The 72,089-nt window shown below is 38.0% G+C and overlaps 1 protein-coding gene across 1 annotated transcript; it reads left to right on the top strand.

Annotated features, from left to right (window-relative positions):
- Nucleotides 1-42,810: 42,810 nt before the first annotated feature.
- Nucleotides 42,811-68,546, top strand: Lamtor3 (Late endosomal/lysosomal adaptor, MAPK and MTOR activator 3). Its single transcript, XM_067155152.2, has 5 exons — nucleotides 42,811-42,999; nucleotides 43,096-43,130; nucleotides 43,218-43,276; nucleotides 60,483-60,616; nucleotides 67,235-68,546. The coding sequence occupies exons 1-5, from the start codon at nucleotides 42,991-42,993 to the stop codon at nucleotides 67,370-67,372; spliced, it is 375 nt and encodes a 124-aa protein (XP_067011253.1). The 5' UTR covers nucleotides 42,811-42,990; the 3' UTR covers nucleotides 67,373-68,546.
- Nucleotides 68,547-72,089: the final 3,543 nt, after the last annotated feature.

Raw genomic sequence — 72,089 nt, 5'->3', positions numbered from 1 at the left:
TGCTTGTTAATGCTCAGTGTGCATCAAGTACTAGCTTAACATAATTTACGATCCCAAAAGCCGAGCCTGGTAGTTCCAAAGATCATGAAAAGAGGAAAGCTACTATGTCATCAGAATTGGTCGCTCCCAAAAGATTTGCATGCGTCTCAAAATCTGACACTCGTGTGCTAAAGAATAAGAACATTATTCAAAATCGTGAAGAAAATTCTTTTATGGTTCTGTCATCAGGCTTAAATAAGGCATGCTGTGCCTTCCTGTATGCTGTCATTCCTTTATTTGAGAATCCTAATTCTACACTTCGGAGTGCTTCCCCTCACATTCATAAACTACTAGAATTAATGACGAACCTGTTATTATTATTACTTATATATTGAACCTGTTAAAGCAGATGCTTTCCAGATTTGTTAAACCAAAAGTGATCAAAAGTTCTTTTTTATTAAAAGCTCCATACAATTCTATTGAGAATCAGAGAGACAATGATGAGCTAGTCATTGGCGTTGAGACAATGAACTTGGTGAAGAAACTTAATGATAGAGATAAATCAGCATTATTTTCATCTGCCAGGGGTTACTTCTGCACAGCGTGCGATTATATTATTAACAAGTTCCCTCTCAATGATGAAGTACTGAAACATGCAAAGGTTGCAGATATTTCAAAAATTGAAGATGCCCAGCTTTCTTCTGTACAATTCTTTATAGAAAGATTTCCATCATTGCTGCCGAGAAAGGACAGTGAGTCGTTTGAGGATGCAATGAATGTGCTTCAGAACCAATTTGTAGCTCTTCAGATTGATGACTGTGCTACTGTTGAGAGTGAGAATCAGACAGATGACACTAAATGGGCTCGCTTGATGAACATTCGTGGAGCTGATGGTGTTCCTAAATATGATAGGATATCTAGGCTAATGCTTTCTCTTCTGACTCTACCGCACAGCAATGCTGAGTGTGAACGTGTGTTCAGCTTGGTGAAAAAGAATCAGTTTAGGTCCTCAATGTCAAATGAAATTCTGGATTCTATTTCTGTTTTGAAAACCAGAAGTACTGGTCCATGTTACTAGAGTAGTTTTTCTCCAGAATTTCTGAAGAAAGCAACTCATCTCCATCTGTCCTCTCCAACCTGTGATGGATAATAGCCTGTATACTGTGAACTTGACAGAATTTTGTAAATAAGTGTACATGTTTACTTTAATTTTGACGGTGACATTCATATTGTGACCCACAAGTTTAAAGTGCAGAAAAACACTGTTTTGTGTACTTTGTGAACTGTTCCCAGTGTTAAGTGAAAGCAGATGAGCACTCATCAAGATGTAACGTTGTGTAAGTATTTAATTTCAGAGGTGATCATAACTTGTATTCTAATTGTATTAGTATTGTTTGTAATCTCCCCCCTTGCCGTCCTTTTTACTATTTCTCAAGACTTTGCGACGAATGCGCGCGTTGTTAAAATTTTTTCGTTTTAGTATCTTCTGGATTTCTCTTTTTGAAAGTTGGCAGGCATGCTATAGGCAGATCTGGAACTGGAAATGTCGAAAATGTAGCATTAATCAGGTCTTCTTTACATTTCTCAAACTGCTTCTTGGCTTCGTCAGTCCCGTCAATTTTTCTGCTGTCGTTTTTCTTAGCTCCTTTCAAATATTCATATGGAATAGCTTGAGTTTCTGCTGCATTTGGCAGATAACGACGATAAAAGTTGATCAAACCGAGGAATGTGCGTAGGTCTCGCACGGTCTCAGGTAACTTATCCTTGATTGCTTGTACCTTCTCAGGAAGTAGTCTCGAACCATTTGGTGTAATCAAGTACCCTAGTAATTAAAGTTCTTTTGCAGCTATTACAGATTTAGTCATGTTGATACGGAGGCCATACTTCGACAACCGTTCTAAAACTAGCTGTAGGTGATGCTTGTGTTCTGCAACTGATTTGGAGGCAATCAATATATCATCCACGTAAGGGAATACAAAATTTAACCCATTCAACACACCATGGATGAACCGCATGAATGTCGATAGGGCATTCCTAAGTCCAAAACTCGTGATATTAAATTCAAAAAGTCCAAATGGTGTGATAATGGCAGTTTTGTGCTTGTCTTCTTCTGCTATTGGGATCTGAAAATGCGCCCTGAACAAATCGATTTTGGAAAAAAATCATCGTACCATCCAAGACGTGATGAAAGTCTTCAAAGTCTCGAATATGATACGTGTCTGAAATTGTTTGTTCATTCAGTCTCCTATAGTCTCCATTAGTGATGGGGAGAGTTGGTGGTAATAAACAAGAGCTTTGTCAAAGGTACGATAGAGATGTTTTACACGTTGTCTGTGCGAAAGTGTTTTAAATAATAAATACAGGGGTATAATCAGTACCGTACACACTGGTACTATAATTATCTATGAATGTTCGTTCTTTTTAGATTGCGGGCTTATATGAAAATGGGAATACATCGGACAACGGAGACACCAACAGAAAATAGGGTTACCAGTAGGCCTATATTTCCAAGTGACATCAACTTTAAAGATTTATCAATCTCCTTTCAGCCTCATGTGAAATTATTACATATTCACTTGATGGACTACTTCGTTTTCAGAAAATCCGAGATCGATGGAGCTCCAGTGAAGAATTACAAGTCGTTATGTGATGATGGATATAATTTATTTAATGAAAAGTTCATTAAAATCATCAAGTGTGTGTTTGAGAGTGATAGGGTATTTGTACTGCCTTCTGTGAGATCACAATTCACCGAAAACAAAGAGTACACTGTTGAGTTGATACTAGATCGCTGTCGTTCTGGCATTCTAGCAGCAAGTTGTGACTGCGTAGCAGGTATTGGACCCAAAGCCTGTTGTAAGCATACTGCTGCCCTTTGTTATGCCCTTGAATACTTCAGCAAAACTCGTTTGATAAAATGTTCAGAAACACCAACTGACGTTTTACAAACATTTCACCAGCCTGTACGAAAAAGGAAAGTACATGGAAGTCCCATAAAAGTGTCAAATCTGCCCATAGCAACAGGTTCACGGTTATGTTTTGATCCAAGGTCAGCCTCACTTAGAAACGAGGAAGGTTATGAATCATATGTGACATTTAATTGAAAATTCAGGAATGAAACTGTCTTATCTGTCATCACTTCCCAAATCAAATGTTAACATCTTGTCTGTTGCAGATGATCATTTTTATGGAACAGACACAAACTCAATTTATTTAGTGTCTGTCTCTGAGGATGCCATAAAGATATAGAAAGGGAAACAAGAGGGCAATCCAGATGTGCGCTATGATACAAGGAAAGGAAGTACAGGCTAAGTGCAAGTTATTTTGGTAGAATATGCCACACTAAAGATGTCAAAACTTTGGCCCATACAATAATTGCAGGTAGTCAATACCAAAATAAATTTATGAAGTGGGGTTTGGATAACGAATGTCTGGCAAGGAGGAGGTATGAAGAAATGATAGATCATAGTGTATCCAAATGTGCGTTGATTATTCATCACCAAAAACTCTCTAACAGCAAGTTGTGATGGACTCATTGGGAATGACAGAGTGCTGGAACTGAAAGGTGTGCCAAGCCATGAAAATGACAAAGTATCTGCCAGTATTGCACCTTATTTAATTGAGGACAAAGATGGCATACATTTAAAGTAGTCACATAACTATTATTTTCAAGTGCAAGGACAGTTGTTTATCACTGATAGACAGTTCTGTAGTTTTGCTGTCTACACAGCTGTTGATATGGTAATCATAAACATTGAGAGGAATGAGGAGTTTATTCAAGAAATGCTACCACAGCTTGAGAAATTTTACTATGAGTACTTTATTCCAGCTTTAATGGAGAACTAGGTCCATGAGCCTTTGGTATAAATGAACAATTAAGATTACTTTTATATCATGCTTCCAGCAACTGCTCACTTGTAACATAATATAGTCTACGTACCATGTTTTGCTTTAGTAGGCTTCATTTTATTGTAAACTAGCTGATGTACCAGTGCTTCGCTACGGGATTCTCAGAAAGACTGACTTGGTGGTTTTCCTAACTGAATTCAACATAGGTCATTACCAAAAAGGTCAGTAGGAATGTAGCGATTGAAAGCAATGTTATCATATAAAATACTCGATCAAATAAATAATCGCACACTCTCTCACTTTCAACGAACAGTACTACGGTGTCGATCTAAGAGTCCAAAGTTCCAGAGCTGGAATAACCAGGTCGCAGACTGCCGTGAACACTCCTCTGTCATTATTCCGTTAAATATGCACACTACTCATTCCAATCAGTGGCTCAGAGTAGGGATTGTATAGCTCGAATACTATGATGAACCAGTGTGTTACGTACCAGATATATCAGAAAATGTATGAACCAGAGGAATGGCATGCTAAAGAAGAAAGTTATCTTACACCCCAGCTACTTCCCGCCAATATACAGGCAGGCTGTTACAGTTGGTACGACCAGGCGAGTTGGCCGTGTGGTTACGGGCGCGCAGCTGTGAACTTGCATCCGGAAGATAGTGGATTCGAACCCCACTGCCGGCAACCTTGAAGGTCGTATTCGGGAGATAGTGGGTTCGAGCCCCACTGTCGGCAGCCCTGACGACGGTTTTCCGTGGTTTCCCATTTTAACACCAGCAAATGCCGGGACTGTACCTTAATTAAAGCCACGGCCGCTTCCTTCCACTTCCTAGACCTTTCCTATCCCATCGTCGCCATAAGACATATCAGTGTCGGTGCGACTTTAAGCAAAAAAAAAGAAAATATGTCATTCCGTGGTTTCCCATTTTCACACCAGTCACACCAGGCTGTACCTTAAAGCCAAGGCTGCTTCCTTCACACCACTATTCATTTCCTATCCCATCGTCGCCATAAGACCTACCTGTGTCGGTGCGACGTCAAGCAAATTAAAAAAACCTCGGTACGCTGCAGTAATCCTATCTATCGGGGATGAGAGGAAACAGAAGACAAAAAGCACATCGCAACAAACAATGGTCAATGTAATGTTATTGTTGATAAAGTTTATGAGCTTTCTATATTGCAGGCCTTCACGTTAGTTTTCTTTCGACTCTGTGATATTATGGTGTCTTACATAGTAATTTATATCGTAGACTGTAGTTCCTTATTCTCACACTTTACATACCGATTTTCACTAAATTCTGTTTACCCATTTACTCGTGACTCGGCGCTGATATGGACTTAGTAACAAAAATCCAAATTCATGAATATCTCCGATTATATGCGGTACGGTAACAATGTATAAGACATAAGTGATCGGAAATTGAATAACTTCTTACATAACTACTACTAACTTACGGCATAACTTAAGTTATGTTAGTTATGTAGTATTTATCGATACGACCACTAATAACATAAATAACTTATTTGAGAATTACATTTCAGACCTTCCCCTAAACCACCATTTCACTCAGCGTGAATAACATAATTTGCAGCCTAGATTGCAGTAGTTCATCACCCGACATTACATACCGATTTTTTTAAAAATTATCTTCAGCCGTTTTATCATGATGCGTGTACATACATAAATGCATACAGACAGACAGACAGAAATTACGGAAAAGTAAACAAATGCATTTCGTTGTTATTGTTGACATGACCGATACAGAAATACCTACTTTCAAATTCTAAGTAATGTACAGACAAAACTCTTATTTTATATACAGTATATAGATTTATCGATACGACCACTAATAACATAAATAACTTATTTGAGAATTACATTTCAGACCTTCCCATAAACTACCATTTCACTCAGCGTGAATAAAATAATTTATAGCCGAGCTTGTAGCGGTTCATCACCCGACATTACATGCTGATTTTCATTAAATTCTCTTCAGCCGTTTTCTCGTGATGCGTGTACAGACAGACAGACAGACAGACAGACAGACAGACAGACAGACAGACAGACAGACAGACAGACAGACAGAAATTACGGAAAAGTAAAAAATACATTTTCTTGTTACTGAGGACATGACCGATACAGAAATACCATTCTTTTCAAATTCTGAGCAATGTAGAGACAAAACTCTTATTTTATATATATATAGATTACATTTCAGGCCTTCCTCTAAACTACCATTTCACTTACTGTGAATAGCATTATTGACAGCCTAGATTATAGCGACCTATTCCCCGACTTTCCATACCAATTTTCGTGAAGATACGGCCACTAATAAAATAAATATTTGACAATTAAATTTTAGACCTTCCCTAAACTACCATTTTTCTCAGCGTGTATATCCCATATTGTAGAGACTTATTTCCCATCTTTGTCTAACGATTTTCGTTAGGACACGACCACTAATAACATAAATATTTGAGAATTAAATTTCAGGCCTTCCCCTAAACTACTATTTCACTCGGCGTGATTAAAATAATTTATAGCCTAGATTGTAGCGGCTCATCACCCGACTTTACATTCCGATTTTCATTAAATTCTCTTCAGCCGTTTTCTCGTGATGCGTGTACATACATACAGACAAACAGAGAGACAGACAGACAGACAGACAGAAAGACAGACAGACAGACAGACAGAAATTACGGAAAAGTAAAAAATGCATTTTCTTGTTACTGAGGACATGATCGATACAGAAATACCATTCGTTTCAAATTCTGAGCAATGTACAGACAAAACTCTTATTTTATATATATAGATAAATACATACTAGCAAATACAGTACAGACAATACACGACACTTACGGATTTCGCCTTGCTAAAATGGGAGACAATTCGACGGTGGCGCTCCTAGTGACTTGACCTGAACAAATCGCGCTAAATTCAAATATCAATGGAAATGTATATACGGAAATGGATAAATAAATTACGTCCAGAAAGACAGTGGTATTGAGATATTAACTTCGAAGTTGCTAAAGCAATTCTGGATAAATGAATGAAGAATTATTGAAAAGGTTATTATTCAAAGACTGAAATTAGACATATCAACAAGGTGTGAAATGGACTGCTGTGAAATGGCTTGATCTTTCATTTATGCATTACTTTTTTAGCTTTAGCATACCTGCCTGAAATCTTACGGTTGGATTTGTCTTTTTTCCTCATTTAAAAACAATGTATCATCACATTAAGACATTTGTCAATAAAAATATCGGCATATTCCTTACACATATGATGCAATGAATTAACATTTAATAGCTGGACAATTTTCCTCTTAACATGAAGCCTACTAACAGAAAGAAAATCTGTAAAATGCCGGCTTTAATCTGAGAAGAGGGATAAAAGAAAGAAAAGTTTGAAAATGTTGTCGATAGTGATGCTTTGAGGAATATTTACGTACAATTAGAGTAAAAATGTAACATACCCTTGGCTGTATAGTCGAGGATTTTTAAAGTCGCTGGCCTGGAAATGATCTGAACAGATCTTATAATTCTTATACAAGCGTAACGTCCCTTCTTTCTTGTACACTTTATCCAAATCGCTTCTGTGACATTTCAAAACCCACAGATCACACCTACAACAACACATCGGTATTGAAGGTTAATTGCTGCACTATACAATAAAATATGCGTATTGTATTTTAAGCCTGTTAAAACATGGGTCGAGCAGGTCAGAAGATTATTAAGTACTATAAAAATCTCTGTCACTGGAAGAATATATATGCAAACACATTATTACTTACATGTTCTTGTCACGAGGGAACCTGAAGAACGACCGCGCATTTTTCTCTACTTCGTAATTACTGCAGCCAAACACAGCACATACCTTTCCCCTCATGTTGAGAGGAGATATCAAGGAATGACACACGCTACTATTTAATTATGTCAACTCACTGAAAACGCATAAATAACACCAAAAACTTCACACAAAAATACACGTGCTCTTATGACAGAATCAGTACCGTTCAGGTCTATCCGCTAGAGTGAGCTCCAATAGCTCTCCCTCGATATCTCGCTCAGTGTCGTGTATTGTCTCTACTGTATTTGATACTAGCTATCACGTGATTGATATCCTGAAATTGCACATGTAACATACAAAAATAATCCTACCTGACAGAGGAACTTTGCTTATGTGAAGCTTTGTTTGTAGAATTTTGTATATTTTCCCTAAGCCGAGAGCCCTTTCAATGTGTATACTTTTGGAAGCAATTCTCCTTGTCATGGTATTTTCCATGGTGGAGAACTGCCTTTTCCCTTTCAAGAAGGGTGGAATATTTACATTTACTCCCTTTGAGCAAAGTAGGTCTTGAATTTGAAATCCTCGGTCAACCATTACTGAGTCACCTTCTTCCAACAAGTCAATAATATTAGATTTTATGAACAACTGCCTGTCTGAAACTGATCTGCCATACGCATCTGATATAAAACACACAAATCCTGATGGATTGATTCCAATCAGTACCTTCACAGTCTTACAGTTTTTTTACGTAGAAAATGTTTCGTGTTGGGCACTAGAACACTTAGGCTTCATTATTGGAATTTCAGTACAGTCTAAAATTACTCTTGTGTTAGGATATTGCTTCTTAAATTCCATAGGGGAGTTTTCCTTCACAGTCTTCTGATCAACCCAAATATTCAATTCTTTAAACTGGCAATACATAAAATTTATCTATACAGAAAAAAATAGCCCTACTGTTGTTACATTTAAACCAAAATCATATGGAAGTTCCTTATCTGGTTTGGCCATTCTCAATTTCATCATTGTTAAAAAGAAACAGTATTCTGGTGAAACTGGAAATACCTGCAGACTAAATCTACCCCTTCCCAGGGCTTGAAACACTAAATAAAAATGATCTCTGTTGTCAAAACCTGTGAAGAGTTGCACTGCACCAGATATTGTTAGAAGTCTTTCAATATCAAGTACACCCTCACCGTCTTTGGTTTGGCATGCAACATCCCTAAATAAGTTACCGGTACCACTTGATAATGGAAGGTTCATATTTTCATTAACACTAGATGAATGACACTCTTCAAATGCAGCTATAGGTAAGTCATTGGTATCCAGAAGCACAGCTGTGTCTTGCCTTGTCATCAGATCATCCTCCTTCTTTCCTCTGGTACGTGCCCTAACCTCTCTCATCTTTACATCTGAGCCGGTGTCAGGAGTGCAGGGAAATACAGATGGCACTGCATGTATTTTCAACCGCGACCTTTCACCTACACATTCAAAATATTCGTAGTCATTCGAACGATAATATAATTGCAAGTGGCATGTACCTCTCTGCTGTACCTCTACACACACTTTAACACATTTAATGTTAAATAGACTATAGGCGTACTACTAATCATTTATATACTTATCTACGTACCTAATAACGTCGTTCTATAATCATCGCTCCTAAAATGTATTAAACAGACTCTATAATTCTTCGTAATCTGGCTCAGTTTAAGATTCTTCCTTCTGATTGAATGTATCCACTGTTTTCTAAGTTTCACATCTTTCGGAAACTGATGGAACGAAAATGGCATGCCTCGGTTTTTGCACAATGGCACACAACAGTTATCTGGCATTTTTACTGAATCTCAGCATACCACAATAGTACTTATGAGTCTTCTTCTTCTTTTTGGTTAGTTGTTAGACATCGTCGTAAGCGTTGCCGTTGTATTATAACGAAGGCAACGGTCGTAAGACGCTACGTCCAGTCACTGGTTTGCGGGTTAATTATAGTCTAAGAGAGGTGCCAACTTAGAAGAAGTGAATACAATACAAAAGAGTAGGGTTAGCTAGTTAAGGAAGTTAATCAAGCAGGTAATGCTGAAACTTAGGAAAAGACAAATTTATTTAGGCTAACCTATCAGGGCATAACACAAAAACACTGGAACACAAGGTTCTAATTCTTCACGTCTGTGTAGTCTATCACGACGTCTTACTACAAACGAACTTGACCGGACCACAAATAAGGGTTGGGATGTGAAAGTACGTACCTAGAGAAAAGGAAAAAGTTACAACTGGATATGTTACAGGTAACTAAAAATTAGAGTATTAAGTCTACAACGCGAAAAGTCGGTTGGTACACTAAACACGAAACATTTAACGGCAGTTGGTAACCCGCGTTAAGAAGCTTAGCTATGAACTCGCGACGTTGATGTTCATATGTCTGACACTCAAAAAAGATGTGATTTACCTCAGTTCGTGTTTGTTCGCCATGCGGTACGATAGATCGTGAGTGAGTCATATACGTGTACGGCGTTGGTGACTAGTTTTCCTTTTGTGTGTGTGTAGAGAGTGGACGGCAGGCCATGGCTGCCTCCAGTGGAGGGAAATCGCCAGTGTCGGGTGGTAAGATATTAGTGGAGAGTGAAATCGAAGTTCAAATGGAGGAGGATTCCATCTCTGATAAATCTTCCGATTCTGAGCAACCTCCGCTACCCAATTCAATCAATAGTGATCAACGAAGTCCAGCTACAGGAACTCAACTTCATTCTACTGAAGGCCAGCCCGATCAACAATCAACAGTACAGCAAGTGGTTACTGCACCTGAGTATTATAATAAATTCCACCATGGTCCATATATAGTTTTCGTAGAATCCACTTTAGATAAGAATGTCTGTAGATTACACCCCATGGCCCTTGGTCGCCGTTTTTATGAACAGGACTTAAACGTCAAATCAATTCAACGAAAGGGCAGGAACAGGATCCAAGTGACCTTTCAAACTCTCATGCAAGCTAATGCGTTTTTGCATAACTCTATATTAGAAACATTAAAAATCAAGGCGTATATTCCCTCATCATAGGTATTACGAGTGGCATTAATACGTGGTGTTGATAAAGACTTTTCACATGAGGAAATCCTCAACCATCTGGATACTGTAGTACCGGTTAAGTCCATTCAGCGGCTTAATCGCGAAGTCGTACAGGATGGTGTAACAGCGTATCTTCCTATCGGATCAGTTAAGATTATTTTTCGTTCACAAACGCTTCCTCAACAGGTGGCTTTGTATAAAGTATATATGGATGTAGAACCTTTCATCTTTTCACCTATTCATTGCAGAAAGTGTCAACGATACGGCCACACCGAAAACCAATGTCAAGCAAAAAATTTCCGATGTGGTAAATGTTCCCAGTTACACGCAACTAACGAGTGTACTGAACAATTTATTCAATGTGCCTATTGCAAAAAAAAAGACCCTCTCACGGGATCACTAGACTGTCCCGAGCATAAATACCAAGTTCGAATTAAAAAACTCATGAGTACGGAATACCTTTCATTTCCTGAGGCAAAAGCTCGGGTAGCACTTCCGGTTTATTACCCTGACCAACAAACTTATCAGTTTCCCCCATTATCGCAAGAAAATAGATCACCTCCGATTGAAAATCTACGGAAGCGAAAGTTTACTCAGGTTGTACTGCAATCTCAGCCCCCAGCACCTGAGCCAGGTTATGACAATCAGGGTTATTTAGCCATTCTCCGTAACGAAACTGTAACTTCAGAGCGATTAACTCCGCTACCGAGTACATCAGCGGCAACTGAATCAGTGTTGCATACTCAACCAACGCCCCAACACCGAGGGCAGAGAAATATTTCAGCCTCTCAGGCCCAAAATTATACTCCAACGAAGGAATACCTTCACCAAGAAATTCAACGCATCCTGGTAATTTTAATACAACACTTGGGTCACGAACCCCAACTTAGTAATGTACTTTATAAATTAAGGGATCATATCATGACTATCGCTTCATGATCAGACTACTTCAATGGAACAGTAGAAGTGTCATTTCTAAGCGACGTGAATAATAATTACTAATACACGTGACTCAGGCTAATCTCATATTTTTACAAGAAACGTATTTTAAAACTCGCTCAACGTTTTCGATTATTTGGCTGTCAGATAATATGACACGATGGTGACGGTTATCACGGGGTAGCCACGTGCATTCAGAATTCTTTAAGTTATACTACGTTATCTATTCAATATCTTATACAGCACACTTATGCAGTCGGACTTATTTATAATAATATTTGTTTTCTAAATATATATTGTCCTCCGCAAATATATATTACCCAAGGACAATGGGCGCAATTTTTTGCTCAATTTGAACAATTTCAACACATCTTCGTTGTAGGTGACTTCAATTGTCATCATACCGAATGGGGAAGTTCAACAGATACAGCAAAAGGGTTAAATTTATTATTAATGTCCAATAGACACGACTTTTAATTCTAAATGACGGCTCTCCAACTCGTATTTCACCTCCCGGTTCCCCACCTAGTGCAGTCGGTCTAACACTTTGCAGTACGAACATGGTTCCAGTTACCACATGGCATACTTTGGCAGATACTCACACTAGCGATCATTTCCCTATCATCATCACGTATGGTCTTAGTAAATGTGTCCCGACATAATTATCATTGCCAACAGTTAGTAACATACGTTCATATAAAAATTTTAATCCCAAAACTTATCGTGAATACGTTAATCAAGTTCTACAACGTGAGCGTGGTAACAACATAACTTTTCCGTCCTTATTTGCCTTTTTGACTCACTATTTAAATACCTTTCACCCTTGCAGACCCATTAAGACATTTAGACCTCCCCAGTTTCTGCAAACAAATGGTGGGATAAAGACTGTCACGATATTATATCTCGGCGCAAACTGTTATTCAAATTATATCGTACGTCCATGACTCAATATAATTATCTGCAATTAGGTAAGCATATCGCGAAAACGAAACTAATTTTTAATTCCAAGAAACGTAAGGCATGGCAAACAGTTCTCTCCTCTTTAACTCCTCACCTACCTTCTGTACAATTATGGAACGCAATTCGTATGATTACACGAACTTTCCAATATCAAACCCAATATTCTTTTCCTCGCACTGTATTAGAAGAATTTCTACAGTCGATCACCCAGGCCTCGGCATTAGCCCCATTTATACCCTCGTCAGCTCATGATCCTCGTCAATTTCCTACATTGCTACAACCAATAACCTATAATGAACTTCAAACAGTAATATCCTATGTAAATAGTTCATCACCAGGACCGGATGCTATTACGTATAACATGATTAATTTACTCCCCTCTCAAGCTCAGGTTTTATTAATGCAGTATTATAATGATATCCTCAATTCCGTTCAAGTGCCAACACAATGGAATACTTTTTTATAACTCCAATATTAAGACCATATAAACGTCCAAACGTTCCAGAAAATTTTCGTGAATAGTTTTAGGTTCATGCATCCGGAAAAAAATTTGCAAAATTTTACTTCAAGACTTGTGTGGACGTTGGATTACTATAACATGTTTCCTAAGTATCAATTTGCTTTTATGCGAGGACGCAGTACACAAGATCCTATCATAATATTGATCCTTGATATCTTATTAGCTCGATGGAGGAAGCAAACTACTATCGCTATTTTCTTGGACATCAAAGGCGCTTACGATTCAGTCTTACTGCATATTTTATGGGCAAAATTATCTAGTCATGGATTTCCCTTTAATTTTATATCTATTTTGTACCAATTATTTACAAACCGTACAATAACACTAAAATCTTCTCAATACCAAATCGACAGTCGTCAAACATCTCATGGCTTACCACAGGGGTCCATATTGAGTGGAATATTATTCGCTTTATATATGAAAGAACTAGAATCTATTGTAACCCCTTTCGCACGTATATAAGCTTTTGCTGATGACTATGCAATTTATTTTTCCATACTAACATTGACGACTGTAGGAAAACAATATCGCAAGTCATGAGTCTTGTTTTTCAATGGCTAACCTCCCATGGCCTCCACCTTTCACTTCCTAAGTGTGCAGTTATGATTTTCACTACTAAGCCCGTGGTTGATAAAAGTCCTATCAATTTTGATGGCTATAGTATCCCTTTTGCCCCCCAACACTCGTATTTAGGTATTTGTATGGATCAAAATCTTAATTGGAATATTCAGCTTCAGCGGTTATATCGAAAGTCAGAAGGTTATCTTAACATCCTGTAAACAGTAACTACCGGTAGGCGTAATTGGGGTGCTGACCCTTCCTCAGCTTTACAGTTGTATAGAGCTACAATTCGATCTACATTGGATTACAGTTCGCATATAATTGACGTAGCACCTAAACAAACTCTCTTAAAATTAGATAGAATGCAATATTCCGCCTTACGTATAAGTATTGGTGCTCTCAAAACTACACCTACCAATGCTCTGTTATTTGAAGCCACAGAACCTCCTCTTCACATTCGTAGGTTAAAACTAGCAAAAAACTTTATTCTCAAACGTATAGCTCGATCGAATTCCATTATAATTCCTAAACTGAAATTATTGTACGAATATTACCAGCAGCGACCCCCAACAAATAGACGATACCCAGCGATATATATGGCATATGTTGACATGCAGAATATTCAAGACTCGATTCTACGAACACCTCGATTAATTATGTATTCATACAATTATGATATTTTCACTTTCAAACCGTCAATAATTATACCTTCTTCCTTCCCATCCGCCCAATCTTCCCGAGGGACAGAATCTACTAAGCTCATTCACAAAAAATTTAAAGGATCGTTAAACCCACAAGATTATAATATATTTACCGATGGGGCAAAATCCCCTAATGGAGTAGGAGCAGCTTTCTTTGACTCTCAGGCACACAGAAGTTTTAAATATCCTCTACTGAATATTATAACTATATTCACAGCAGAACTCTATGCGATCTATCAAGCACTATTACATGTCCAACGTCTTGGTTTCCGGAAGATAAATATCTTTACAGATTCTCAAAGTGTTATCCAGGCTTTACAGTCCTTTTCACAATCCCACAATATGTATTTATACGAGGTTAAATACTTGCTTTATCAACTTGAGAAGTCAGGCGTCTATATTACGTTGATCTGGATAAAAGGGCATACTAATCATTGCGGTAATGATCAAGTCGATTCTGTAGCCAAGGAGGCAAGTCACGATACCTCAAACCCATTACAAATCAAAATTCCGATTTCTGATCTCTTTTCTCGCATTACGCAAGACGCTAATCAAGCTTGGCAAACATTATGGCGACTATCTGCAGGTACGAAGGCAAAATACTACTATCAATTACAACCCAATATCCCGATACAACCATGGTTTTTCAAAGGTACGTACACGCGACGGCACATTATCAATATAATACGTTTACGTTTTAATCACTCCTTAACCCCGGCCTACAAATATAGGTTTCATATTTCTAATCATCCATCCTGTACTTGTAGCCACAGAAATGGAGATAGTGATCACCTCTTTTTCCAGTGTCCACAATATGCCCTCCAACAACGATTACTAATTCAAAAATTAATAAGTCTCTACGTACCTCTGCAACACGTGTTTCAGTATTGTTGTTAGAACCATCACCACATATAATCACTTATTAACCAATTTCTTGATTCTACTCAAATACGGTTGTAATTATACTACATTCATTTGTTTGTTCACTACGCATGGAAATGACACTCCTGCAGGATCTTTTAAGTGCTTAGTTAGTATATTATTACATATTGATAGTCCTGCAATGGTTCCTAATATTTAACATCACACTTGGTTATTCGTGCAAATAAACTTCAATAGTGATGCGTATGCTTAGCAAATTGAATAATATCATTGAGTGAAATACTAAGTATTGATTGAGACTGGGAAAAAGAACACTTCATTCCCAAACAAACTCCTCAAGAAAGAAAGAAAGAAAGAAAGAAAGAAAGAAAGAAAGAAAGAAAGAAAGAAAGAAAGATGTGATTTACAGTACCGTGCGCATGTCCACATGGACATACATTACTTTCGATAAGATTAAGGCGATAGAGATGTGCGGACGTACATACATGATTTAAACGTAGTCGTATGATTGTAGGAATATGACGCCGAGTGTAGTTACCAAAAGCGAACCACGGTTTATTAGGAATGTCAGGCATAAGCGTGAGTAAGTGCTTACCTTTAATCTGTGATGTTCGGCGCCATTCCGCACTCCACTGATCTTGGATGAAGTGACGACATTTTTCCCATAAGTCTGTGTGTGGAACTGCGATGTAGTATTCTAATCCGGTACCCAGTGCTGCCTCTTTGGCTAGGGAATCTGCTGTGATGTTGTCTTGTATTCCAGAACGGCCCGGAATCCACGCGAATAGGACTTTAACATCACGGAGGGACAAGTCATAACTTAATTTGCGTAAATTTTGAATGTACCAATAATTTGTATGTTCGGGATTGTCTAAAGCCATCAAAGTGCTTAGGGAGTCAGTACAAATTATAGCTTTGAATATTCCGGAATATTTTATGTACAATAAAGCCTGGCGGATTGCGAATATTTCGGCCGTGAAAGAAGAGGCTAGGTGTGGAAGAGTGTATTTTTTTCACAGCCAGTTGTGGTGAGTAAAATGCAGCACCTATACCAGTTGAAGATAGATCCTTTGAACCATCCGTGTAGAAAGTTGTATACTGCTCATTGTTACTTAACGCAAATTGAAATAGACTGTTCGTGACATGACTATTTGTTCGGAATATTGGCGGACGATTTTCAAAGATAGTGTGAAGAATGTCGGGTTTAAATGTACTAGCTCGAAAAGGTATAGAGTATTTCGGGTGGTTTAATGTTTGGACCATACTAGTACGAAAGTGACCGAATTGGGTAAATGCCCATAATAGAGCCTTGTTGATGTTCTTCATTAACATTCCGGTTTTGATAATATTCGTGTAACAGCTGTAGTTTCGGAAGGATTGGGTGGCGATATTTATTTCATTTGTTTAGAATATATTTGCTGGCGAGTAGTCGTCGAAACTTTAATGGCGGTTCTGATGCTTCTGCTAAAAGTGCGTTCGTTGGGGAGGAAGACATAGCCCCTTGATTAATCGGAGTATTTAAAACTGAAAGGTATCAAGTTTGCGTAGGTGGCTAGTAGATGCTATACCAAGAAATTGGCAGCCATATTCGAATAATGACCGGATGATATTTTTATATGCCGTAAGAAGGACATGTGGATCCGATCCCCAGGTGCGTTTAATGAGAGATTGAATGATATGATATTTAGTTTCTAATTTGGAAAGGATATATTCGATATGTTCGATCCAGAGTAATTTGTTATCAATTTAAATTCCTAAATATTTGATCGAAGTTTTGATACCAATCTCATGGGAGCCAGAAGTTATTGGCGTATGATCATAATTGCCTTTCCTCGTAAAAATCATTGCAGATGATTTTTGATATTCTATTTCTAAATTATGATGTAGAAGCCATCTATGGAGGACGTTAGTGTACGTTCAATGGTAGTATGGGATTCGATTGCCGATTCTTTAATGGAATAGATAACTATATCGTCAGCATATTGTAGGATTCTAGCCTATTGAGAAATCATCCGCTCTACGTCAAAGGTATATAACAGATATAAGATCGGGCTCAAAATGTCACCTTGTGGGAGACCTTTGGATGTGTACCGAGAATCTGTCCATTGTTCTTTATAAAAATGTGACGATTAGTGAATAATTTCCGTATGATATTAATAAACGGAATAGGAAATTACCATTTGGCAAGAAGTACTCCGATGTCCACATTATCATATGCTCCTTTTATATCGAGAAACATAGCCGTCAAAACATCACCTCTACTTCGAGCGGGTAATAAGTCTGTAAAAATTATGTTAAGAGCGTCTTTCGTACTTCTAACATTCAAAAACCCAAACTGATAAACTGGTAGGGTATTATAATATTCTAAGCACCATAGAAAACGGTGCAAGAGAATTCGTTGGAAAGTTTTACGAAGGCAGGATCCCAAAGCGATCCCTCTATACCCGTTTGCGTCTTGAGGATGTTTACCTTTTTTAATGCTGGGATAATTTGAAAATCATTCCAATCGACAGGAATTGCTTGGCTATCGAGTATGGCGTTAAATTTATTTACCAGCGTTTGCTTAGCGTGGGACGGTAGATACTTCAACATTTTATAAGTTATAGAATCTCTGCCCGGACTAGTATCTTTTCGATGTTCAAGTGCCATATCGAGTTCGTGGAGGGAGATATTCTGTAATAGACTAGAAAATTTCGCGGAGGCATGAATAAAACTATAGTACTAAGAAGGTTCCGCGTAATCTGGTGTTAGGTGGTGATAAAATTGGACAGTTCCGTTAGGGTCCGATTGAGAAACAAAATTTGTGTGAGCATTACTTAGATTTTTTATGGCTGCCCATATATCTTTGATAGGAGTTTGTCTATTGGGAGATGTGACAAATACCTTCCACGCTGTTCGTCGTTTTTCATTAAAAATAGACTGGATAGAAGCGACTATTTTTTATACTGAATATAGTGATCATAAGTGCCATATGTTCTATAAGCTTTTAAGGCAGCTTGTCTTCGACGAACTAAAGAAGCGTATTCGGAGTCCCACCAACGAATAGAATTGGTCTGAGTTTTAAAATTCTGCTTGTGTTCAATGGGGTGATAGGTATCTAGATAAGAATGAATAAAGCGTAATAGTAGATCATAGTCAAGAATATGTGGATCTGGAAGTGTATAGCTTATTTTATCTGCGAGAAAGGTTGTGAATAAGTCAGAATCAAACGAGCGGAGATTACGAGATGCAGTAAAGTGAGAGACATTCCTGTGAACCTGTGGGCCCATATCTATTAGTATGGGGAAATGGTCGCTTTGATGGGTATCATAAATTACACTCCAATTTGTTTTGTGTGCTAAATCAACTGTGCAAATAGTGAGGTCTACTGCACTTTTATTAATGTTATGAGCTGTTAGACGAGTAGGAGAGCCGTCGTTGAGGATAACCAGTTCCTGTTTTACGGTGATTTTTTCAATATTCCTTCCTTTGGGGCAGTTAGATATGCTCCCCCAAAGAAGATTGTGAGCATTACAATCACCAGCTATGAGGGTGGTTTTTTTTGTGAATATTGCTTAAAAAAGATGTCCCATTGAGCATAATTTCCTTCCAACCACGGCGGGCAGTATATTGAAACCACGTACCAATCGTTAATTTTTACTGCATGGGCTTGAGTTCCCGGTATAATATAGTTTAATGGGGCTTCCTGAAAGTTTGAGTAAAATGCATGTACCTCCAGAGATGGGTGCATCATGCCGTAGTGCCGTAAAATACGAAAATGAAAATGAGATTTCAACCAAGTTTCGCTCAATAAAATTACCTCAGGATCGAAAGAATGTAACAAACTTACTAATTCATGCTTCTTATTTAGAATGCTCCTACCAATTCCATTGCAATAACCGCATGTTTTACTTGGAAGCAGTGGAATGTCCCAATAAAAGGAGAACCTCATCATGTAATGACTTTAAGAGATGCTTCCATTGGACGTTTTGTCCCATGTGTTCCATTATATCTTCAAATTTCTTAGAAACGTTTCGACATTTTTCAGAAGAATTAACATTTGAATTACAATGTAAAGCCGTGACAGAGGGGGATGCCGATATTTATGCGTGGGGATCCGAAGGTTGCCCTTGGTGACTGGACTTCCATGAGGTAGATGCTATCTCGTTAGGAGTAGCAGGTACCAATCTCGCTACTGGAGTGCCAGAATGTTCGGGAACCATCTTCGGATTACTTATCAAATTCAGATATGCTGTCCTGTCATAACCTGGTTTAACTGGTGGGCGGGGAAGGTTACTAACCACCATAGTAAATGTACGCTTTCGAGGGAGAGTTTCTTCCGATTAGGAAGGTCTATTGGGTAAAGGAGGGAAATGTGGTGGCTTCATAAGGGGGTTGGATATGGACTCTAATGGGGCAAAATAGTTTTCTACTTCTACATATGATTTGTTTTCAACACTCATAATTCTTTTGATTTCTTTCTGTTGTTTGTGGATTTCACATAGTTCAGCCCACGCAGGATGATTTTCTGCACAATTAGCGCATTTAACTAGTTGATGAGTGCAATCTTCGGTAGTGTGATCAAGGGAACATTTACCACATCTCGGCTCTCTTGAACGACAATTAGCAGCGGTATTGGCAGCGTTTGCATAATAAGGGCCTGAACCTCTAAAATGACCTTCAAAATGGAAACAATTTTCGGAAGATGTTGACTTTCAAATTCAACCTTCACAGTACCTGTAGGGATATATTCAGTTTTTCCCTCTTTCGATGATCGTCTATTTAGACGTTGTACTTTCACTACAGGATATGGCGATTCTAAATAGGTGAGAATGTCGGATTCGGAAATAGTAGCGACTACTCCCCGTACTACCCCTGCTCGATGAATATTCGAGGACGGAATAAAAGCTTTCAATTTCTTTTTCTTAAGAATGGGATGAGAAAAAAAAGGCGTTTGCAGCCTTACTAGACATGAAAGTAATTTGGATCCTATTTCTTCCCTTCTTATGGATTGCCTTGACTTCACCAATTTGCCTCTCATAGAAAATCCGACCCAGTGTCATAGGATGAATATATCCTATTTTATTTTGAGATTCGGTCGATTCTACATATACAATGTAGGGTCCAAGATGAGTGTTGGAATATGTAGATACAGGAACGTGCCGACGTTGATCCATGTCACTTATCGTATTTTGAGAACTGTCTCTTTGGGTAACAGTATTACTAGCGTCCATTTGTAAGTCCTCACTCATGGAATCATTGCACATATCAGGAGGTCTTCCTAAAGGGCCACCTCCACTATCTACAGACATAGTACACCGAAAGGTGACTACAATATACTATCACCGAAACAACTACAAGGGAAGAAGTACAAGGATACAAACACAAACACAAAAAATCTACTTATCTACAGACGTGAAAAAGCCGCTGCACCAGTGACCGGAGAGAGACGTGTGCACTGCACAACAGCCGGTCACCGAATGCACTTATGAATCAATTAAATGACAGCGATATTCTAACATTCGAGCGTTGCCTACGCCAGAATACAAGGCCTTGAAATGCACTCATGGAAACGGGTAGCATCCTAGTTCACCATTCAGCCGCTAGGATCGCGATCTTGCCCCCTTGTATTCGCATGGCCGTATATGTCAATAAGTAAATTATATCCCAAATAAAAAGAGCTGAATGTTTTTGCGAGTATTGACAGTACTTTATTTATAGAACGGTGCTGCATTGGCTTGGATATGTCATTTAAGTTTCAAAACTTTCCTTTTAAGGGGCTTCTTATCAACTTTCAAAACTTCCCTTTTCTACTTGAGTGGCTCGAAGCAATGTTGTCTAATAGAGGTCTCAGAAATTTTCATTGTAGAAAAACAGCTTGTTTGTCGTGTTTACACTTTATACACTTAATTTCACTGTTGAAAATGGCTTTCGAGAAAAACGTACACTTTTTAGTAACTCTCCTCTGGGCAAGTACTGCGTAGCGGAGGTGACAAATTCCGTCGTTCACTGCAGAAGTGCCACAGACGATGATTTTCGGGATCTGATGGCTCCTCGATCTTGAAAACGAATAAGACTCAATGATGGACTTTGAATAGCTGGAGAAGAGATATGTTCTAAACAGCCTTTAGAGTCTATCAATCAATATCAATATCAATATCAATCAATACTGATCTGCATTTAGGTCAGTCGCCTATGTGGCAGGTTCCCTAGCTGTTGGTTTCCTAGCCTTTTCCTGAATGATTTCAAAGAAATTGGAAATTTATTGAACGTCTCCCTTGGTAAGTTATTCCAATCCCTAACTCCCCTTCCTATATATGAATATTTCAAAATCAAATCAAAATCTCTTTATTTGCAAATGAGGTGTCTACCTCGGTGGCAAATGGTACACTAAAATACATTATTGTCAAGCACTAAATTTTAAATTAACAAGAGACAAAGAAAATTTTCCTAGAATACAATATTATACAATTTACGCTAATAATTTGTTCTATTAAACACATACATCATCCTTAATAAATTTATATTGTTTACAAAATTCTACTTATAATATCTTACAAACATAGTCAACTCATATACAGTATGTGAAATTACTTCTAATAATAATATACAACTGGTATAAGATTAAAACTAACATTGAATTTATTTACATATTTATATTACACCCATTTTGGAACATAAGTAGCATAACGACCTGCTGCGTCTTAACCAGAGCCCCTTTTGCTACCACTTTTCAGAGTTCCTGAAGGGCCTTCACAGCTACCGTAGCGGTCCCAGGGCCCTCGAAGTCCCCACTGTACTTCACCCCTACAGGCAGTCCCCTACTTGGGCTGTCCAAACTCCATAGACCAGGGGATGAAATTAATTTAATCACACACATTTTTTATTTACAATATCCTGCACTGGTCGAATGCCCTCTAACATTTCATTGATTTTCTCTGTTGTTGTTTATTCTCTTCTTGAATATCTGTACAGATTTTGGAAAAGGATCAAACACTACCCCTGGTAAACTGTTCCACTCCTTCACGCCCTTCCCAATGAATGAAAATTTACCCCAATCGCTTCTGCTAAAATTCCTTCTAATTTTGTACTTGTGGTCAGTTCTACCAATATAATTATTTTCCAACTGAAGCCTCTCATGGATATCTCTCCATGCTTCTTCTCCTGTATAGGCTCTATATAATCCTATAAGTCTAGGTTTCTCCCTTCTCTTACTTAAAGGTTCCCAACCAAGTTCCTTTAACATTTCTGATACACTACTCTTTCTCCTGAAATCCACTGTTACAAACCTTGCTGCTTTCCTCTGCACACCATCTAGTTCTTTTATTAGGTATTCTTGGTGAGGATCCCTAACACTGTTTGCATATTCCAATAATGGACGAACCATACTTAGGTAACTTTTTTCTTTTAATTCTTTGTTGCATCCTTTAAGTAGCCTCATTATGACATGTAACGATCTGTATGCTTTCCCAACAATGTCATCAACATGACCCTTCCAGTGCAAATTACTTTAAAATCTCACACCTAAGTATTTGCACTTGCCATCTTTAGGGATAACTACCTCATCCAAAGTATATTCAAATTCAGTTTTAAAGCTCCTGTTTGTAAATGTTGTAACAGTTGATTTGCCTCCAATAACCTTCATATTATTTTCTTCAACCCATTCTTGGATACTCTCAATGTCCCTTTGTAATTCTGAGCAATCCTCAATGTTATTTATTTCCCTATAAACAATTATGTCATCTGCATACAATCTTATTTTTGATGTTATATTGTTCCCTAAATCATTTACGTATATTAAGAAAAGTAACGGACCGATTATACTACCCTGTGCAATTCCTTTCCAAACTTTCTCTTCCTGTGATATATTATTTTCCTACTTTGACTTTCTGAACCCTTGAATTTAGAAATGTTCTTATCCAACGTATAACCCTGACGTTCAGTCCTATTCCCTCCAATTTCTTTAATAATATTCCATGTTCCACTCTATCAAAGGCTTTGGAAAGATCTATGGCTATGCAATCTAACTGGCCTCCTGAATCCAACTGATCTGATATGTGCTGCTGAAATCCCACCAGTTGTGCCTCACAAGAAAATTTCTTTCTAAATCCATATTGGCTCCTCATGAACCAATTTTTATCATCACATATCCCTCTGATGTACTTTGCTATTAAACTCTCCAGTATTTTACAAACTATACTGGTCAGGCTGATTGGTCTGTAGTTCTCTGGTTTCTTTTTATCACCCTTTCCTTTATAAATTGGTATTATTATAGATTCCTTCCATTCCTTTGGTATTACACTATTATTTATGACATAGTCAAAGAGAAATTTTAAATAAGGCACTATATAACACCCCATCGTCTTTAATACCTCCCCAGTAATTTGATCACTTCCTGCTGCTTTTCTTTGCTGAAGCAGTTGGATTTCTCTGAAAATATCTTCATTTGTGAATGAGAAGCTTCTTGTTTCCCTATGTGTCTCTCCCTCTCTATCTTCTGTTATGGTTTCCAAGTCCTGACAATCTTCTACTGAATCTCTGAATTCCCTACTGAAGAGGTTTGCTTTCTCAGTATCTGTTAAATAGTGTTCACCCCCTTCTCCCACCATTGTAGGAATTTGGATTCCTTTTCCTTTTTGATTCCTAATATATGAATACAGCTTTTACCATTTCCCTTTGTGGTCATTACCCTCTTGAAGAATGCCATTCATATAATTCTCTTTTGCTTCCTTTTTCACTCTATTCAATTCCCTCATTAGCTGTTTTCTAGTTTGTCTATTCTCCCTACACTCTTTGATTTTCCTGTTTACTATTCTACATTTTCTTTTTAAATTTCTTATTTCCCTTGTATAATAAACAGGGTCTGAGGTCATTTTACCCTTCTTAACAGGTACAAATCTCTTCTCTCCTTCCCAAATGATTCCTTTAAATTTAGCCCAAAGTGTATCCACATTACTCCCTTCACTTATCCAACAACTGAATTGTGATTTAAGGTAAGTCCCAAATTCATCAACTTTAGTTTTTCTGTATAATTTCTTGTCTTGTGTGACCCTCTTATTAAGCCTTTTTGGTACCAGTCCTACATCCATTATTACAGCCTTATGGTCACCTATTCCTTCAATTACCTCAGTTTTATCAACAATTTCCCATGGTTTAACCAAGAATACATCTAGTAAGTTATTGAGACGAGTCGGTTCTTGTACTACTTGTGTAAATCCTCCCTCCCAAATTAACTTATTTGCCAGTTTCTGTTCATGGGCTTCACTTGCAGCTCCATTCCATTCAACTTCAGGCAAGTTTAGATCACCCCAATTATTACCATATCATTATTATTGTTTTTATGAGTATAATCTATTATTTTCTCAAATATTTCCATTCTCTTTCCTCTCTTCCAGGCCTGTATGTTCCTATAATTCCCACCTCCTTCATATTATGACAAACTAATTTTATCCCTAATATTTCATCCCTTTCATCGGTAAACCATTCATGTGAACAATAAATTTCCTTCACCAGAATAAACAAAACCCTCTCTTTTTATCTCCTCGGTCTCTACGATAGACTGTGTACCCTTCTGGATATACTTCTCTATTACCCACCCCTTCTCTCAACCATGATTCTACTCCTATCACCACATCAGTCTCATAAGATTCCATCAATGTACCGAATTTTAATTGTTTATTTACTACACTCTGACAGTTTACCAAGAGCAATCTCAGACCTCCTTCCTCCCTAAAACTTGACTGTTGCAATTGGGTAACGTTTGACTCATGAGTTGAGAACGTCCCTGGAACCCAGATCCTTGTACATAGATCTTGATTTAAGGGTCTGGGTTTTCTGGCAAGTTTCCCTGTATGTGCCAGTTTAGTGGTATGGGTTTTCTTAAGTACAGATTAGTTTGCAAATCTCTGTTGATAATTGTAGCAATTTGTCTACAGAGATTTGCTTTTCCATTACCATTCAGATGTAACCCATGCCTAGTAAACATTTGCCTGCCAAGACCTAAAGTATCTACTACATAGACATTTCTAAAACTCTTACATAATCTCTTGATTTTTATATTTACATCATGTACAGCTTTGTTCACACATGAGTCCTCTAAAAGGTCATACCTAGGTGGCACATTAACTACAATTACTTTTGAGTCAGGTAGTTTGGAAATCTTACCTCTGAGAGTCATAATTAGTTCCTCACCTTCATTTGCAGCAATGTCATTTGTACCACTCACAATTACCACATAATTGCCCTTCTCTAACACAGGATCACAACTTGAATGGACGTCTTCAGTTTTGGCACCTGGTTTTATTAGTCCTAAAACCTCAGTTTCTGGATTCTGCAGCTCATCCTTGATGCCTTCTGCCATAACCCGCCCTTGACTGTCTGCGTAGAGATGAATCTTTGGCGATCTTGACTTTCGGTTGGTTTTCTTCTTCTGTAGGTTACCTCCACTGGATTTAAAATTATTTGGAAAACTTGGTATGTCTTCTTCTGGAACTTGCTGAAGTAACTGAAATCTATTTTGGCACTGCAAAGAGTTTTTTCCCGGTTTTAAGTTGTACGTAGTTTCTCCCATATGTTTAACATTAGGCCTAAAATGGCTACGCGTCACTTCCGTCCACGGCGATCTTTCTTCTCCAATGTCTTCTTTATCTTCCAGTTTCTTTATTCTGTCCTTTAAGGTTTCATTTTCATATTTCAGAGCGCATAAATCTTCTTGTAGCACTCCTAAAATCTTAATTATAGTTTCATATGTCTCTCTTTCTTGTTGTTCTGCCTCACTATCGGTTTGTTTACACTCGGGACACAGCCACTCACTTTCTTCAATATCAGTCCTATTTACAATATTTGCACAACGAAAATGGTACCATTCATCACACTTACGACATAGAAACCCATTTTTAACTACTCTTCTGCATTTGCCACATTTTTCACTGCATCTTACACCATTATCTACTACGGATATCACAGACTCACACACAGTAGTCGCCGTCTTACCACAGAAAAAGAAAAAAACTTTATCTTCATATTGTGATCTTTCCTACTTTTATATACGCCACTCAAATTTATTCGTCTACTAATGTCATTTCACGTCATCTCTCCGCTGACAGCTCGGAACATACCACTTAGTCGAGCAGCTCTCCTTCTTTATCTCAATTCTTCCCAACCCAAACTTCGCAAAATTTTTGTAAAGCTACTCTTTTGTCGGAAATCACACAGAACAAATCGAGCTGCTTTTCTTTGGATTTTTTCCAGTTCTTGAGTCAGGTAATCCTGGTGAGGGTCCCATAGACTGGAACCATACTCAAGTTGGGGTCTTACCAGAGACTTATATGCCCTCTCCTTTACATCCTTACTACAACCCCTAAACACCCTCATAACCATGTGCAGAGATATGTACCCTTTATTTACAATCATACTTATGTGATTACCCCTGTACCGGGTGGTACACCTCCACGCCGCTAATTTAAATGCGCGCCAGTTAAAACTCCTCTGCTGGAGGAAGTCTGAACTTTATTGACGTTATTAATTTTCTACCTTCTCACAAGATGTCACTACCTGTAAATTTTGGAGTTTTAGAACTGTGTCACTTTTGATGTGTTTTTGTTTCGCTTGAAGTAAGAAGTGTGAACTTTCTCTTCTAGAGGACACTACTGAAGATCTACAATAGTGCAACCTAGTGCGGAGTCAAAGAACTATTTTTTTTGAGAAAATTTAATTTCAAGCGTTTGTTCTTTGTTAAATTTCTTTCTGTCATTGTTTAAGTTGGCAATATTTACCCCTTTCTTCCCCTTGTTATGAATGTATCCAATCCCGAATTTCTTCTATTAATTTCTGACCAATCTGGTGTATCTTCCCCCAACTTGAATCTGTTGCGGGGTCCTACCCAATAAAGTGTTTGTGGGAGGGTGTTTTCATTCCCCTAACGCCTAGAAACTTCCGCGAGAGGATATAAACTGCTGATTTTTGGGTCTCTCGGCCACTTGTGTTCCATCTTTCAGTGTGTTAAGTACATAGCAGGGGGCGGGAAGCGCCTCTTTCTTCGGCAGCGGTCAACAACAAGGTAATGGCCGATTAATAACTTCTTTCTTTGCTAGCTCAGCAGTTTAACTTTCGGGGCGGGTTCTAAGCGTTCAACCATGTAACCTTTTCCTAAAATGTAACTTCTCTTTTCATCTATTCTCTTGTAAAACGACATATTGGGATAGAGAGTGCTAACCCTCTCGAGCTCCCACTCACATCGTCTTGAGGTGAACTTATTTTTCTCAACCAATTCTTCCGTAATGTAACGTAAATTGCTATTAAGTCACCTCTGTAGTATGGGATTAGCCCTTGTATTAACGGCCTAGTGCCAAGTAGGTCTTAAGCAAAGTGTATTAGGAGTGCAAGTTCGCCTCCTCTCAAATTGTATTTTAGAGGTCATGTATTAATCTTCTTGTTATTTAACAGACCTCAGTAGGTTGGGTATTTTGCCCCTGCGTATATGTCCTTTGAGGACGGCTTAAAGGTGGAGTTCGGAGTGGCCTATGATAGGCTTGTATTTTAGGGGAAGTTGCCCTTTTTGAAAATTGTGTTTCTGCCTCAAGGAGGCTTTTGGATGTAATTGGAAGCAGATGTTTCTGGCATGTTTGGGGGTTTTCGGCCCCTTTGTTGTATGGTGTTCATTGTAAGGTTGGGCTCATTGCTCAAGAATTATGTTTCTGACTTTTGAAGCCCCAAATGGGGTACCTATGTAAATGTATTTGTCAATCGTGTTTCGGCTACTAAGTACCTGTTCTATTTGTTGTTATCTAATTTTGAAAAGAAAATATAACCTTGTTAAATTTTAAAATTAATTTCACTTTAGTAGCTTGAGACCCATTCACCACCCAGCACCTTCTTTCATGCATAACTACCACCAAAACACGGTAACAACCCCAATGAAGATCTTTCCTTTTATTAACACCTAGATACTTACAATGACCCTAAAAAGAAACTTTCACCCCATCAACGCAGTAGTTAAAACTGAGAGGACTTTTCCTATTTGTGAAACTCACAACCTGACTTTTATCCCCGTTTATCAACATACCATTGCCTGCTGTCCTTCTCACAACATTTTCGAGGTCACGTTGCAGTTGCTCACAATCTTGTAACTTATTTATCACTCTATAGAGAATAACATCATCCGCAAACAGCCTTACCTCTGATTTCACTCCTTTACTCATATAATTTATATATATAACATAAAGGTCCGATAATACTGCCTTGAGGAATTCCCTTCTTAATTATTACAGGGTCAGATAAAGCTTCACCTACTCTGATTCTCTGAGATCTATTTTCTGGAAATATAGCAACCTTTTCAGTCACTCTTTTGTCTAGTCCAATTGCACTCATTTTTGCAAGTAGTCTCCCATGATCCACCCTATCAAATGCTTTCGACAGGTCAATCGCGATACAGTCCATTTGACCTCCAGAATCCAACATATCTGCTATATCTTGCTGGAATCCTACAAGTTGAGCTTCAGTGGAATAACCTTTCCTTAAACCGAACTGCATTCTATCGAACCAGTTATTCATTTCACAAACATGTCTAATATAATCAGAAAGCATGCCTTCCCGAAGCTTACATACAATGCACGTCAATCTTACCGCCCTGTAATTTTCAGCTTTATGTCTATCACCCTTTCCTTTATACACAGGGCTTACTATAGCAACTCTCCATTCAACTGGTATAGTTCCTCCGACCAAACAATAATCAAATAAGTACTTCAGATATGGTAATATATCCCAACCCATTGTCTTTAGTATATCCCCAGAAATCTGATCAATTCCAGCCGCTTTTCTAGTTTTCAACTTTTGTATCTTATTGTAAATGTCATTGTGATCATATGTGAATTTTAGTACTTCTTTGGCCTTAGTCTCCTCCTCTATCTCAACATTATCCTTGTAACCAACAATCTTTACATACTGCTGACCGAATACTTCTGCATTTTGAAGATCCTCACTTACACACTCTCCTTGTTCGTTAATTCTTCCTGGAATGTCCTTCTTGGAACCTGTTTCTGCCTTAAAATACCTATACATACCCGTCCATTTTTCACTAAAATTTGTATGACTGCCAATTATGCTTGCCATCAAGTTATCCTTAGCTGCCTTCTTTGCTAGATTCAATTTTGTAGTAAGTCCCTTCAATTTCTCCGTACTTCCACAGCCATTTCTAACTCTATTTCTTTCCAGTCTACACCTCCTTCTTAGTCTCTTTATTTCTCTATTATAATAACATGGGTCTTTACCATTCCTTACCACCCTTAAAGGTACAAACCTGTTTTCGCATTCCTCAACAATTCCTTTAAATCCATCCCAGAGTCTGTTAACATTTTTTTCGATGCGCTAGCGAGTGTTTGACTGTTATCTCAGTGGTAAAGTAGTTAATAATTGTAGAAATTAACCAAATTTTGTGTGTGTGTGTGTGTGTGTGTGAGACAGATACATTTATCTCGACAAATAATTCTGTTTAGCATTTATTTGTAGTAATCTACGATTAGTGGCATTTAATTACAGTTTTCACACTGAGTAGTTCCGTAGGCGTTCGCTAGATTACAACCGGTAATTTAGGTCTGCGTGAAAGAAGAAATATATCTTTCTTTTTAATAGTATTATTAAAATATCAACCGGTTTGTTGGTAAAAATACGGTACTCACAAAGATGGGATATTCAAAAGAGTCGTAACTTCGGCAGTGGTTATGTCTATTAGTGCAGGCATTTGACAGGGTATTTCAAATAGCAGTTCAGCGGTCCCACCTTTCAGGAAGGTAATAACTTTTAATAACGCGATACTGTTGTAAATTTTGTTTAAAGAAAGGATTTCAACAGAATAGACAGTATTTCACTAGCGAAATAGTTAACAGTCGTATTTGTTATTAATTATTGTCGCTCTTCTTATTCAAACATTTGCATTGTTGGCTACAGTCTGTGAACAAAGGATGTAGTGTATCAAGGAAATATAAATAAAACTCAGCTGATGCTTGTATTCCGATCATTTGTAGTTCTGAGTAGGCAGTTAAAATATCCGTAATTTATATTTCACACCCTCGACATTTCAGTAATTATTAGCGGTTAGCTAATAATCGAGTTCCTACATTCCAATAACTGCAATTCAAGTCCCTGGCGTAGTTTAGACAGAAATACTTTTGAGAAATTATTGTAAACAACCTCATATTTTTCAACATTTAAGGACACTTTTATTCTCCGTTCCGCGGAGTAGGGTGAATATTAGTAATCCACAATCTGTAAAGATCACATAACCGCATTTCAGTTGAGAATTGTAGTGTAGATACAGTAGTATATTAGATAGTATCTTGCATGTTAAATTCGTGTGTATTTTTGTGCAAACGGCAGGTTTCATTTCTATTACAGCATAGTAGGACAAAGTAGGACTAATATTAATCTGTATACGTGTTTAACTTTGTTGGTAATCTTTCAGTACCGTACCTACCGGTAGTTCTTGCGAATATCTAAATTTAGGACTAATTTGAATTTTCACTTCTATTTGTGCTTAGTGAGAAGCTAGGATACGTCCGAACGTAGTTTTAACATTATTATAGTGCAGAATAGTAACTTATTAGAAATTAGAGTGCCTATACTATACTTTTGAATAGTTTTGCGAATTTGAACTTTAATGGTAAGTTTCTTTTCTGTTTTTGATTGGTAATAACCTGTTGTAATTAGAATACGTCCGAACGTAGTTTAAAATTATTGTAGTGTACTGTAGTATCTGCACTGATTCTGAACGTAGTTTAAAATTATTGAAGTGTATTATAGCATCTTATTAGAAAGTAGTGTTTATTCTATTACTGTGAAATATTTGTATAGTATAGTACCGTTTCTGTGGTATGTGTAGTAACTCTCTTACTAAAATTCTGTTGTAATTAGGGTAGACTTAACTGCAGTTAAGAATTGTGTAATTATTGTGTATTATTCTCTGTTTCCAGTAATTAACAGCAATTTTCATCGTGTTAGCGTGTTGTAGGAATAAAAATAGTACAATTAAGTAGTATTGTAGTGTGGTAGTAGCCTATATTAAATAACTTACTGTCGTGTGTTCTTTGTGAACTAACCTAGACAATATTTCTTTCCTTTCATTTTTATTTTGCACAGAATAAGTTATCATATTTTTTCTTTTCTTTTCATTATTTAGTAAAAAAATGACTAAGCTGTGCGAGTGTAGGAACTGTGGGTGTGGCCAGGCATTAGGGAGTATGAGGGAGGAGTTGGAGAGATTGAGGGAGATAATTAGGATACTCTCAGAGGACAGGAAGGAAAGTAGGCCTCCAAACAATGTACAAGATACAGTAGGTGTAATAGAGGGATTGGAAGGAAATGGCGGAATTGTGGAAGACAGGTGGTCTAATGTTTTATGGGGAAGGAGATTACAGGCTAACAGCTCCATTCAGGATCAAAATTCAGGACAGGTGTCGGTGAGAAATCGGTACGAGTCACTGCAGGCAGAACAACCGAGGGAAGATGAGGAACAGGAACTGTTGCCAATAAGTTTAGAAGTAGGAGAAAGGGAAGAGGTAGGAAAGGGAAATGTGGAGTAGTGGATAGGAAAAGACAGGTGGAACAGGGTCATGGGATGGAGAAAAGGGAGGAGGAAGTAGCTTCTGCAGCTGTCAGGAACGATAGGACTGACCAGGAGGGGAGGGGATCAAATGAGGTGGGTAGGATTGAGGCTCTGGTCATGGGTGATTCTATCGTTAGACATGTCGGGAAAGTGTGTGGAGGAAAGGGTACCAGGGTAGAGTGTTATCCAGGAATTATCCAGATTCGATTCAAGATGGCGTCAGCGAAGGATGTAAGTGAAGATAGCTTCCGGTTCTCTTGCGAAATAATCGGGAATAAGTGTGGTGTAAACAAGAAGCGAGTGATGAATGGTATCCAGCGTGAAAAGTGTTTAATTTGGTACCATTTTGAGTGTATATGTAGTGCTGGTTTTGCTAAAAATGAAGATACTTGGACTTGTGTTAGCTGTGGCGAGAGCAATTTGAATAGCGGTAACAAACCTATGCCTACAACGGTCAACGAATCGCTGGCGTCTCATTCCTTGGAGGATGGATGTAATGATAATGTACTTGTAATTCTCTCTTTATTGCAACATGATTTACTAGCATTAAAAGCGAAGAATGAGATTTTAAAGGAGAAGGTACGTTTACTGGAATCGAAAGTACCGGTACCAGCAAACACTCAGAACAGAGGTGGCTCCGTGAATTCTAGCGCGTTGTGTCAAGGTGCTTCAGATTCTAGGAGGAAAAGTGTACAGTTAAATAAGGACAACTTTTTAATTGACACCAAAAATAGATTTTCAGCCCTGAGGGAAGTAAGCGATACGCAGGGTATCCGTATGGGAAGCAGTCGAACGTATAACGCAATATCCGTTACGAGAAGCGGCAAAGTTAGGCCTAAAATCCCACACAGTGCACCGGCGAAAGTGTCGAACATTCTTATAATTGGTGATAGCCAGGCGAGGGGAATTGCGGAGAAAATGATCAATGAAGATATTGCAGCATCGGCTGTCATCTATCCTGGGGCACCAATGAAGAAGGTATTGGAAAACACGGAGCAGGCGGCAAGAAATCTCGGAAGTCGTGATGCAGTAGTGATCATCGGCGGGACGAACGACGTAGTTCACAACGACGCTAAGAATGTCATTTCTGAAGTTAAATGTACACTAGGTGATCTGACTCACACTAACATCTTTCTAGTGAACGTGCCCCGCAGGATGATTTGATTAGAGACACGTGTGTGAATATTGAAGTGGACAAAGTTAATACAGATGTGGTTAAAATTTGTAAACATTTTCGTAATACACAGGTAATTGATAGCAGCAGTTTCGAGAGACACTGTTACACAAAACATGGCCTTCATCTAAACAATTCAGGTAAACAAAAGATAGCAAATATTTTTCTAGATTTTATTAATCATAAGATATGTACTGTAAAAAAAGGCAACTGCCTTGAGTGATAATAATGACCAGGAAAACTAGTAGAAAGGGCCAGCTGTACTTCAAGCTGGCTCAGCCAACTAGAAAATGAAACTCAGGAAAGTAAGGAATTTCAAGTTACCCAATTGTAACAGTCAAGTTTTAGGGAGGAAGGGGATCTGAGATTGCTATTGGTAACTGTCAGAGTGTAGTAAATAAACAATTAAAATTCGGTACATTGATGGAATCTTATGAGACTGATGTGGTGATAGTAGTGGAATCGTGGTTGAGAGAAGTGCTGGGTAATAGAGAAGTATTTCCAGAAGGGTACACAGTCTATCGTAGAGACCGAGGAGATAAAAAGAGAGGGTTTTGTTTATTCTGGTGAAGGAAATTTATTGTTCACATGAATAATTTACCGATGAAAGGGATGAAATATTAGGGATAAAATTAATTTGTGATAATATGAAGGAGGTGGGAATTATAGACAGGCCTGGAAGAGAGGAATGAGACATGGAAATATTTGAGAAAATAATAGATTATACTCATAAAAACAATAATAATGATGTCGTAATAATTGGGGGAGATCTAAACTTGCCTGAAGTTGAATGGAATGGAGCTGCAAGTGAAGCACATGAACAGAAACTGGCAAATAAGTTAATTTGGGAGGGAGGATTTACACAAGTAGTACAAGAACCGACTCGTCTCAATAACTTACTAGATGTATTCTTGGTTAAACCATGGGAAATTGTTGATAAAACTGAGGTAATTGAAGGAATAGGTGACCATAAGGTTGTAATAATGGATGTAGGACTGGTACCAAAAAGGCTTAATAAGAGGGTCACACAAGACAAGAAATTATACAGAAAAACTGAAGTTGATTAATTTGGCACTTACCTTAAATCACAATTCAGTTGTTGGATAAGTGAAGGGAGTAATGTGGATACACTTTGGGCTAAATTCAAAGGAATCATTTGGGAAGGAGAGAAGAGATTTGTACCTGTTAAGAAGGGTAAAATGACCCCAGACCCTGTTTATTATACAAGGGAAATAAGACAATTAAAAAGAAAATGTAGAATAGTAAACGGGAAAATCAAAGAAGGTAGGGAGAGTAGAGAAAGTAGAAAACAGCTAATGAGGGAACTGAATAGAGTAAAAAAGGAAGCAAAAGAGAATTATATGAATGGCATTCTTCAAGAGCGTAATGACCACAGAGGGAAATGGAAAAAGCTGTATTCATATATCATGAATCAAAAAGGAAAAATAATCCAAATTCCTACAATGGTGGGAGAAGGGGTGAACACTCTTTAACAGATAATGAGAAAGCAAACCTCTTTAGTAGGGAATTCAGAGATTCAGTAGATGATTGTCAGGAGTTGGAAACCGAAAGAGAATATACAGATTGAGAGAGGCAGAGGGAAACAAGAAGAAGATATTTTCAGAGAAATCCAACTGCTTCAGCAAGGAAAAGCAGCAGGAAGTGATCAAATTACTGGGGAGGTGTTAAAGACAATTGGGTGGTACATACTGCCTTATTTAAGATTTCTCTTTTACTATGTCATAAATAATAGTGTAATACCAAAGGAATGGAAGGAATCTACAATAATACCATTTTATAAAGGAAAGGGTGACAAAAGGAAACCAGAGAAATACAGACCAATCAGCCTGACCAGTATAGTTTGTAAAATACTGGAGAGTTTAATATCAAAGTACATCAGAGGGATATGTGATGATAAAAATTGGTTCATGAGGAGCCAGTATGGATTTAGAAAGAAATTTTCTTGTGAGGCACAACTGGTGGGATTTCAGCAGGACATATCAGATCAGTTGGATTCAGGAGGCCAGTTAGATTGCATAGCAATAGATCTTTCCAAAGCCTTTGATAGAGTGGAACATGGAATATTATTAAGGAAATTGGAGGGAATAGGATTGGACGTAAGGGTTACACGTTGGGTAAAAACATTTCTAGACTCAAGGGTTCAGAAAGTCAAAGTATGAATTAACGTATCGCAGGAAGAGAAAGTTTGGGAGGGAATTGCACAGGGTAGTATAATCGGTCCGTTACTTTTCTTAATATACGTAAATGATTTAGGGAATAATATAACATCAAATATAAAATTGTATGCAAATGACATAATTGTTTATAGGGAAGTAAATACCATTGAGGATTGTTCAGAATTACAAAGGGACCTTGAGAGTATCCAACAATGTGTTAAAGAGAATAACATGAATGTTAATGGAGGCAAATCAACTGTTACAACATTTACAAACAGGAGTTTTAAAACTGAACTTGAATGTACTTTGGATGGGGTAGTTATCCCAAAAGATGGCAAGTGCAAATACTTAGGTGTAAGATTTGAAAGTAATTTGCATTGGAAGGGTCATGTGGATGACATTGTTGGGAAAGCATACAGATCGTTACATATCATAATGAGGCTACTTAAAGGATGCAACAAAGAATTAAAAGGGAAAAGTTACTTAAGTATGGTTCGTCCATTATTGGAATATACAAACAGTGTTTGGGATCCTCACCAAGAATACCTAATAAAAGAAATAGATAGTGTGCAGAGGAAAGCAGCAAGATTTGTATCCGGGATTTTCAGGAGAAATAGTAGTGTATGAGAAATGTTAAAGGAACTAGGGTGGGAAACTTTAAGTGTATGCAGGAGAAGCAGCATGGGGAGATATCCGTGAGAGGCTTCAGTTGAAAAATAATTATATCGGCAGGACTGACCACAAATATAAAATTAGAAGGAATTTTAGCAGAAGCGATTGGGGTAAATTTTCATTCATTGGGAAGGGTGTGAAGGAGTGGAACAGTTTACCAGGGGTAGTGTTTGATCCTTTTCCAAAATCTGTACAGATATTCAAAAAGAGACTAAACAGCAACAGAGAAATTAAACGAAATCTTAGAAGGCATTCGACCAGTGAATGGTAATGTAAAAAAATGTGTGTGAATAAATTAATTCCATCCCCTGGTCTAAGGAGTTTGGACTCCACTGTACTTCTCTCCTACAGACTTCGTGGGCTGATAAAAGAGGCATGAGAGAGTTTTTAATAAGCAACTATGATCAGTGGAAACCAGTAAATAAAAATGTAAACAGACTCTGGAATGGGTTTAAAGCAATTGTACAAGGAGTACAAGGGGAGTGTGTATGCAAGGATCTTCAAAAGGCAGAAGTATTCAGTCAGCAGTATGTAAAGATTGTTGGTTACAAGGATAATGTCCAGATAGAGGAGGTGACTAATACTAAAGAAGTATTAAAATTTACCTATGACAGCAATGACATTTACATTAAGATACAAGTTCAAAACTAGAAAAGCAGCTGGAATTGATATGGTTTCTGGGGATATACTAAAGACAATGGGTTGGGATATAGTACCATATCTGAAGTACTTGTTTGATTTTGTTTGCATGAAGAAACTTTACCAAATGAATGAAGAGTTGCTTTATTAGCCCCTGTATATAAAGGAAAGGGTGATAGACATAAAGCTGAAAATTACAGGCCAGTCAGTTTGACATGCATTGTATGTAAGCTTTGGGAAGGCATTCTTTCTGATTATATAAGACATGTTTTCAAAATTAATAAATGGTTTGACAGAAGGCAGTTTGGGTTTAGGAAATGTTATTCCACTGAAGCCCAACTTGAAGGATTCCAGCAAGATATAGCAGATATTCTGTATTCAGGAGGTCAATTGGACTGTATTGCGATTGACTTTTCTAAGGCATTTGATAGGGTAGATCATGGGAGACTACTGGCAAAAATGAGTGCAATTGGATTTGACAAAAGAGTGACTGAATGGGTGGTTCTGTTTCTAGAAAATAGAACTCAAAGAATTAGAGTAGGTGAAGCTTTATCTGTCCCTGTAAAATTTAAGAGGGAAATTCCTCAAGGCAGTATTATTGGACCTTTATGTTTTCTTATATATATCAATGATGTGTGTAAAGAAGTGGAATCAGAGATAAGGCTTTTCGCAGGTGATGTTATTCTGTACAGAGTAATAAATAAGTTACAAGATTGTGAGCAACTGCAAAATGATCTAGATAATATTGTGAGATGGACAGTAGGCAATGGTATGATGATAAACGGGGATAAAAGTCAGTTTGTGAGTTTCACAAATAGGAAAAGTCGTCTCGGGTTTAATTACTGCGTTGATGGGGTGAAAGTTCCCTTTGGGGATCATTGTAAATACCTAGATATAAATATTAGGAAAGATCTTCATTGGGGTAATCACATAAATAGGATTGTAAGTAAAGGGTACAGATCTCTGCACATGGTTATGAGAGTATTTAGGGGTTGTAGTAAGGATGTAAAAGAGAGAGCATATTTGTCTCTGGTGAGACCTCAGCTTGAGTATGGTTCCAGTGTATGGGACCCTTACCAGGATTACTTGATTCAGGAAGTGGAAAAAATCCAAAGAAAAGCAGCTCGATTTGTTCTGAGCGATTTCCGACAAAAGATTAGCGTTACGAAAATGTTGCATAGTTTGGGCTGGGAAGACTTGGGAGAAAGGAGACGAGCTGCTCGACTAAGTGGTATGTTCCGAGCTGTCAGTGGAGAGATGGCGTGGGAGGACATCAGTAGACAAATAATTTGGATGGTGTCTTTAAAAGCAGGAAAGATCACAATATGAAGATAAAGTTGGAATTCAAGAGGACAAATTGGGGCAAATATTCGTTTATAGGAAGGGGAGTTATGGATTGGAATAACTTACCAAGGGAAATGTTCAATAAATTTCCAATTTCTTTGCAATCATTTAAGAAAAGGCTAGGAAAACAACAGATAGCGAATCTGCCACCTGGGCGACTGCCCTAAATGCAGATCAGTAGTGATAGTGATTCCACCGATCATAGTTACTTTTTAGAAACTGCCTCATGCCATCTTTATCAGCCATATGGTACTGCCTAATAATTCGACTCTTAAGACCTTCCTTTCTATCACATATATTATTAACTACGACAAAAACAGCTTCATGATCGCTAATACCATCTATTACTTCAGTTTCCCTAAGTAGCTCATCTGATTTTATCAGCACGACATCCAGGATATTTTTCCCTCTGGTTGGTTCCATCACTTTCTGAATCAGCTGTTCTTTCCATATTAACTTATTTGCCATTTGTTGGTCATGCTTCCTGTCGTTCGCATTTCCTTCCCAATTGACATCTGGCAAGTTCAGATCTCCCGCTATAATCACATTTATTTCCATGACGTTTCCCACATAGCCGATTTTCCTATCAAATAATTCCGAATCCGCGTCTGTGCTACCCTTTCCTGGTCTGTACACTCCAAATATATCAAGTTGCGTATTATCTTATAAATGAGCCTTACACCTAGAATTTCATGTGTCTCATCTTTAACTTTTCCTAGCTTACAAATTCTTCTTTCACCAGAATGAATACTCCCTATCCCACCATACTTATCTCTACGATACACACTCCAGTGCCGTGAGAATATTTCTGCATCCATTATTTCATTTCTCAGCCATGATTCAACTCCTATTACAATATCTGGTAAATATATATTAAATTAATTCTATTCCTTTCTTTACAATACTTCTACAGTTCAACACTAACAATTTTTTGTCATCCCTACTTGATTTCCAGTTCCCTATTCCCTTATTACCGCTCCCAAGCCCATCCCGTTTCCCTGAATGTACCTCCCTATTACCCTTCCAAACACATTTCCTTACTTATACGTACCACTGCGGTTTAAGTGAAGGCCATCTGAGCGCAGATCCCTATCTCCTACCCGCTCATTAAGATATAGAAGTTTCACTCCCAGTTTCCCAATACCCACTCCATAGTCTCATTTAAATCCCCAGTCTTCTTCCAGTCAGTATCCCTCCTACACAGTATTCCACTAATAACAATCTCTACTTTCTTAAACTTCACCCGTGCTGCATTTACCAGATCCCACACATTTCCAACTATGTTGGTACTTATATCAGCTTGCCTTACGTTGTTGGTACCAACGTGAAACACTACCACCTTCTCCTTCCCCTGCCCCCTCTCTTCTACTTTCTTCAACATCTGCCTCAACCTAATTACTGGAAAACATTCTTCCCTGGTTCCCTTTCCTCCACACACTTTGCCCACATGTCTAACGATGGAATCCCCCATGACCAGAGCCTCAACCCTACTTTGAACCCCTCCCCTCCTGGTCAGCCCTATCTTTCCTGATAGCTGCAGAAGCTACGTCCTCCTCCGTTTTCTCCTTCCCATGACCCTGTTGCACCTGTCTTTCCTATCCTCTACTCTAGATTTCCCTTTCCTACCTTTTCCCTTCCTCCTACTTCCACACATCTCAACAACAGTTCCCTGTCTCTCATCTTCCCTCTGTTGTTCTACGTGGAGTGACTCGTACCGATTTCGCACAGACACCTGTCCTGAATTCTGATCCTGAATAGAACCCTTAGCCTGCAATCTCCTTCGCCTTAGAACATTAGACCACCTGTCTTCTACAACTCCCCCATTCCTTCCCTCCCTCTTGCACACCTACTGTAACCTGTACATTGTTTGAGGGAGTCCTATCTTCCTTCATGTCTTCTGTGAGAATCCTAATTATCTCCCTCAAACTCTCCAACTCCTCCCTCATACCCTCAATGCCTCGCCACACCCACAGTTTGTACACTCGCGCTCCTTAGCCATTCTTTACGGAAAAAATGAAAATAAAAATAAAATAACTTATTTGCAAAAAATAAATGAACGGAGGGATATTTGTCTGGGATAGTACTCAAAGATCACACAACAATAAGGTAATTAATATACACTACAATACTACTTAATCGTACTCTATTTCTTATCCTACACCCCGTAACAGGATAAAAACTGCTGTTAATTACTGAGTATCGAAAGTAATACACAAGAACTACACAATTCCAAACTGAAAATAAGCCTATCTTAATTACAACTACAGAATATCAGTAAGAGTTTCTACGGATACCTCTACTACACCAGTACTACACAAATATTTTACAATAATAAAATAAGCACACTAAATTCTAATAGGATATTAATCGTAGACTACTGTACAGTACACTACAGTAATTTTTAAACTACTTTCAGACGTATCCTAATAACGATACCGGTACCGTGTGTCACTACTAAGCACAAACAGAAATGAAATTTGCAAGAACTACTGTACTCAAAGATTACCAACAAAGCTAAATGCTTATACAAATTATAATTAGTACTACGCTCTAATAGATACACACGTAAGATAACACACGAATATAGCAGGCAAGATACGTCACTATCTAAATGCACTGTACTGTATCTATACTACAATGTATCTACACTACAATTTTCAGCTGAATTGTGGTTATATGAACTTTTACCGCTGGTGGATTAGTATTATTTTCCCTACTACGCGGGACGGAGAATAAAAGTGTCCTTAAATGCTGAGAATAAGGGGTTGTCTACTATAATTTCTGTCAAAACCACGCCAGAGCTTGAAGTGCAATATTATTGGGATATAGGAATTTGATTATTCATTTTTACTCGATGAATAAATGAAGGTGGAAAGTACAAAGTATGCAGGGAACTAAGACTACAAATTATCGAAATAATGAATCAGATGACTTTGTATTTATTTACATAACTATCATGTGCATGTAGCAACAATCGTCAACAATCGAAAAAAACTGTTAAGTACCGTAATTATCCAGTGAAATTACCGCGAATTCTCTTTAACTTCTCTTTAAATGGATGTTTGCTGGCTTATCGTGTTATTTAATGTAATAAATTATTACCTTCGTGATAGTTTGAACGGATATCAGTACGAAATATCGGATAAGTAGCGGCGGAAATTCCAATGATTTACAACTCCTTATGATAATCTGCCTTTGTAGGTTTAATACCGACGAACCTACAGATATTTAAGAATTTAGTTTTAAAAGTTAATATTATTACCTAAAATATTTCCTAAACCTAAATTCGAAATACAGTACACCCAGCTAGCCTACTTAACCTAGAAAACGTAATCTACTGAACACCAAATTAATTACTTGTTATAAAATTCAAATAAATAACACTACTCCCAATTTCTACCAACAAGCACTAAACACCAATATACAAATAACACTAAATGGAACGCACGCACACAAAATTTAAATAATTTCAATAGGTTTAAACTACTTTGTCACTACAATAATGCAAGAGCTCTCTCAACAGTCAACCGTTCACAACCGCATCCAACAGGGGAAGTTTGTTCTTTCGCCACACGAACCATAATGTCATTGTATTCTGCTTGGCGTCTTAGGTAGCTGAAGAAGAGCTCGATGTCATCGCTTGTTAGGTTCCTCGTCAATGCATAATGCAAATGTATACTTAATGCAGGCCACAGTGGATTGGGTATTCAAGATCTATGCCTGATACATCTTTTTTACTTTCTCTGAATGCATTTGAATTTTCTTAATATAATGACAAACCAAAAACCTAATCCCATGGCACTACAGCCCTTGAAGGGCCTTGGCCTACCAAGCGACCAGCTGCTCAGCCCGAAGGCCTGCAGAATACGAGGTGTCGCGTGGTCAACACGACGAATCCTCTCTGCCGTTATTCTGGGCTTTCTAGACGGGGGCCGCCATCTCACCGTCAGATAGCTCCTCAATTCATAACACGTAGGATGAGTGGACCTCGAATCAGCCCTCAGGTCCAAGTAAAAATCCCTGACCTGGCCGAGAATCGAACCCGGGTCCTCCGGGTAAGAGGCAGGCACGCTACTTCTACACCACGGGGCCGGCTTCTTAATATATTCAGGAAGTTACTAATGAACCGAGGCGTTCATCTTCAGTACTAAAAGATGCTCGTTTATTCTCATTCTTGGAATATGTCCCATGTGAGGTGTTGCAGACGTCATGCGCATCGAACAATTTCATAAAATACTGCATAAAACAAATGATTTATTTTAAACTGTATTTAATGCTCTCGAGACAAACCACCTCCATACTTTTCAAACCAGAGTTTGTTCCGGGGGGAAATACAATATGGTGTTTTTAGCTCTTGCTACATTCATTTTCTCCAAATTTGTTGGGCAAATTATTTTTCTGGTTGGTTTCCTAATTTAAAATTTCTGAGTTTGAAGAGGCCTCCCAAATGATCGCCGGTCACGGTAGCAATGTTTACGAAAAAGTCCAGTGACAAATTTTGGGATCGCCCGATTCTTATGACGTAACTCGTATCAAAACTCAGGATCCTAATTTCATCGGGTGGAAGTCGTATCTCATGCGTAATACTTCCTCTGTATAATGTTTCGAACATTGAACATTCACTGGAAACTTGTGAAACGAAATTCCACTACCTTTAATTTCTCGTGAATAAACCATGACTGGAACTGCGAATGCTTAACATGAGACGAATGCATAATAGGCCTACAGTCATTACAAACTCAGTTAATAAACACGTTTAAAGGCGCGAGCCTGGTAGAAAGGGGGCAAGGAAGCGACCCTAGCGGCCCTGCACTGAACTTCAGTGTGACCACTTAGATAGCGTTTTACGGGCTCTATTTCCAGGCCTTTTATTATAACGTAGGCAACGGCTCTGATCCGATCAAAATCGACTCCAATTCTCTTGCAATAACCTGTTTTTATCGAGAGGTCGATTGATTAGAAACGTCAAATGCAACTGGAACGTCACGTGCTTATGAGCAGTTTTTTGTGTGTAGTTTCATGTTGTACTTGCGTATGCGTATGTATTAGGTGAGACTGAAGGTACTGTTTACAGTAGTGCTGTTCATTTTGAGTTCTAGAAATCTGATTGTGGCAGTCCGTACACGCTGAAACCAGTTGAACGGACAGCACCATTCAGAATGACAGAGGTTTGTTATTACTGGATTATGTATAATGTATGTATAATGCAAAAATTTTGTAGCACAGATGATACTAATTCCTCATTGAATTTTTTCTTTATTAAGGAAATGAAAAAGTACTTGCTTCAACTATTATCCAGGTAAGCATTGCTGCTGTTGGATATTTCTGTAGGCCATTTGAAACAGTTTTGCACTCTTTGGTAATGATATGTTTTCTTCACTTCTAGGGTCGAAGGACTTTACTGCATATTGGTATCCGACAGGGATGGTGTACCTGTTCTCAAAGGTATTAAGAACAGTTTCATGAAATCAAATTCTTCTCAGTCTCTGTGTTAACTTATTTTAATAATAATAATAATTTATTGGAAATGCACACAAATATGCAGAGTATAACAAACATAGGCCTATATGGCTAGGCTCTATGTTATTAAATCATTTATTAAATTAAATCATGCAGACTGGAAGTCTTTAGTAATATGCAGTACCAGAATGCAGGAGGGTGCATTTTTCAGAGCTAATGCATGAGCCTCAAGTACTTTAGCGAGTGTGATTTCTAGATCAAACATTTACTTGTGTATTGCCTGCCCTGTTAAATTAATTACTGGTAGGCTTAGGTCTATGTGATAAGCTAATTTCCAGTGACTTAGCATACTTCTTTGGGAACATTTTTTTCTACAGAAATGAGAGATTTATGGAAATAGTGGCTATAATGGTGCTGTCTCTGTGGACTTGAAACGAGAGATCGTGTAGCAATGGTAATAATATTAATGGTTGTGAAAATCTGCAAGCTTACCTTATTTACAATCCAGAACTCTATTTGTCCAAGCAGGAATGGTAGATGTTATAGACTGCACTTTACTACCATTTAAAGCTTATGTATTTTAGATTTAGGTCTATTAGGTATTTGATGAAGACTGGAATAAGTTTGAAGGTCATAGCCATGCTGAATATTAAGCATACGGTTCATTTTTGCGTCTTCTCCTGCCAGAATTTTTTCTGTTCACTTGTTTTAGAGTTAAATATGATGGCCTGTGCAGCTATTCTGACTAGTAGACCTGGTTATTTATGCATCGCTGGTATCCATTGGACTAGAAATTCTACCTCTGACAGTCTGTTAGGTTATCAGCCCAGAGACAGGTTGGATCCTTATATTGCACTCCTTAAATTTGTATGGTCATAGGAAAACTGCAGAAACCAATGGCACTGTTGAAATGAGACGTACTAGGCAAGATGAGGAGTGAGGTGGTTTGCATTTGCTTGCTTCACTGTTCAGAAAGTTTTGTTGCAGCACAACTGACCCTCTGAGTAACAGCTGTTATAATTCTTGGACACACTAATTGTGCTTGAATGTCATTACTTACCACCCGTACCCCAGTAGCTTCCATGTTGTCTCAGCTGTGGATGAGACTGGGTGGAAGTTGTTTTGCTCTGATCTGTTGATCTGTTCCAAGAGACAGCAACTGAAGTACAGTAGAACCTCACTTAACCGAAACCCGGCTTAACCAAAATGCTCTGGCAAAATTGTATTTTAATATTTTGTTTTTACCCTCTCATTCTTAGCTGTCAATATTAGTAATTCTCTTGCTATAAGTGCTGAGAGCTACTAGGCAAATCCTACTTTTATGTTATGACATCCCAGAATGCACGTGTAGCATAAAACAAAAGTTTCTTACCCTCGAGTTCGTTCCATGATACATTTTCTCGTGAACAAGCAGTAATTATTATTACTGTATTATTCGTCATGAAGATTATGCAGACGACTCCGACCTTGACAATAGCAGTTCTGAGAATAGAGTTACAACAGATGATGGATTTAATGCATTGGAGGTAAAATTTATTTCAAATTTTTATTAAAATACAGTACCACACGCTTTAATTATGGTACTATAATAAGATTACTGTATACAGTATTCAGTTCAGTAGGCCTAGTAACAAAAAAATTTTCATCTTTTTAGATCGCTTTGCGCTTTGTTGAACAAAGCAATGAATATACACCAGCTGATATACTGCTGATTAAATGGTGATGCAACATAGCTGCACCAAGAAAATTTGGAAGTAAATCACTGATTTTATTCAATGAGTGACATTATATAAACATTTTAATGTTAATATACAGTATGCACCTTTGATTAACAGAGTTTATGCATTTTTATTTCGACATTTAACTTCCAAAAATATCTGAAAAACGCGTCAACCGAACTGGCTCTGCCCCCTTTATTTCTACTGTACTTTTGTTTTGCAAGTTGCGTTACGTCGCACCGACACAGATAGATCTTATGGTGATGATGGGACAGGAAAGGGCTAGGAGTGGGAAGGAAGTGGCCGTGGCCTTAAGTAAGAAAATCATCTTCAGGGCTGCCGACAGTGAGGTTCGAACCTACTATCTCCCGAATACTGGATACTGGCTGCACTTAAGCGACTGCAACTATCGAGCTCTGTAAACTGAAGTACTGCATCCATCAAGAAAATACAATAAGTGGACTCTGTAAAATTAAATATTAATGGTCTCCCTTAGGAATTACTCATAACAGAAGGGAATTATTATTATTTTTTAATTTTTTCCTCATTTAGGACCATTAAAGACCACATCGAGTAACTATAAGGTATTTCTGGAAGCCCTTTTTGCAGCCCAAAAGCGTTGTATTCTTTTCCTGGCCTCCTGTCTTCTCTTTCTGTCCAACCTCTGTTCTGCTTTTGCTCATCATGGGAGCTCTTAAATTTGTTCACTGATCTGTATTTTGATCGGTTAGAGATTCAGTCCCATGCTCTCAAGGTCCTTCCTTGCTTCCTTGAACCATTTATCCGAGACGTTATGTTTGTTGTCCAATGAATTAAAAATCGGTTTGCATCCAGCCTGAACAGATGTCTGTAGAACTTCAGTCGTTACTTCCTTGTTGACTCCATCAGCCGTTCATTATCACTGCATAGCTCTTCTCTTCCTTGGCGTCTTCACTGTCCATCTTTTATATTAGGAGCCATTATTTTGCGAAGGATCTTACGCTCATACTTCTCTGCTTCTCTCAGTCCAGCTTTTCCTGTCATTCTGAGGTATTCACTTGTGCACACACTCTGATTTGATCACTGTGTTATAGTGCCTGAGTTTAGCTTTTCTTGAGATTGCCTTTGTCTTGTATAGGACATGTGTCCTATGAAAAGCTGCAGCCATCTTCTCTCGCCTGCTGTTAGCTTCTTTCTCGCTAGTTTTCATCTGCACTATGTTGCAAAGATATCTGAAACTGTCCACTTTTTCTATTTTACCATACTCTGTTAAGTGTTGAGGTGCTGTTCGGATATTGGTTATGTACATTGAATCAATAACAGTAAATTTCCACCTTTTTGATACTTTTATTTGCTTTAAGCAAATTAATTAATCATTTACAGTACATGTTTCGTTCCATTTGGAACATCTTCAGCTATATTACAACGCTTAGGTTAAATTTCAAAGTATATTTATCTTCTTAAAAACATCTTAACAAGTAGGCCTACCTTGTTATGCTTAAAATCTATGTGAATTGAAAAAGTTAAAATAATTAAAATCAATGTGGATGGTTGAATGGGGCGGTGGAATGGGAAGGGAAATGGATTTACTTGTTTTAACGTATTTTAAAACTATATTAATTTCAACAGGTGTTTAAAAAATTTTGTTCCCGGTTAGGGGTGCGCAGCTGTGAGCTCATCCGGGAGATAGTGGGTTCGAACCCCACTGTCGGCAGCCCAGAAGGTGGTTTTCCATGGTTTCCCATTTTCACACCAGACAAATGCTGGGCCTGTACCTTAAGTAAGGCCACGGCCACTTCCTTCCCACTCCTAGTCGTTTTTTATCCCATTCAAGATAATTAAGTAAAAGGTTCCACCTGATCGATACTTTTAATTAATTGTTATCTTGATTACAATATCTATACGGAATGAAGTGGATAGTATGTAATCCTATCCCATTGTCGCCATAAGACCTATCTGTGTCAGAGCGCAGCATACAGCTAATTTCTGTTCGGTGCAGATAGCTTCTCGAAATTGCATATTTTGACCAACAGTGTCATCCTTGATACGATTATGAAAGTAGTTGAATTCATCTTTGTTCAGCCTAAAGTACATCTGAAATCTTTCTGGATGCGTATTCACCTTCTTCCCTCCGCAAATTAGTTTCATGTACCCACTGTCGTTTGCAACAGACAGTACTCCTGGCAACAGAAACAGCACAGGCAATTAAATGATCATCAGAATCTGAACTGGATGTCGTGCTTGCCATCGGATGATGTATACTGTAATCTGTGAACGTGAGGACAGTGTGCTTTGTGTCTTCATGCCACATGCAGTGACATCATCAACCTCCCCTACATGCTGACTTAGCTCAGCGAGAGTTCACGTGAAGTGACAGTAATGTGTTTCCGCCTTTAAATGCAGCCATGCCTCGCTATAAAAAAAAAAAAAAAAAAAAATTGAAATTTTGGGTCACAATTCGTGAATGGACTGAAGCAACCAGTAATGCTGGGCTAAGTGGCTGACGGTTGAGGCGCTCACCTTCTGACCCCAGTTTGGCAGATTACAGCCCTTGCTCAGTCCAGTGGTATTTGAAGGTGCAAATATGCCAGCCTCATGTCGGTAGATTTACTGGCTCGTAAAACAACTCCTGCGAGACAAAATTTCAGTACCCTGGTGTCTCTGAAAGGTGTCAAAAGTAGTTAGTGTGACATAAAATCATTATTATAATTATTTATTGCAGCAAGTTATAATACTGAACTGTAGTGAAACTGTCAGGTGCTCTTAAATGTTGGCAGTGGTGGGTTTGTACGGTTTAGATGACACATTTGTTTGTATGGTAAGATGCAACAAAGATTTTGTTGGAGTTCTTTCGAAGAGAGCTCCTATTTCATCAAGCTTTTCCTCTGTTAAAACAGTTGGTCTCCTGCACGTTTTCTTTTTAAGAAAGGACCTGGTGGTGGGGAACTGCATCACTAAATTACGTACAGTATTCCTATGGGGAGGAAGGATGCCAGGAAATTTGCGAATGAATCGGAAGTGGCATTCCAACAGAAGAATGCTTTACATAGCACAACACAATTAATACACGCTGTTCTACCATATACATGACTCATTTAACACACAACAACTCTTGTACTCAACCAGAAACTACGCTATTTTAAAGCTATCGTAATGAAGACACTATCAATACCACAAATGTTAAACTATTGCAGTGAAGACTCGGGACTTATCGCTTAATTGCTACTGCATTAGATCATCAGCCTGACATGAAGCAATATATCTCTTGGCAAATGTCATCTGAGAAAAAACTTTCCAGTCTGTCAAACACACAAAATTTCAGTATAAATTATAACACTATAAACATAATTGTATAATAGTGTGTATTCATGTGTATTTCTACAGGTATTTGACTAAGTCGACAATGGAAAGTATGTAAAAGTTTCAAACAAATTTATTTAAAAACCACCATTCCAATACTTTAAAATATCTAAGTCTAAGATACAAGTACTTTTATGACTGTTTTATCTTGTATTATACTTTAATGAGAAACCCAGTTCAGGGCCCTGACTTAGCTTTAGATTAAGTATGGCTGAAGATGCTTACAAAGCCTAAGCGAAACATGTCCCATTTTAACATGTATGTAGTATTTGTGTCTTATGCCTATTGCTCACGGTAAAATGTTTCGTAAAATTTGTTGTACAATTAATTTTATAAAAATTTGGTGAAAACAAGTTGTGTTGCTCATGGTAAAATTATTTTATAAAATCCGTGGGAGCATCAGGATGGCCATCTATAAACTGACTTCTGAACTAAGACATGTATGTGCTGCCATCTATCGATACACTTTTAAATCAAGAATCAGCTGTTAACTTACATTGCTTTTGAGGGTATGGCTCCAACAAACAAAGCAAAACTTGCTGCTTTAGCTGCACTTATGTTGTACAGTGGTAAAAAGGAAGAAAAGAAATGCCAGGAAATGCTGGACTCGGGATTGGATCGAAAGAAGAGAAGAAGGTAGAGGATTGCTGTCCTTGGTCGAAATTTACTTGAGGTTAGAGGACCAACATTCATATAGGGATTCGGCGATTGTTTTTTCTGCCTCTCTTCTTGCATTTCTGTTGTGTTAAAGTGGTGTTTTAATTTCGTACAAACAAGGATATTTGTTTACAATCGAGCTTTACAATCTTCTCACGACGTAGCGCCAACATCATCGTGATGTCAGCTTCGCTGATTGGTTCGTTTTGTAAAATTAATTTTACGGAATAGAACATGTCCTATTTTATGAAAAGTTTTATCAAATGTTTTATAAAACTTTAATTTGACCGCGAGCAACAGAAATTTTATAAAATTAAATTATTGTACAATAAATTTGACAGAAAATTTTACCTGAGCAACAGTCATTAGACTTAGAGATTTTAAATTATTGGAATAGTGGTTTTTAAATAAATTTGTTTGAAACTTTTACGTTCTGTACTCCAATACGGCTATCATAATGAGACTCATTACGTGTAATAATGGAAAGTATGGTTTCCTTCTTAACAAAATGTCACCTGGCCATGTTATCGTCTTTCAATTTAACTTCCTGGACATTCACACAGAGAAAAAAAAACAACCAAAAAAAAAACAACAAAAAACAAATCCTGTACTTTAAGCAGGTGAAGGCATTTTACTTTAAAGTGCTACAAGTCACGTGCCTAGTGCATGGTCTGTGTAGGGTTTGTGAAGAATTGCAAGCAAATTATCTCAGTGTAGACAGGCTTGTGGCATATGCTGAAAAGGTTTTTTTAAGAGAACCCTTACAAGTTACACATTTCAATTTGGACACCGCGTTATCACCACAACCTACAGTCACGCATGGTTAAATGCGTACTTGTATTATTGTAAAAATTTACAGGTAGTGAGAATTGTTCAGAGTTTTGATTCTGAAGAAGCTGCTTCATTACACATTGCTCTAATTATTCTCTGTGTACCAAAGATGGAAGGCAGTTTGGCATGTATTAAGTCGAACTTTGCGTTATTGTCGACACTTTTCACATCACTGGAAAGAAAAGGAGTGAGGTAATGGTAGATTCCATTGCACTAATTAAATGGCTAGAGTCTGAGGTTAATTTTTCTCATCTTCAAAGGTCTTAAACTAATAAAATGGTCCACTCAGGTCTTTATTTATTCGAATCAGAAGTACAATAGAATAATACTACATTTAAAAGAAACAAACTATATACACAAATACAGTCCCTGGCCAAATTAATATGACCACCTCATATTTTCTCTCTTTATGGATTCATTTAACCATTTTCGACACTGGAAAATGTTTGTAGGAAAACTGTAAGAGCATTTATATATCAAGGAAACATTTACGTGGGAGAATTGTGAAAAACATTGTATGTTGGTCACACTGTTTACATATTGGTGCCAATTTATACTTATGAAGGGAAATGTGTGTCGCTCTTGTATTAATTTTCTCTGCACACAAGTTGCCTTTTAAAGGTAAAATTCTAACGGTAAGTTAAACCTAATCAATTATTTTCATTTCTGGTTTCATGTACATATATTTCACGCCCGTTCACGATAAGGTTATGCTCCTTTAGGAGAAAATTAATAGCATTTTTCCAATTCTAACCTCAAAATGTTATGTTTCCAAAAATGGCCTTAGAAAACGACCTGTCACCAACCAAAAGGGGAATGATTCGAGGTCTTTTGACTGAAACTAATCTTTCACAGCGAGAAATAGCAGAAAAAGTTGGAGTTTGAAAAACTTCAGTGGCTAATATCAGTCGTAGGTTACGTGAAAAGAACACTCTGGCATCGAATCGTAAGGGCAAATGTGGCAGAAAAAAGGTGCTGTCACCTCGCGGTGAACGAATGTTGAGAAAAATAATAATAGAAGATAGAGCAGCAACGAACAATATGAGAAGGAAATTAAACGATGCAGGAATTCCAGTTTCTACCAGAGCAGTTCCGCGGAGACTGGCAGGCTTGGACTACTAAAGCTGCAGACCTGCTCGCAAGCCAAGACTTAATCTGAGGAAGATGAAGCAGCGGCTGGAATGGGCTAAGGCGCACACACACTTCACTGTAGAAGACTGGAGATCAGTATGTTTTCCAGCTCTTCAATTTGATCTGAAAATTGTCCACAGTTTTAAAAATTTTACAAAGAGCTTTTGTGATGAAATCACCTTCCAGATTTTAATGAACAAGGCTCAGTTTATTAAGAGAAGGCCATCGGAAAAATTCAATGAAGATCGTGTGATAAAGACTATCAAACATCCACCTTCGGTGATATGGTCAGTGATGAGAGGAAGAGGTTTGGGTAGGTTGTACATCGTTGAAGGTACGATGAAACAACAACAGTACATCAATGTTCTGCAAACTCGACTTCTTCCACAACTCCGGGATTGGTTCAAAGGAGATGAAAAGAAAATATTTATGCAAGATGGTGAGCCCTGCCATACGGGAAAAACTGTCAAAAAATTCTTGAAAGAAAATGAAGTTCCTCTGTTGGACTGGCCAGGTAATTCTCCCGATCTCAACCCAATTGAGAATGTATGGGAACTGTTAAAGAGGGAAGTGGCAAAAGACAATGTCACTACGAGGATACATTTACTTGAACAGATCATATTCCACTGGAACCACAACCAACAATTGAAGGATATGAGCTTACGATGCATAGATAGCATGCCTCGCAGAGTGCAGACCGTTATTGCAGCAAAAGGAGGACTGACAAAATACTAGTATTGACAATTAAATGAGGATTCAGATCTGAGTTTTGTGATTAGTTGTGTTATTCTGTGTGTATGTGTATAAGTCTAGTCACATTTCACACAATTAAGATAAATAAAACATGAATGAAATACATATAGCCAATTTAAAGTTTATTTTCCTATTGTTCCTTAGGTGGTCATATTAATTTGGCCAGGGACTGTATATAAAAGTAAAAGGTCTACAACAATATATGTCATACGGATGTCACACTGATTCGGCCCAAAATTTGGCCACTTCAAGGGCATTTGGATTGGCCAGCACCAAGTCTTCCATTGTGCAGTTTGATGGACACAAGGGACAACATAGCAGGTTTTCAGTTGTCTGAAGTTAACCACAGTCACAAAAGGCCATATTGATGGGGAAGTTCCATTTCTGTAGATTCGCTCTGGTTCTACCCACTCCAGATCTAAATCTGTTTAAGGACCTCCGTGTCAACCAGTCCTTGGTGTGACCGGGAGGCAACACTTCCTGTGGTTCCGTCCATTTCAAAAGGCCAGGGGTCTTTTGTTTCCATTTGGTAATCCTGACTTTGTCCGATGATCCTTCCAGCTGTTCCGAAGATGTTAAAAATGCTTACCTGGACTTCAGTCTTCGTTGGGCAGGTTGGTATTCAAAGGGTGGATGTGAAAGCATCAAATTTGTTTTAAGCATTTCGTTGTTAGCAGCAGCAACCTCTCTCCTGACATCACAAGGAGCAATACCGGCAAGGTAATTGATTTTCTCGAGAGGAGTTGGCTTCAGGACACCAGTAATTATTCTACAGCTTTCATTGAGTGCCACATCAATCTGTTTCGCGTGGGCAGATTTGTACCACGCTGGACAGGCATATTCACCGGTGGAGTAACATAAGGCTAGTGCAGTAGTTCTAACAGTTTGTGGGTGTGTGCCTCAAGTAGATCCAACAAGTTTTCTATGTAGTGTGTTCCTGGAAGAGACCTTTAGTTTTACATTCATACAGTGCACCTTGAAGGTAAGACTGTGATTGAGAGTGACGCCCAAGTATTTGGGATGGAAACAGTGGTCTAGCGTAGCTCCATTCCATGTCACGAGTTTCCTGTTGGCTTGTCGATGTCGCAAATGGAATGCACAAACTTGCATTTTGCTCGGGTTTGACACAAGTTGGTTTTGATCATAGTAGTTGCAGAGTTCTTCTAGGGCAGCTTTCTGACTGGACAGTAAGAGCAAGATCATCAGCATAGATAAAATTCTTGGTGTCTTCAGGCTGTGGCTGATCATTTGTGTATATATTAAATAACAAAGGCACCAGTACACTTCCTTGAGGCAAGCCGTTCTTTTGAGTTCGCCAAAGACTTCGCCGACCCTGAAATTCAACAAAGAATCGGTGGTTATGAAGAAGTGTAGCTACCAGTCGTGTTAACTCAAGATCTTTAGTAAGACTGTAAAATTTTTTTAACAGGAGTCTGTGGTTTACCGTGTCATACGCCGCGTGAGATCAACAAATGCAACGCCTGTGACTTTTTAAAAACTCAAAGCCATCTTCAATGTGCTGAGTTAGATGCAAAATCTGGGAGGTGCAATTTCTTCCAGGTCTAAATCCTGGAATTCAAAATCATTCGTTCCATGATTTTTATACAAGTGGCATAGAAGAGAGATTGGTCTATAACTTTTTGGATCTTCAGAGTTTTTGCCTTGTTTTAGGATTGCAATCACCCGTGCCTTCCACCAAATCTTTGGGATGTTGGATGATGCTAGGCATAATAATTCCATGAGTCACAACTTTGTTCCAGAACTGAAGCGTTTTATTTGCTCAATGGAGATATTGTCCAAACCTGCAGCTTTACCACTTTTGCACATTGTAATACCAGTTTCTAATTCATTGAGATTAAATGGTCTGGCTAAAGTACTGATAGCCTCAGATTCCCCGGTCACAATTTTTGACTCTGATTTCCTAATAGTTGATCGTGATTTGCCATTATTAAGCAACTGTGAACCAATATGATTGGCTGTGACATTAGCATGGACTGAACATTTGGTTGGGTCACTGTTCAGTTTTTTTTTCAGAAGTCTCCAAGCCTTTTGACTATTAACTGAAAAATCTGTTTCCTCCATCAGTTTTGACCAAGTTTTCCTTTTGTTTTCTGAGATTGAAGAGAGTAAGTCATGTCCGGCTGAAATTGTCTCTTTGCTGAGAGGGTTCACTTCGAAGAGGGCAAGGTACTTCTCTAGGTAGACTTTTGCAACCTCTGGGTATTGATAAACATGAGGCTCTCAATACTGCATCAACAAAAGTGTCGTTAGATTCTGGTTCTGGAGGAATCTCCCTTATGAAGCTGTCAAGTGTATTGCTAAATTTTTCCCAATTAGCCTTTTTGAATTTAAACCTTCTCTGAAAAGGTACTGTAATCGGTCGTGTTACAGTGGTTATTTGACACATAATAGGGCGATGTTGAGAGTTGGTTAGGGGAGAACAGACTGATTTCGCACACTGCTGAGATACATTTTCACTGGCGAAAAGAAGGTCTGGATTGTAACCACGTTTCTATCGACCACTGTTGAAACTTGGTGGAAGTTTACTGTCGTGTATAAGGTTAAGTTGGAAATTATCAGCCCACAGCAATACAGCATCCCCATTTCCATCATCATGTGCATAACCCCAAACTGTACTATGACTGTTGAAATCCCAAACTACAAATTTCGTAGTTTGCTTGCAAAAGTTATCAGGGGGCATGAAGGAAAAATCAATACCTGGTGGCTTATACACTGATGAGATAGTGCAATTACTAAGCTCAACTGTTATTATTTCAATGTTATTGTGATCTGTTACAGATGTTGACAAGACCTGAATGTCAGGATGAACAAATATTGCACTTCCGTACTGACTATTGTACGCGCACTTTTTAGTGATAGATTTTTGTACTCTGTTGAGGAGTAAGAAAGGAGCACTGCCGGTTCCGGTAGTACTGCCAACTGAATGGAAATGAAATCTGAATTGAATCGATAATATGATCGGTCGATATGGATTTTCTAAACCTTTATTATCTTACGCCAACAACTGTGTCACACACACAATATATAATACTATATAACATATAATACTATGCGAAACGTGTTCCTAGCATGAATTCTATAGTTTGGCTTTGCTGTGTAAACAACAACAGTACAAGTACTTACAGTGTACGCCAGGTATCGCACAGCGATGATAAGCGATTCTTAGTTTGTGTTTCAAAGGTTGCCAATCTCGAAGATAACCAAAGTTGACCGATACAGCACTAGGGTGTAAATCTGTCGCTAAAAAGTGCGCAGATAATATGTGGTCTTTCAGCCACAAGTCGTAAACCAGCAGTTTTGGGACATCGTTGATGGACACTTCTGTGCGTTTCTTGAATACAAAGCACGTCACAGTTATTAGTTTGACAGAGTTGACTCAATAATACCTCTTTACATGGTGATAGACCTGCTACGTTATGGCATAATATAGTTAATTTCAGCCTTGAAAAAGGCCTTTGAGTAGTTGCCACTCAGGTAATACTATACACTTGTTCTTCAGTATGTTGTTGCTAATTAAAATAATTCTTGTTGTTAACCCAATGTTCTTCTAGGATGGTGAATGTAAATCAGCTGTGGCTAGCAATGTATTGCAGGTAATGGGAAAGTAGCAGAGTTGTGACCTCTCAACTCTTATTGGTTAGAAATCTTGATAGGGAGAAAGGTCGTAGATTTATTATTTCATTTTCTTTTTTTTAACATATGAGTTTGCCAATTCAAACGAGTTTTCTTCTGATGAAATTTCCATTGAAATTTGTCACTTTTACCTTTTTGTGACAAATAGATAAACAGTTTCTCCACAATATTAATGTGATTCCCTTACTGAACCGTACAGTAATATGTCCTTTTCTATATTTGTAAAACTTTGATTGTTATTATACATACGCTCGCACATAGCCAAATATCTCCTGCATTTCACTGCATTCACATGTTGTTTATATCATAAACTTTTTCCTGAATGTCTGATGTACTGTTTTTAACACTCCTGACAGGTCAAGGTGTCTATTCCTGCTACTTTGACAATAGAGTTTATATACCATTCTTTCCACTTCCTCAAGCATAATTTCACCAACATAATCATTTTTCTCTTCCCCATGTGCCCGGTTGTTCGCGGCGTCCCCAGAAATACAGTTGAACCTGACTTATACGTATATCAAGGGGAAGAGAAGAAACTACTTTTAACTCAGAATTACTTAAAAATCAGACTTACACAATACATCACATATTTACTGAAAAACCAATGGAATAGACCTACATGTGTAAATCCTTGCAAATAATAAATAAATTAAGACAGGAAATATTATTTTGAACTTGGTCCAGCCTTAAAGAAATCAGATAGTTTGGCTTGTTTCGCTTTTCTTGCATTAAGAGTATGAATCTCCTTTAGCAAACTTAGAAATGAATTCAAAGCATTTTCACTACAACTCTTCGCACTGATGTAACGCCTACACACTTCGATTGCACTTAACACTTCACTCAGTTTAGGTCAAGATTCAAGTGCCGCGTTGTTGGCATAGATCAGCAATAATCTCTTCATCCGATTAGTTTTCCACATACAGCCAGATTATTATCGAAAAGCACAAAAGTATCGAATTCTATACCCTCCGGTAGCGTTAACTCATTGTTAGACAAAACTTCGTCCCCATAATCATCATTGGAGGCAGCCTCTTCTGGTAAGACACCCGGTTTGCGGAAACATTTGCTGGTTGTGGAGGATGAGACCTGCTTCCAGGCAGCCGAAATAAAATCCATGGCTTGTAGCAAATTAATGGAGAGAGGTTCGTTTCCTGCATCACTCAGTGTTATTAAATGTTAAACCAGCATTTTTCTATAATGCACTTTGATTTTTTTTTTGCAAGTTGCTTTACGTTGCACCGACAATGATAGGTCTTATGGCGACGATACTTTGAAATTTGCTGTTGTTCCCACGAAAGAAATTCTCATATTCAAACAAATTTACTGTATTTTATGTTGTTTCCGCACCAAAACCGCCCACTTTGCTTATCATGTATCTCAATCTTTGGCGGCTTGTCAAAAACGACGAAGGTAGTGGGGGAGCGAATGGGACTCGCCTTTGTTAAGCCGCCAGTAAGTAAGGGTCAACAATGTCACTCGGCGAAACTCTTTGTGTTCTGTTTCAGCACCGAAACCCGATCGCTCTACTTCCACCTACGTCAGCAAAGAGGAAACTTTTTAATTACAGTAGATTCTTTTTAAGAAGTACATTCTCATTGCAATTACGCAAAACTCAGTTATATTTTACTGACACTTAATACGTATAACAGAGAATTACGTATAAACGGATTACGTACAAATAAGGTTTAATTAACACGCTTTTATATTATATTTTGCCGGGACCTAAAGGAAATTACGTACAAATACGAATTACGTAGAACAGAGTTACGTATAAAGCAGGTTCAACTGTATTTCCTTTTACATTGAGAAGTTTTTCAAAATCTTCCTTCCACCTTTCCACGGATATTCTGGGATCTATTATGAGTTCACCTGATTTACCCAAAACACATAATATCCTTTTTCCCTCCCTGTCTTAAGATTCTTCATAACTGTCTCTGATGCTTGACCTAGACTTTCTAGGTTATTACCAAAATCTTCCCAAGACTTCTTCTTGATTCAATAATTGGGGTAAAAGGAGGTATGTTCATGATAAATCTTTGAATAAGTATCATGTGTCCGCAAAAGCGCGATGAAAACCAATGCAAGTAGCTAGAGACTTCTGTCGAGAACTCAGAACTAGTAGTAAAGTTGAAATGCTAGTCTGCAAAAGAGAAGTTCATGATATTTATTCAAAGATTTATTATGAATTTACCTCTATCATGATTATACCTCCCTTTACTCGGTTTGTTCCGCACTTGTTTTTGCATCTGTGTACAATTCCCTGTCTGCATCAGTTCTTGTTTAGAGCCGTTTCTGATACGCCGTCCTTTTACGTTTACAAGCTGCTCTGTCATTCCACCAAGATGTTCGCTTTTTCCCATTTAACACAGTTGTTTCCAGGCATTCCCTATTGTTTCTACTACAGCATCCCTGTATGCCACCCATTCTCTTTCTTACTGTCTATTGTTTGGAACTTTTCACTAATTATTTCTATGTACTGTTTAATTTCCTTGTCCTGGAGATTTTCTATCCTTATTCATCTGCAGACAGATTTCACTATCCTAGGGCTAGAGATACTTAGTTCACTGTAGGTCAGATAGTAGTCTGTATCATCAAAATACCCCCTGGAATACCCAAAGTTGATTCAAAGTTGATTATGATATAGTCTATTATGGATCTGGTGCCCCTACTCTCGTATGTATAGCAGTGAATGGCCTTATGCTTCAATAATGTATTCGTAATTGCTAATCCCATACTAGCACAAAAGTCCAGTAAACACTTTCCAATCCTATTAGCTTAAATATCTTGCCCAGACTATCCCCTCGTCTTTTCGTACCCTTCAGTTTTATTTCAGACTCTCGCATTGAAATTGCCCATTAGCGCTATCCAGTTCTTGCTGTTGACCCTCACTACGATGTCACTCAGTGCTTGATAAAATGTCAACTTCATCCTTTTCTGCAACCTCACATGGTGAATGCACTGAGACAATTCTTGTCCTCTTTCCTCCAACAGCCAAATCTATCCACATCATTTGCTCATTTACGTGCGCAACAAAAACTGTTGTGTCAATAGAATTCTTGATGAACAGTCCTACCCTACACTCTGTCCTTCCCTGTTTAACACCTGTTAAGACCACTTTATAATCTCCTTGTCTCTTCCTTGTTATCTTGCCTTATCCGAATATCATTAACTCCTAATGCATCCAGGCACATCATCTTTGCTGACTCAGCCAGTTTTACTTTCTTTCCTTTTCTTTCTTTACCCCCTGCGGATGGGGGATGCACATGTAGAATACACCTGTGGTTTCCCCTGCCTGTTGAAAGGGGCGACCTAGGGATGATCAAATTAGAACCATGCGACTACTTGTAATTAGTACCATCATGCAAGGAACACCATGGATTGCATTTACTTGCGCGTAGTACCACTATGTTAGGTATGCAGTAGGTTTGTGATTAGTAGCAACAGTGTGCGAATCAGGATGAGGGTCTTACAGTACCTGTGATTTGTACCCCTATATGAGCAACACCATGGTTCTGCCTTGCCTATGCTTAGTTCCCACTATGTGAGGAATACCATGGGATAGTTTGGGTCGCTGTGGTAGGTCCACTTATGTGAGGAGCGCCATAGGTTTGCGTTGCCTGTAAATAGCGCCGCAATGTGCGAAACACCATAGGTCTGTGTTACATGTGCGCATTACACTACCTGTGAATAGTATCATAATGTGTGGAATACTGCGAGTCTACGCTACTTTTGATTAGTACCGCCAAATGACAAATAGCATGGTTCTACTTTCCTAGCAATAAGTACGATTATGAGGGGCTGATGACCTGGATTTTGGACCCGTTTCGACTACAAGCATAATCGATTCAGCAACGTGCTTTAGAAGCAGTCCCTGGGTCAGTAATACTATTGTTTTGTGCTAGCTTCTGTGCATGTGAGGCACTGAGGCTCGGTTCCACTGATCGTTTTAAATTCATATCCATCCATTCATTCATTCTTCGCCCTCACGCCTTGAATTCTGGTCAGTGGAGGATTTTGGACTTTTAATTTGTTATAAGATTTCGTCTCATTCTGTACCATTAGGGGCCATTGACCTCAATGTTAGGCCCCTTTAAACAACAAGCATCATCATCTTTTTCTTTCTTTCTCTCTTCTTTTCTTTCTTTCTTTCTTTCTTTCATAAGAATAGTATTTCCCCATAGTATCCCCTACTTGTCATATGAGGCGACATAAAGGGGCCGCAAGGGTTCTCAACTTGAGAGCGTGGGTTGGCGCCCATGGGGCCCCTCGCATTGCTTTCACTTGTGCCAGGCTTCTCGCTTTCATCTATCCTATCCGATCTCCCTTGGTCAACTCTTGTTCTTTTATAGCCCGACGGCATTAGGAAACGAGGCCTAGGTATTCATTTTCATGCCCTTCGTAGCCCTTGTCTTTCTTTGGTTGATATCTTAATTTTCCCTTTTTTCCCCCCGTCTGATTAGTGTTAATAGAGGATGGTTGCCCAGTTGTACTTCCTCTTTAAACAATAACCACCACTACTGGTTTCCTAATATAATACACAGTTTTTCATTAATGTATTGATTCAGCAGACAACAGACCGTCATCTTGTTCCTGATCCTATGGAGGTCAAGAAACTTAGTGTGAAGTCAGGTCAAATAAATTGTTCAGCTGTTATTATAATGATAGGTTAAAACATCAGCCTTCAGGTTCAAGTTTATGTGGCTTCTAATAGCTAATAGGATCGTTGTTCCGGTATCTGCATACGTAAACATATCGTCCCCACTATGACAAACTAGCAAAAGTGACGAACTAGGGAACCAGTAGTTCTAAAGTTTTGGTCTAGATTTTATTGTTTATATAATGTCTACCCTCTGACAAAATCTCACATCTGCAGCTTGTTCTGTATGACTAACACATAGAACCAATCATTAAATATAAAAATTGATTTGACGTGAATAATCACAACTTATATCAGCTCTTTGCACATTCATTAGTTAATGTAAAATACACCTTTCCTCTTGTTCCTTCACGTTCCTCCTTTCTCTGTGTATAAATACACATTTCTGAAATCTAATAATGTTAGTTTGTGTGTGAAACCTAACATATTCAACTGTCGTTTCTTGTTTTAGTTGCTACTGACAAGGCACCTGAACTAGCAATGCGCCCAAGCTTTCTTTCAACGTTTGCAATGGCTACTGATCAAGGAGGAAAACTAGGACTTGGGAAACACAAGTCACTCATTTGCATGTATTCATCCTATCAGGTAAAGAGTTAAATTTATGAAAAATCTGTCTTGTTATTATATTTCCTACCATAAGACTCGTTTGTCTTTTTTCAAGGGGTTCATAAAAAAGGTTATATTAATAAATGTAATGAAGTAGAGCCCAGCTATTTAGGCAGTTAAAATTATTAAAATAGGTAGGCAAAAAAGGCAGACAGAACGTGCAAAATAGGCACTAAAATTTTTATTAAAGGACAGAATAAAATATACTAGAGGACCCGTGCTGCTTCGCAGCCTGCCTTTTCAGTGGTTTTATGAACATAGAGTAAGAAGCGTGTTCTAGTATGCCACATTTTGTAGTCAGAATTCATCCATTCTGACGTCATCATGCTGTCTGTCTGGTAAATGTGTATCCATATATTCACTTTTTTAATCCTGCAGTTCTTGATGTAAAGCTTGATATTGTGTTGTTGAAGGCAATGGTATTTTTAATCACAGTTTTTCTATATAGAACCGTTGTCGTGTGAGCTCATAGGTTAGTCTCGAAGGAGCATTTTTTGCCAGGCAGAGAACTTTTTAAACATACATGGCCTTCACTCTTTCTAGTGTAGCTAGGTTATCCTTAGACTGGTTTTCCTAGATAACGTCTAAGGCGTATGTAAAATCAGCTTCATGGTCCATATCGCAGTTACACAGATTCATAGCTAAGTATTTTTTATTTTCCACCTTATATCAACAAAATAAAAAATACTTAGTTGTGAATAAGGCGTATGTCACAATAGGGTCAGTTTGTACGTAGACTTTTTTCTCTTAGGAGCATGTAAGTTATTAGGAATGCTCTGCCATCTATTGAGTATATTTGGAAGCAGGGAAAGTTTAGAGAATCAGAGTCTAGTAGGGAATAGTAGTATTCCCTGATCCTGGTAGCAGTGACTGCTGAGAAGAGACGACTATTGATTGTCTTCTTTACTTTGGATAGTAAAAATGGCAGATGAAAACAATAAACATTGTCCTAATTTTACTTCCAAGGAAGTATGAAACTGAGTGTGCAATTAGTATGGAAATGTTTTCCCTTGTGATATTTCCATACCAGTGTTCATGTTAACTTACAGCAGTTTCTGTAACAGTAGTGAAATTGTGTTATTGGAAACTACAATCGTGAAAAATCTTGAAAGCTGACATCGAAATTGAATGTGTTATTTTGTAATAAGAGTACATTCTTCTTTTATTCACTGAAAACTCTGTAGTTTAATCAAATGCAAGTGTTCCTTTGTTTTCTAAAATTTACATTCTTGACATTAATAGTTCAAAAACATCATTTTTGCACTGTTACCTTTTTGTTGCATATTTTATTCTAGTTATGATTTGCTGAAGTAGTGTGACAGTCTGTTTAAAACTTCAGCTTCATTCCATATATGAGTCGGTCCGTTCCAAAACTCGTCTTATCCATCATAAGTGATTTTTCAGGAAAAGCGAAAAACCTGTAATTTTTGTAATATAAGTCTCACTTGTTTAAATGTATTACGACGCATTCAAGTCCAATGTCATAGGGTCGTCTTACTGAAGAATTATAAATATAATTAATAGAACGTCCATAAATTACATTTGTATTTTGGATAAGACGAGTTTTGGAGCACCCAAAAAATTCAAAATATATTACCTCACACAACTTATTTTTAAACAAGAAAAATGAAAGGATTGAGAATATAATCTTGTAATAAAACTCACCAGTACACTCATGCACCTTTTTGCTATCAGTATAATGATATTCACAAATAAATTAAACACAGCAGTGAGATTTATCATATTTACATCCTATCCATAGTATTTGGAGAGAATTCTTCCTTTATAGGCTACACTGTACTCACAATAGAAGTAACTTGAACAATAAAACATCACTTTGTTGTTAATCAAACTCTCAAATCTGTTCCCTCCTCTTGAGATCCATCACAATGAACTTCTGTTTTTTCAACACCATTGTTTTCGTCTACAGAAATTGTGGTGAACAGATTCTTATAAAGAGAAAGCAACTCATTCCTATCCCAATCCATTCCAAAATACTTTTCAAGCAAACTTTTTACGTCCTTTACTTTGGCGGGATTTAAGTTTACTCCTGGCAATAATTCAGGTGGCATTAGCATATCTCGCAGGCGTTTTCCCTTTTTCATTACGGATTTTCCTAAACCGATGTCTGAGTTGTAATGAGGTTCTCCCCATAAGGTTGACATTTCCCAGTGAGTCTCTGCTAATAACAAATCGTTTCACTGAAGAAAATTCAAAAATTCATATTTTCAGAAACCATTTTCCACTTGTTCACCGAGCAGTCTCTGCCAAACTTGAAGACTTCAGCATGTTTGCTAAAGATGTCTTCATATTCTGCTGGATTACAGATTATAGGGCATTTCCGTATCTCTCTCTCTCTCGACTTGAGCAAATACCTTGTCAGAGGGCAGAAATGAGTGGCCTGTCATAGGAAAGACCAATTCAACACTTTCTATATTAGGCGGAGCTGTGTGCGTCAAGAAATATGAGCACATTGCAATCATTGTAGATTTGCGGTTCTGTCCTCCGCAACCATCCGCACGAATTCGTATAGTAGTGAAGTTTGACAAATCAGTTTGTGATAATCGATGGTAAACTGCAGATGACGTTTCTTTAGACCCCTTGTTGAATTCATGATCCATCCATGTGTATGTAAAAACATTCTCCTTTGTCAACTTGGCATGTGAGGTACCCCTCACAATGGTAAAATTATAGGTGTACAATTGGCGACTGTAGTAGGCAATTTGATCTGGAACTTTTGGATTCACAAGATTCTTTTGGCAGTCAAATGAAAATATTGCCATGCTGTCCCTTTCTTCTTGGAGCTTTTTGAAAAAAGCTGCAGCCCTTAGTTTGTGTACTCTAAGTTCCAAGATTAAATCATTCTTCAGTGATACGTTTGAACTTTCAAGTTCAATTTTCTCCTTGAGCTCTATGCACTTTGAGCAAGCGTCAGTAACTGGTGTTCCGAATCCTATGTTCTAGCAACGCGTAAAAATTTCACGGAAGAACCACCGCTTCACCCTCACTTCTTCAGGTGATTTCTTGTTATACATTTTGTAAAGCTTAGCGATGTTTAAATTTCCGGGTAGATACTGTCTGACCGGTGACTTTCCGCGGCAATAGTGACTTTCACAACACTGCAAACTTTCAATGAAACGTTTCAGGGAGTGCCTCTTTTCAGTGTACTCTGGTTTGATCCTAGCTCCTCCCCTCTTTTCTGTTGGCAGTTTCCCTGTCGTGAAGTGGTTTCTGGCAATCCTCTGAACCCGATCTTTGCTGACGTGCAATATATTCAAGAATGTCTTTTGGCAGAACTGAATGTGAAACTGTTCTGTATTAGCAAGTTTTATATAACTTACCTTCCACAACAAGAGCAATATTTTCGGTCATCTTAATACACTCTATTCACACCACAAAATTGCATGAAAGACTAACACAGTTCAAGAGCAACTCAAAGAGTTGAAAGACTGGCATAAAACGCGGGTATATTATAGCGTGAGTCACGTGCTGAAATTATCCATTCCTATTGGTTGATTGTATATGGCGAGTTTTGGAACGACAAGCGCCGTGGATAAGGCGAGTTATGGAACAATAGCCTAAGTTTGATGACAGATTTCTATGGGAAAAGGCGAGTTTTGGTGCTTAATTTTGTGTTAGAACTATCACAAACATCACCAAGAAGGCAATGCTACCCCTAACTCATTTTAAAAAAAAATGGATAAGACGAGTTTTGGAACGGACCGCCTCATATGAAAGTGGCGTGTCCTTGATCGAAAAACTCCTGCTGGTCGTGGTTGTTCAATAATATGAACCACTTCATCATTGTTAGCTATTTCTCCAAATAGCTCGAAAATATCCTAGATCATTTGTTTTGTCATGTTGTACTGTTTAGTACAGTAGAACCTCGATAATTCGAAATCGGTTAATTCAAAATCCCGCCTAATTCGAAGAAGCTCTCGTTCCCGGAAACATGAGATACAGTTTTGCATGTTATTTCAATTGTTTAATTCGAAGTACAATGTCGGCCCCATTACCGAAATTCAGACTTTTAATTCGAAACTGCCTTTACATTTTAAAACAATAGTACGTTACAGAGTAATTTCAACTCGAAATGTATCCGCTCCGCGTCATAATAGAACGCGCGTTCCGGAACGTGGAGGGGTAGCTTTCTGCACTCACACTCACTTCGGTGGGTCTACAGTGCGCTTCATGATTGCTAAGTTGGATGAAATCGGAATTCTGTGTTCAACCTTTTAAGGAACGCCGTAATATCACGCAACATGCAGTGTGCGGGAAAACAGAATCCGCGAACACTGGCGATGCCGACAGTTGACGAAAAAACGTGGCAAATATAATAAATTCGCAGGCACCGAACAACATTGACATTGCCGGTGAAACTGCATTGTTTTATTTTAATGCGAGCCCAAACGGTCTTATGGTTTTAAAGGAGAAATTGCCAGCCGGGAAATCGTAGTGTGAGGGATGGGGGTCATAGTAGTACGTTGCAATGCACACGGAAGCGATATACTTTATCCCCTCGTCATAGGAAACTTCGATAAGCCACGATGTTTTAAGAGCGTCGGGCACTTTCCATGCCAGTACAAAGCATGTATAATAAAAATGCAAACAGTAAAGAAATCCAAAAAATAATGCATTTGCACAGGGGAACCGGCATAATTTATCCTCGTCTTTGAATTGTGCGACTTTTTTTTCTTTCGTTGCGTGAGGTTATGTTTGTCAGCGATTTATCCAAGTGCATTATTTGAATATTGTAAATGCACTTTGTTGGATACATTTCGGAAATAGTTTTTTCCATGGCATTAGAACTGTGAATCGAGGTGATTGCATGTATTAATGGGTCTTAGAATACTTCGTGACGCGGCAAGTGTTTACATTTCTGAAGTACGAGAGAAGTGCCCAAGGAACTTAGAATACTCTAGAGAAGTGCCACGGCGGGAAATCGTACAAGGATAGAGTCATAGGAAAGTTCGATTTTGAGGGCATCGGGTACTTTCTGTGTAAATACAAGGCATCTAAAATGCATACAGTATAGTAATCCAATCAATAAAGCACTTGCACATGGGAGCGAGCATAGATTTCTCCTCGTCTTTGAATCGTGCTTTTTTTTTCTTTCTTTCTTTCGTTGCGTGAGGTTATGTTTACCAGTGAGATATCCGAGTGTATTATTTGAATACTGTAAATGCACCTTCTTGGATACATTTTGGAAATAGTTCTTTTTTCATGGCATTTGAAAGGTATAAACTGTGAATCAAGGTTAAATGCATGCAGTAACGGGCCTTAGAATATTTTATAACGCGGCAAGGGTTGGTACTTCTGAATTGCGGATTGGCGGTTAATTCGAAATCACGTAATTCGAAGTCCGATTTTTGAGTCCCAACGACTTCGAATTAACGAGGTTTTACTGTATTCTTAAACTGCAGTTTAAACAGTAGATGAGTGGTAGTAAAATTAATCTCTAGTTAAATTGAAGATTGCGTTTTATAATATTCAACTGACAGATAAACCAAAGTTTAAACTGAACTAACTGTTTAAACCTCTATTACAGGCTTTCCCAAACTTTTTGTCTCTAGGGCCCCCTTAGCTTATCGCATTCATGTCCAAGGACCCTCTAACCAATATTTACTTTCTTTAAATTTGAATATAACTTCATTTACAGTACATAAAGATACTTTATATATGCACAAAAATGATAAAACATTGTGACACTTGGCTAATAATTACAACAGTCTGGATCTGTTTTGCAAGCCTAGTCACCCGAACCGAAGATCGGCCTCTACATTACCGAAAATATGGCCAACTAAGGATAGTTTGCCTAAATTCCAACCACCTCAGTGAATCATGGCTACCTATTATCAGAGCCATTAGAGAATGATGCTTTACTGTTGCCATTTGTTGTCTCTAGCATGGGGCTAAAATGGTGTCCCTTTTACATCTTAGGGCACCATTTTAAGTTCTTGTTGCTTTCTCCTAGCAACCTTCAATGCATCGTTTCATTTGTCTATTGTCTCCTGATTAAGAGGGGCAAGGTTCCTTTTGAAATGCGTAGTCGTGTTTATAATTAATTACACAGCATAAACCATCTAAATGATAATATTAATGAAGACATAATATGTTTTCTAAATTTAGAATAATCTATGAATTGTAAAATTAGGCTCTTTACATACTTGCAACTTACATTATTATTGCGGACCCCTTGAATTATCGTCACGGCCCCTTAGGGGTCTACAGGCCACCCTTTGGGAATGGCTGCTCTTGTTATAATACCAGCCCTTAAGTGTGTGTGATCTCTTCTTCCTGGCCTTTTTCCAATTACCTGATATCCGAATTGTGTACAGATTTAGCCCAGTTTTACAGCCGGATGCCTTTCCTGATGCCAACGCTATGTGGAGAGATCCATTTGCTATTGTGTATGTGTGTGGGGGGGTTGGCATCAGAGAGAGAAAATCCACCTCAACGGAAAAGAAGAGATATGTAAATTGTTCCCTAAAGACATAATCTTAGGGGAAAATTGTTAGCTCTGTGAAACCTGGTATTAGATGATAATTTATTTTCCTATGAAAGTTAAAGTACATATGTTCTCGATGCATTTTACAGGTAGTGCAGATTAACAAGCTTCCATTGGTACTCAGTTTTGTAGCAAGCGAGTCGTGCAATACTGGCCATATCTTGTCGCTGGAGCAGCACATTGAGCCTCTACTGGGTGATCTGAAAGGAGCTGTGGTGGAGTCCTGATTAGTGGGGTGGACTAAAGTACGATCAACATAGAAAAGAATACGCAACTTGTTTGTTCCTTTCCATTACTTAGAGAGAAAAGAGGAATGCTCTGAGATATGGATTGGGATGGGAAAACCTACTTGAAGTGATTACTGAAACAGTTTAATTGAACTACCAGTTGAATAAATGTATATATTTTAAAAACTGTATATATTTCTCAGGTAGCAAATTTTAAGCCTCCAGTACTGATTCTTTTATTGTATTTTGCATACTGTGTTTTACATTAACAGAATACTTGTATTCCATTAAAACTGTTCAGCTTTTGTAACACTGAACCCTGTATATTTGTGAAGTGTTGTATAAACATTAGATGGTACGTTGCTAACTGTGAAATGTGTGATGTGTAAACATATCTTACTCTATACCTGGGGAAATCATAAGTAACTAGTGTTGTGGTAGTTAGATCTTGCCCTGGTGGCTGCGATTCAAATCCTAGTCAGTACATGAGAAATTTTAAAATAGAAAGTCACATGAAATTACAGTCATGAAAAACTGCAAAAAGCTACAAGATTTAGAGCCTTAATCTAAAAAGAATATTCTAACTGCATAAATATGTATCCTCAGGATTATGTCGGGTTCCATTCAAAAGTTTGAAATTTATTGCTCTTCAGGACAACTGACTTTTTAAAGTGATGCGTATACTGTATTTACTTACATAATTTTCTCCCTTTTTACTTTTTTTCGACCTCAAAAACGGGGAGGGAAAATTACGCGAATCTAAATTAAAAATGGAAATGAAAAAATCGAACATAATTACATTAAGTTACGAAATTTATTTAAGCCTAAAGTAGTGCAAAATAGTCGAAAGTATTTATAACGCAATTAATTTTAATAAAAAATCAAAGGTAGTAATACGTTCCCTAACAGTAATTATACAGAAACAGTCATCTTTTAATGTCACACGAGAATTTGCTGAAGATAGGAGCCCTCAAAATTGAAGCTGCAGAACTATCTTCAATATCTAGTATTCCCTCTCCTTTACGGCTGAAAGTTTCTGGAGCTGCAAGTTGAATCACGATGGCAGTTGCCTTACCACGTCTTGTCTCAACAGGTGATGCACCGGTTGAGTTGGCCATGCAGTTAGTCACGCAGCTGTGAGCTTGCATCCGGGAGATAGTGGGTTCGAATCCACTTTCGGCAGCCCTGAAGATGGTTTTCCATGGTTTCCCATTTTCACACCAAGCAAATGCTGGGGCTGTACCTTAATTAAGGCCACGGCTTCTTCCTTTGCACTCCTAGGCTTTCCCTATCCCATCATTGCCGTAAGACCTATCTGTATCGGTGTGACATAAAGCAAAAAAAAAGTGATGCAACCTGAGTTAATTCTGACTAATTTTTTCTGTCTCAGCACAAGGCATTAGGACTCTGCAATTTTATGTTACTAGAAGTTTTACAATGGCCCTTCTTGGTTTTAGTAGCTGAAACAGCTCTAACTGAGCTTTCGTTTTCCTCAACAATTCTTGAAACAGGCCTAGTTTCCTGTGATCGCAAATATGATAGGAACTTCCCACCTAATCAATACATTTGTTTCTTATACGATACTTAAAATATTTTTACATAACAGTACCGGTTTCGACCCTATATCTGGGTCATCTTCAGCTGCTGAAGAACGTTCATCTTAATAAAAACAACATATAATATTAAAACATTACCTATGCTAATTACGAATGACTAATGCTAAATTACAATGATATGCTGTGGTGATATAATATGCTTGAATGAGTAGCTTTGAAGTCTAAAATGTTCACCAGCTCGTTATGACACTGATCTTGATGTTCACTCATGTACTTATTCAATCTAGTGTTGCAGTGGTGATACACTTATTTTAAATTAAAAACGTTTAATGCCGAGTTAGTAAAATATTACTTATTCTAATTATGAAGGACTAATTTACAATGGTGTGTTGTGATATTAAAATATGCTTGAAAGAGTAGCTTTGAAAGTATAATTTAGCATTAGTCATTCGTAATTAGTATAAGTAATGTTTTAATATATGTTGTTTTTATTAAGACAAAGATGACCCACAAATAGGGTCGAAACCGGTACTGTTATGTAAAAATATTTTAAGTACCTTATAAGAAATAAATGTATTGATTACGTGGAAAATTCCTATCCTTTATATTTGCGATCATTAGAATCATCAATACGGATAATGAGGTTATTAGATTTCAGAGGCCTAGTTTCATCATCTGGTCTTATACCAGTCAAACGACTTTGACCAATTTCAGCACATCCCCCATGCTTCCTGGCTCCAAGAGCTCAGATGTATTTTCAAAGCTTGCAGATGATGATTTTGGGCTGCTGTTAAACAACTGCTTCAGGTCAGTAGCATCCAAAGAGTCACTGGATGTATCTCTTGAGGTACGCGAAATAGAGCAATTTTTAATAAGTTCGCACACTCCTTCAATTCTAATCAGGTCATTCTTCGGAGAGTGTTGCAGAACCCAACAAAGATATCTGAAATAAATTAGAATACTGCTTTAGGGTCAAAATTTTTGCTACTTCTACGGCCTTTAACTGATGCATCTCGTAGGAAACTGATTTCCATTAGAAATAACTGCCTTTTCAATTTCTGCATGCTTCCCAGTTTTTGGTCCCCAAAATGATAGTTGTTTTATTGGTACACTGTAATTCTTCTTTCTGCTTCCGCCATTAACGCACGTGTGATGGTGCTATGGAAAATTCATGAGATGTAGCATGATTGCGGTTATTTTTGACAAATTCTGTTGCAGACAATTTAATTGTGCATTGTAACTACTGTTTTTCTTTCACATCATGAATCTTTCACACAACAGTTCACACTTAAGAACACTTGAAAGCAAGTACTGTACCTGTGCGAGTCACAGCTGATAACAAGCGCAAGTTATGACTACCAGTCACACGTGTGTTCTGGCCCCGGGCGCTGGAATGTTGAGTAATCAGTCACTCCTTCCTCTCCTAGCATGGGAGACATGAGCTGGAATTTCCAAACTAGTTCCTGATTTACGTACATCGGCATGAATCACAAAGACGAGATAAGTCTGTGGATTACATAAAATCAGCTTCATGGTCCGTATCACACTTGCACAGATTCACAACTTAGTTGTAAACAAGTCTGTGGTTCACAAGTGGAAACCGTAGATAAAACGGGGGGGGAATGTGCGATAATTTGTTTTTTCCAAATTTTCATTCTAAAAATCAGGGAGGGAAAATTACGCGAGTAAATATCAGTCATAAAAGTAGGATTCCATTGCTTGCTTTTGAGACCAATTGATGCTCACTTGTCAGTGATGTTAAGTGGTAATGAAAATGTAATAATCTTAGGGAAAAGTCGTCAGGCCAATGAAACCTGGTAATGCCTTTTCATAGTGCTTTATCCTCTTAGTGATGAGGTAATCCTACATGGCAGTGCTAAAAGTGGTTTTAGGGAAGGAGGAGCCAAAAATGAGTAAATGCAAATTGTGGCAGCATTTTTGAAAAAAACTGTCATTTTAAATTTCAGAATGCATTAGAACGTGCCATATTTAAAAATAAATACAATTATTTAACCATTTATCATACAACTAAGTCTACTTAACAGATTGCTCTAAGAAAAAGTTATTCCATTTGGTTAAGCCTCAAGCACACGCGCCAGATCTTAGGACGCACCCCCACGCGTGGGGGTGCTTTCCACCCCACATATCATTGTATTGTAAAATATGAATTACTGTATTAATTGGAGATTTTAAGATAGATTATGTAAGAATGACTCTTTCTGCGGGGATCCAGCCAGTAAGGTACAAGAGCGGGGTGAGCACAGAAAAGTTATTTGTACATTTCAATAAGAAATAAAATTACCTGAGGTGGATTCCACCCCATACGCGTGTTTGAGGGTTAGCTCAAAATAGAACTGTAGGCAGAGGAAAGTATCAGATACTACATATTACACTCATTCTGTTGAAATCCTGCTGTTTAAAGTAGTGTTTTTTCACGTAATTAACGCACTTTTTTGACGAAAATACAGGCGTGAGATTTTTCTGAAAAGTCAAATAAGGTACCGGTACTTCAGGTAAGTTAGACATGGGGGTTTGAAGTACGGACACTGGAAAATAGTCTTCCTGTTACAAGCTGACAATACGACCTGAAGTGAAATAAACTTGAACTAATAAAAGTACAATTCATGCAAGAACATAATGACATACCGATACAAAAATAAAGACTGTCCAACATGAAAAGGGCCGGGCATTGAAGGAGGGACCCTGCTAGATTTCCCCAAACCATTCGCATCCAAACTTGTACGATTGACATGTCTATCCACCCTTTTTCTTGGATACAAACGCCCTTTTTCTTGGATACAAACGCTGAAATTTACTTAGGCATTGTTTTTCATTTTAGAACAATGTAAGGTGGAAGCTTTCTGCCAACAGCTGTTACAGCAAGCCTTGCAGTACATCGTTATTTTTCACTTCCGTTAGTGCGTACGATAAAGCAGACCCTACACGATCAGTAAAACAGAGTCAATAATACTGACAGTATGCATCAATATTGTAGCAACATTACATGATCATTATTACCGTCAATATTTTGGTCAGTATAGTGCACTTGCTTACCATTGCGGTATCCTCACTTTACAAATTCAATAGCCGTCAATACGGAATGAGATTTATAACATGCAATTGCAGTATTCTATCAAAATGGATCATAAATGATGGGCATG

This window comes from Anabrus simplex, chromosome 1 (genome assembly GCF_040414725.1).
Source record: "Anabrus simplex isolate iqAnaSimp1 chromosome 1, ASM4041472v1, whole genome shotgun sequence".
Classification (NCBI taxonomy): Eukaryota; Metazoa; Arthropoda; class Insecta; order Orthoptera; family Tettigoniidae; genus Anabrus; species Anabrus simplex.
Note: the sequence above shows the minus strand (reverse complement) of the source record. Positions and strands in the feature narration are given on the sequence as shown.

Bases quoted from the DNA above. Each gene is read 5' to 3' on its own strand.
- Lamtor3 (XM_067155152.2), top strand. The intron at 43,131-43,217 runs GTAAGCATTGCT...CTTCACTTCTAG, and splicing joins TTGCTTCAACTATTATCCAG to GGTCGAAGGACTTTACTGCA. The intron at 60,617-67,234 runs GTAAAGAGTTAA...TGCATTTTACAG, and splicing joins GCATGTATTCATCCTATCAG to GTAGTGCAGATTAACAAGCT.